The sequence below is a fragment of the Clarias gariepinus genome, chromosome 20 (genome assembly GCF_024256425.1).
Source record: "Clarias gariepinus isolate MV-2021 ecotype Netherlands chromosome 20, CGAR_prim_01v2, whole genome shotgun sequence".
In the NCBI taxonomy this organism is placed as follows: domain Eukaryota; kingdom Metazoa; phylum Chordata; class Actinopteri; order Siluriformes; family Clariidae; genus Clarias; species Clarias gariepinus.
In genome coordinates this window covers 27,285,748-27,357,836 of record NC_071119.1, presented here as the reverse complement: position 1 = coordinate 27,357,836, position 72,089 = coordinate 27,285,748, and positions in this window count along the sequence as shown.

The window sequence follows — 72,089 nt, the reverse complement described above, 5'->3', positions numbered from 1 at the left end:
GCGGAACACACGCAAACCGCGTTAATCCTGTGACTGTCAATGCTTCTTCTGTTTCTCTGAGATGAAGGAATATTAGCCCACTAGCTAGCTACTCCCACGAAGTTGCATGTAACACATAATGTAAGCACGTTCAGCCTCCTGGAACCCAAACAGAATGCACTGCAGCGCCTAAAGTTGGCCTACAGAATCACACACATGTACATGTATTTTTATTGTTAATTATTTTATAGGAAATCTCATGATCTTCATTTTATTCATGTTATTAATCTTACAACAAAATGTATGTTTCTTTTCTAATTACATTTTGAGGTATTTAAAAAGTACAATGCAAACATCTATAACTGTCTTATTCATTTTGAACAACTCATGAATTTATTATCTAGATATGTGAAAAGACAAACTCATCTGTCACTTGAAAGAAAAAAACTAAGCAAACATCTCATTCTGAAGTAAATTCTTTAAACCGCGTGGTCTTACCATCTTACAAACAAATATGTAATACAAAAAGTTGTCACAGTTGTCTGTCAATAAAGTTAAGTAAAGAGACATGGAGTAGACTTCACAAACATCAAAGGGAAGATATGACCGCGAGACATACACAGCATCAAAAGCAGAATAATACAAGTTAAACAAATGGCCTATTAATGAATGTACTATTATTAATGGGTGTTGCTTTGCAATGTGTAAGTAGTCTAAGCATCCAGGTGAGCAGGAATGTAGTTGCTAGTAATGAGATCACTTGAATGTTCTGTGGGCCGTGCAATATTATGGGGGTGAGTGATTCCAGTATGTTCCTGATTGCACCCCTTGGACACATGCAGATCACTTGTTTGTTAGTTGGGAAAATTCATGAAGGCTAATTCTGTGGTGTTAGCATTTCATGGAAGCAGCAGTGGTTCTCCTCCCAAGAGACACTGGACTAAAGTCAGCTGGATAGCCATGTGGATAGGTGAGTTCAGGGCATCACCAGTCCAAAGCAGAAACTGGGCCCAATCTTCTTGGTTACTGGTACTGGACAAGCAAATTTAGCAACATATCCTAAAAAGGGCAATTGACTTTCATGGTTTTTTTTTGGTTTTTTTTTTGCAATTTATTGGTTGCTTGTTTGATTTTTAACAAATTATGTTAGTTTAGATTTTACATCACTGCCCAAAATGCTGCCTAGTAACCAAGAAGTTGTGATAATTTTATAAAGCAGCCATAATAACATGAAAAAATGCAGCATCTGACCATTTAAACATGTCTATTCCACACTAAAGTGACCCTAATTAACTTTTTCCCCTTTTTTTGTTAAAATCCGAGAACGATAGGTCAATATTTGGTTTCATTAAAATGAGTCCCGAATTTCAGGAAATATGGAAATCTGTCCAGGGTTAACATGCAAATTCTGCCCATTTCTTCATCTGTTCTTGCCAAGAAAGAGGACAGCGGAAATAGAGATTGACTTTCATCATAATATAATGAATAAAGAAATTGTCTGCCTTTTTTTTTTTTTTTCAAATTTTGGTAAAAACAAAATGTCTTCATTTGAATTTTGTCTTTTTCCAAGAATTTGGTGTTTCCAAGAATATAAACCAATACACACTGACCAGTCATAACATTAAAAGCACCAACAGGAGAAGAGAACAACTTTGAGTATCTCCTTATATAGACACCTGTTAAGAAATAAGATGTATTAGGCAGAAAGTAAAAACTAAATTCTTCACGTTTTTATGTTAGAAGCATGAACAATGAATAAGCAGACTTGAACAAGAAGCCACATTGTGATGGCTAGGTTAGGGCATCTTCAACACAACAGGTCTTCTGGGGTGTTCCTGTTCTGCAGTGATTCATCCTTACCAGGGAAGTCCAAGGATGGATAACTTGTAAACTGATGACAGAGTCATGAGCGTCCTCCAAGGCACATTAATCTAAATGGGAAGTAAAGAATAATTCCACACAAGAGGTACTGTAGTACAATTTGGAATTGGATCATGAAGCAAATTGAAGAAGGTTGTCTGCTGGGATGGATCATGTTTTCTTTTACACAATGTGGCTGACCAGGTACATGTGCTTACTGAGCAATAGATGGCTCCTGGAAGAAGACAATGCTGGTGGAGGCAGTGTGATGTCAGTGTGATTCTCTGGGCAATGCACTGCTGAAAAACCCTGGGTCCTGGCATTTATGTGGATGTTATTTGGCACATGGATCCTACCAAAACTGCTAAAAAATAGTGCACATCCCTCCATGGCTGTGATGTTCCCTAATGTCAATGGCCACATGCAGCAGGATAATACTCAGTCACACTGCAAAATGTTTTAGAAACTGTTTGAGAAAGGGGTTTAATGCATTGCTTTGGAGTTATTCTGGTGACTTAAGAGGGACCTACACATTATAGGTAGGTAAGTGGTAAAGTTAGTTGGCTAAATTAGTTAGTTTATTATGGCTGATTAGTATATATATTTATATATATATATATATATATATATATTTATATGTGTTAAATTGGGATTTGGTACTGTATATGGGGGAACCCTAAAAACTTGTGCAGTGGTGCAGATGGGAAAATGACTCGCCACAAAATAACTCCATTTTGCAATGATGCAATTTTAGAGATATGCATTTGATCACGAAGTTCTGAGATAAAAGAGGGCGAGGTGCGCTTTTGAGTTTGACTTTCGCTAGTGATGTAACTCCATATATTATGTTCTGATTTGTTGAGGGAATAGTATGAGTCTAAAGCAAAACCGAGCTGCATCACTGCAACACATAAAAAGTTAATTACACAGTTCGCTTAAAATTTGTATAAACCAAAAATCATATAATGTAACAATTTTGAATCTTTGGCACATCTGATTATTTATTTATCAACGTTGCTGAAAAAACATTCTGGACTGATCTGTCCCATGACTGTATTTTAACCCACTATCTTGCTAGTGCTGGGGTGGACCCTCCTTTGCCTTCAGAACTAGCTAATTCTGCAAGGCCTTTTATTTAACATGATGCTGGAAACATGCCTAAACATTTTTCTATATTGATATGAAAGCATCACGTAGCCTATGCAGATTTGTCGGCTGCACATCCATAATGTGAATCTTCCATTTCACTGTCTAATTGAAACTGAATACAAAAAATGTGTTAGTGCAAAACCAAATATTATTCTACATTAAGTTTATATATATATAGGCCTATATAATATTTCTGCTGTGATTTTACAACACAACTTTGGTAAAATTTTATTTTTTCAGAATTATAAAATCATCTCTGTTAATGACATACAACAGTTAACATACAGATTTTTACAATAAAAACAAAAATAAATTATGAAATATGCATTTTATATGCATATCTTATATAATCACAACAGATTACCATCAAAAATGATATGTCTTGTCTAATGTTTTCTTTTTCATGAAGACGATCCCGTCCTGATACAGACAGCTGTTCTCTGAGGACTTGTGACTGCAGTCACCCGATAGTTCAGAACTGAAGTTTCCTACAGTCTACCTGAACCTCCAATAACGTACTGGGCTTCATATTAACTTAACACATCTCCTCTTATACTGAAGTTCCAGTTTCCTAACTCACAGTATGACTGCAGATCAATCCCTCCAGGATGGGTTTCCTGATGAGTCTGGCTCCTCTCAAGGTTTCTTCTGCCCTCGCAGGGAGAAACTGCCATCTCATGAAGTTTTTCCTGGACACTGTCATTAGGGACGATTCAATTATTTTGAATCATATGCATTTACATTAAATGAATACATAAAATAAGTATAAAAAACAGGCATATTACACTCTAATATTGTAAAAAAAAATCTAATGAAAATGTAATGTAGATATAACCTTTTTTTTAATATGTAGGACAAATGAATAGTTTTTAATTTCATGTTTAACAATTATTATTGTAAAAAATTCATAGGAGATGAATGTCAACTAAGTGAGTCAGTGTGCAAGAATCCTTCATAATTTTTGTCACTATTTTTCTGTAAAAACTATTACATTATTATAAGGGGACACTTTGTCTGCATCTACACTGTATTGCTGTTCAAGTTTTATTGTACATTTTATTTTACATTTTTTTAAATATTTTTTTATTATGTGATGATTTCTTTGAATATACAGCAAATGCACATTTCTAAAACCATAATATTCTGTATTTTTTACAGAAATAAACATGTTATGGACATGTTATGGAGTAGACTACAGATTGTTTATTTGCCTTTACGCAAATGTACAATAATTTTACAAATAAAACTATTTAAACAAATATATTTAAACAGCAAAACCATTTAAAACAAGCAAACAACATTACACTACTTTACGTTTGCAGAACATCTATTAAAAAATCTAGATTTACTCTGTATCTTACAGGTATAGCAAATATACACACAGTAGGCAATCCATGTCATGTGTTATTGCATACTTATTATCCCAGTAGCAGGTAAATACCTATCCTAAATTCTAAATAGCTCATTATTGTTTGGTCCCAAGTATTTATACAGTCACATAAAATGAAATATGTTATATACTACTGACATAATTTTTATTTACTGTAATTAATTCAGTACATTTTTTTCAACATTGTAACCATATGAAACATATACATTGATCATACATAGCATAAAAAACATTACCATTAAAATCTCCCAAAGACTTGGGTCCCTTTTGGCAGAAAAAGGTCCTTTGGGTGCTGTGGCTTGTGGGATAGGGCCTTTATGGTTCATATTTGTTTGTCTGGTGCATCCCGTGGGTGGTTATTCAGATTGTGATCTGGGGAGATTGGCGGCTGAGTCAACAACCTCTTTCATGATAGGACCCATGCATGGTGGGTTGTGGTGCACCAAGTGTTAGGGTGCTTTTCTATTGTGGCCAGCATTGACATTTTTTCATCAATTTGTGCTACATTGTCTTTTTTGTGGTATTGGACCTGATGAACTGGCCTTTGGTCCCCTTAGGTGCCAGTGATCCTGTCCTCAGTTTGCTGGTATATAGGTTGATTTTGTTGATTGCTCAGTGCACCTGGTGGTTGTTGTGTTAATCTGTGTATACTTTTACCCCAATCTGTTTCTTGGATCTTTCAGTATCTTTTTTTTTTGTCAAACACATAATTACCTAGTTACATGAGTAACTGATTATTACATAAAGCAGTCATGATAATATTGTGCATGCTGAATGAGGTATCCGATTACTGACACATGGCCTGATGAACTCATTTGCTTCTATTATGTGCTGAACTTTGAAGTTATGGGTCAGCATTTGCTTTTGTTTAAATAAGGACACTGGGAGTCAAAAAGAAGGTCATGACAATATGTAAATCACTATACATTACATATTTTGCACCTTCTGACCATTTTCAAGTTTTCAAGAGATTCATATGCAAGCAGTGATGATCTAAAACAGGACGCATTCTCAGAGTTTCACATGACAGGTTTGTCGGATATTTATTATTGTTGTTAGAATAATTTAAAATTTAGTCACAATCTGATTAAGGTCTGTAAAATGAAACCCTGTAAAAATACAAAAATTAGATGCAAATTTTATTTAAGTAAGTACTTGTTATTAATGTTGTCATGATGTCAAACCTGAGATGAGCAAAAGAGGCAGTCACTGCGTCTTTGTTATAATTGAACCATTTTATGCAGGTTCATGTCACTTAAATAATGTATATTTCAAATCATGTTTGAGTGCAGATGTAAATTTTTTCACTCGTATACCATTATGTCTGGTGGAAGTGCCAGGGTAATGGTAGGCTTAAAAATACCCCTTGTTGAAATTTTACTTTTACGTTAAAGTTTGGCTCCAGTTCTTATTAAGTGATCCATAATATTACAAATATATGTATAATGTATTTATTTTTGTTATATTTATTGTTTATAAGGTTGCACCTTTGTTTTAAACCTAATGACATGACAACCATTTACTTTATAACATTATTAATATTTAATATGTGATGAACAATAATTAATCAGCCTCTTTCCTTTATTACAATGAAGTTGTACGTTACTTGAGAGCAAACATCAGAGAACAATAAAATAAACTAAATTGAAAATGTTTATGCTGTTTATTATTTTTTCTTAAGGATATATAACATACTCAATTTTTCGCTTTAAAAACCTGCCTCTATTTTCTAGTTGTGTGTAATTAAAAATAATGATGTTTGCACTTTTATACTTTTTTTTTTACTATATATTTTAGTGACTTTACAGCTTCCTCTCCATCATGAAGTTGAATCTTTTTCTTCTCCTGTGTCTCACTGGTGAGAACATTTTAATTAACAAAATTTTACTCAGTATGTTCACTGTTTAAAAAAGTAATTTTACAGCAATGATATGATTTATTTAATTTTAATTTTGACTGTCTCTATAGAATATTAAAAAAACAATAAAGACAGAGCAATAAATGCTTAATTAGATCTAACAAAAAAAAAACTAGATGTACACAAATTTACTGTAGGAAAAAAATAAATATAATATATTTTAATAATATTAAAATAATTATTGTGCTAAAGTAATCATCTAAGATCCTGCTTTTTTAATCCCACTCAGGATCAGGACATTTTAATGCATTACCCATCCAATTTGAGGCTTTTCCGACCAAGATTTTTGAAAAATAAGAGTAAAATATATGTTAGGTGTTTGTTGTGGGTGCAGTATATTTAAATTTTTTTATTTGTGATGAAATCCTTATTGGTCAGCGATCAGTTATCAAAGTTGAAATACAACTGAGGTCTAAAAAAGGCTAAGCTGTTAGAAAAACAAAAACTTTAATTTTTTTTTAATCTTACAGTTTTAGGATCTGAAGTAATGTCACCTACAGTCAAACAGATCCCTGCTTAACCCCTTACAGGAGCAATAATAATATTTTTTTTTAAATATGATGTGGATTCCACACTGTAATTAATAATCCCTAATATATATCATATATCTAAGCTCCTTTTATTTAATGTTGGTCTTTCTCAATGTTTCTGAATTACGGGATACAGTTTAGATTAAAATATTCTGGATTAACCACTGATGCATCATATACTGTCCTTGTAAATATTCAGGCTTCTCCCACCTGCATTCCTGACTAAAAGATGGCTAGGTTAGTCATTAGCAGTTAGCTGATATCTGCTAGCTTAGCCATAATACTGTAACTTATAAACATAGCACCCAGAAACCTGGGAGCAGGGAGTAGTCTTGTAGTATATGAGGTCACAGTAAGTGAAAAATCTGGTGTGTGTGTGTGTGTGTGTGTGTGTCTGAATTGGGCAAACTTTACCTAAGAAACAAAGAAAATAAACTTTACTTTGTTCAATGTGCCTGAGCAAAATGTGCAAATGGGAAATTACAGTTAAACACAAGATAAATGTTTTTTTCTTTCTCTTATTATTTCTCTTTACGAATATTCACAAGCATACATTCACCATTTTTTTTTTTTTTACTGTGTTTCATTAAATATAATGTTTCCAACAGGGTTTCTTCCAGGCTCTGTGTCTATCCTGAGAACCGTCCCTCACAGATACGAGCTGATCATGACATCAGCGACTTGGTCTGATGCACAGAATTACTGCAGACTGAAGTACAATGACCTGGCAACAACCCTAAGTGACACTGATTGGCTAAGACTGAATAAAACAGCAGCAAGAAATGGTCTGACAACATCTGCCTGGGTCGGATTGTCCATAAATAAAGACAATTGGCGTTGGTCCTTAAACAACCTTCCTCTGACAACTGACACTTATGTTAACTGGTACCCTGGATTTCCTGATAACATTGCTGGAAGTACTTGTGGTACCGTAAGTATAGCAGGATACTGGTTGAATCCACCATGTACAACAAAAAGGCCCTTCATATGCTACAGTGGTGAGTCAATATCCTGTTATAGAATTGTTTAGTTGGTTTGATGGCTAGTTTTTCACATTATACCAATATCATAGTTTCTGTGCAGACAAATACGTGGCGATAATCTTTTTCCCCACAGCTAATTTCACTGATGCTAACAAGTTCATCGGAATTTCTAACCCTAACCTGACCTGGCCTGAAGCTCAGACTTACTGTCAAACACATTACACAGACTTGGCCAGCGCTCTTGACAGCACAGACAATGGCATTTTAACACAGTTAAAGTATCTGCAGGGCGATTCCTGGATTGGCCTAAACAAAGTCATCGAGCCCTGGAAGTGGTCAGATGGGACCAACGCTTCAAACATCCCATGGTATTCTGGACAACCTGATAATTTTTATGGAAATGAGAACTGTGCAACAGTATATAACGAATATTTCTATGATGAACCATGCACCAACCTGCATTATTTTTTCTGTCAAACCAGTGAGTACAGAACAAACTTTCTATGACCTAATAATGTAAGGGGAAGGATGGGGGTTAAAGAGTTAGTGAAATTAACTAAATACAGCAAAAGTAGCTCACAGTTCATTAGTAAACAATAAAAGTTCAAATAAGGACATAATTCGTTTGGTTTGGATTAAGATGTAAAAATTAATTAAAAAAATATCATTTTGTCAGTATAAAAAGTTTAATATCCATAAACAAAATTATTTATTTAAAAACTCAGCTAATTATATAAATAATTAAATGGCTCATTATGTTAATTAAACAGAATATAATATTTATTTAGAAGTTTAAGTCTTTAGCACAATAAATGGTGCATTAAGGAAAAATAAAGAGATTTTGAATTTCATGTTTGTTTTTTTGGTATTTATTCACCAGTTTTCCCAATGAGGGGTCAGATAATGAGACTACAGGTAAAGTCTGATGGGAGCATGTTCGATCCTGCTGTGCAGTCATCCATTTTAGAGCAGGTGTGTTTGAAAATTTTATTGCTGCTCACCTGCTCAAATTTCTGTACTTTCCAAATATTTAAGCTTTTTTTTTTAAATTAATGTTTGCCCTTTGAATTACTAGGTTGTTTGTTTTTTGTTTGTTAAATTTACTAACACAACTGCGATCTATAGATCAAGCAGGAGCTAAAGAAAAATGGCATGTTGGATAACACCACAGTGACCTGGCGGGTGCAGAAGGATGGAAACATCTTCCAGAAAGATAAATCAGGATCATCCGTAACTAATCTTGTGAATCTAAACCCCTTAAACTGTAACCTGTAATTAGCCACAAGTAAAGAAATGAAAACAAAATGACTGCATTATTCTATATTCAGCATATTAACTATTTGTAATTTTGAATATTTTAAATGTTTACTGCAAACAGACACTTGACATGGTAATCATGGTCACGGTTTAATGTATCACTGTGTCGTTGTAAATAATTCTGTTTATGTACAGTATAGAATGTACAGTAATAACAACCTGTGTGCACCTTAAATAGTCATATATATAATCTGAGACTCGGTTGTGTATATACTCTACTGTTGTGTATATTGCATGTTCTTAATGTTTCTCTATATTAGCACTTGGTGACTTTGAACTTATTTAACTTCTTGAAACAAGAAGAGGTCTAGCAATATATCTAACAATCTCTATATTTGGGTGTTTGGATCTAAAGAGGATAGTGTACTTTACTATATTATAACATTATACTAATAATACACTACTATTGTAATTTGTTTTTCTAGTTTGCCAGTACTAAATATTTAATGTAATGTATATGCATTTATCACTGTCACTTTATTTCCAGTATTTAAAATAATTATGAACATACACTGCCTGGCTAAACATAAATAAATGAACAAAATCTACACACAATTTTTTGGTTAACCTAGCTTTAATTATAGAGCATCAATATTTTTTTTGTTATTTTATTTTAGTCTATAATACTTAGAACCTGAAATAAGTCCTGACTTCATCACCCATGGCCTTATATAAATATTTTTTTCAAGCTGAGGTACAGACAACATAGTCACAAATAATTTTTGCCTGCCTATTTCATATATGATTTCTTTCTTTTATTTATAAAAAAAAATACCCTCAAAAATATGCAAACCCAATTTATCCTTGTGCAATCTAATTGCAGCAGTGGAATATGTTTTTTTGTATGTGTTTAAAATAAATCAAAGCAACCTGATAAAAAAAAAAACAGCCAGAATAAGCCAACATAAGTAAACAACCACTGAAGAGCTGCCCTACACGTACACCCTGGCCTTTACAGGTAAAGTCCCACGAGCTAGCTCCTGATCAATTGACCTTTAAAGGTAATCTATAAAGTCAACCCTGTCATCTACTTTCTCCAGCTCCCTCACTACCTAAGGATAAACTCTATCATACATGTTTCCTTCTTACATCCTGTACTCACATCACCCCTTGCCCATGCTCCTCCTCCCCTACAGATCATTGGTGATCAACCAGCCTTCACGGTTTGCTGCGTATTGAATTCCTGAAATGTACAGTGTAGAATTTCATATCTGGCGGACTGCCAGGATCATGGACCTGAACAACACTCATGGGTATCAGCTGGAAATCTTTTGTGCAAAGTTCTACTTAAAGACCCTTGTTGGAATGTCAAGAGATGTTCTTAATGATGAGTTTTTTTATGGTTTTGGACTCTTTTGACCAGTAGATGCCGCCAGAGGATCTTTTGTTTACAAGTAGTTTTGGTTTAAACCTATATTTTGTTATTTTAGCAGATAAATTAAACTGCACTCAGAATTTACACAGGCATTTAAGCTCCCCATACCCCACCTTTTACTTGTGAATTTAGAGAGTTAAAGCAAAGTAACCACCTGTTTTCCTTTGTGCTGTTGCTTGAATTGCCATAAGAGATACTAGAAATTTAATTATCTTACCATGGGATACATGCAACCCATACACAGAATTTCTTGTATAAAATCAGCCATTGTCTTATAGGCCTAGCCTAGTGAGAGAAATACTGCCAAGGGAAAAAAATCTTTTCATATTTTTTATAAATGATGTTAGACAAACTCTTCCAGAGAGGTGGGACAGTAGTTGTGCACCAGTTATGTTTTAAGGGAAGGTACAAATCACGGGTACATTTAGGCATTTGGCAGACGTTTTTATCCAGAGCGGGTATAAATGCCACAATTAATCACTTTAAATGTAGGGTTTCGTAGGGACAAATATAGAAGTTGTATTACTTATTTTGGCTTACAGGTCTATTCAGGTGCCTGGGAAACCCAGAAGGAGGGCTCTTTTTGGAGGATCTTCTATTTAATCAGGACCCTTGTGTGCATCATGATAGCAAGTCTGAAATTTTACTTGCATGCAGAGTCATGAATAACTCATTCAGAATGTTATGGTGGGGATATAAACAATGTCTTTCTTTTTTATTTTATTGGAATGTGCTAAATATTTACACAAATTTAAATTTATTTAAATGATCTTAAATTATAGTCTTTGGAGTCTGAGGATCAGTACATATTGATTAACTCTCTTCTGTGAACCTTTCCTTTCTGTGCATTCACCAACAATAAGGATTTCTGTATGAAATATCAAGTCATCTGGATTAACTGAGCGTGTCAAAGACATAAAAGATTGGATGACTGATACTTTTCTATTACTATATTCAGATAAGACAGAGATATTACGTATTGGTCCAAAAACCAGTACACAAAAGCTCTGACAATTCAGCTTGTATTTGGAAGGATGTACTGTTACTACCAGCTCGACAGTGAAAGACCTGGGCGTAATCCTAAATAACAACTTGTTCTTTGAAAATCATATATTCAATATTACAAAAAGGCCTTCTTCCACCTTGGAAATATTGCTAAGCTCAGGAACATTTTATATGTAAATGATGCAGAAAAGCTATTGCATTCATGACCTCCAGACTGGACTATTGTAATGCATTACTACAGTATTTGGTTGTCCTACATCCTCAATGGGCCAGGGGTAGCTCAGTGGTTAAGGTATTAGACTACAGTTCGGAAGATCCCAGGTTTAAACCCCACAACCACCAAGTTGCCACTGTTGGGCCCTTGAGCGCGGCCCTTAACCCTCAACTGCTCAGATGTGTAATGAGATAAAAATGTAAGTCGCTCTGGATAAGAGCGTCTGCCAAATGCCTAAATGTAAAGAAACAAGCTATACTTAGCCTAAAATGCAGCCACCAGATTAAAAAAATTTAAGATAAAAATCGTTTGTGCAAATTAAAAGATAATGAATATTGTGCAAAATAGCTTTTACAGGTTGATGTGTACAATAGTTTAATAGTGTTGATCAGTGTTTGAGTGTGTGTTGATTATCAGTCCAGTCTCAATTTTTTGAGGTAGTTGAGAATAACACAACTAACTCATGCACCTCAAAAGTGTATAACTGCAAATGTACACCGCTCCCTGTTCCTAAGAATATGGATATTTCTAATAAATTCATTGATGTATTTTTATCCACGTACACTTTATGCCAGGGGCAGCTTAAACACTAAATGCATGCTTCAAATGCCTCACTAAATGACAAATATTGTAATGTAAAAATTACATCAACAATAGAAGTTAGAGAACGTATAACTTATTTTTAAAACATACCTGAAGGAGCACTTCTCTTTTAAAGGGACTTAGTTCAATGACGCACATAATCTGTGACGATAGTGTTGTGTATGTTTTAAGCTTGTGGCCAACAGCACCGGTTCAGTTCTATTTAAAATCTAGTTTCATTTATTTATTTTAATCAGTCACAATCACTACAGCCGCTTTATTTTAATCAATAGATCTGCGTGAATAATGTCAAATAGGATGTGGGACAGGAATGAATTAAGATGAATAATTTCAATATACACCAGACATACACCAATTTAAACTTTGTTCAAAGTAACTAAACTTTGTTTAAAGTAGAACATACGTTTAAGACTTTTACAACAAAGGAAGTATGTAAAATAGCAAAGTTTACTAAACTTAGATAGTAGAATTAACCACCATTCATCACATTGTTCAAGGAGATACAGATTTCAGAGTCAGCCGAATCAAGATACAGCTCCATTCACAGACCACTTCTGAGTCACTACCTGATCATAAGTTGACTCCCAAATCTGGATCTATGGCTCAATTCCTCCCTCTGGTGGACATGATGAGATTACCTGACCCCGGCTAGAGAAATATTAATTCAGTTAAATTTAAGGCAATTTTATATGTATAATGCTTTTAACAATGGTCATTGATGCACAGCAGCTTTAAAGAATCCAAAAAAAATTATGGAAATGTGTATGAAATGTCAGAAAACATGAATGAATTAAAATGATCAGGTCCCTGATGAGCAAGCCGAGGAAGTAAGTGGCAAGGAAAGATGATAGGAAGAAACCTTGAGGTAAACCAGACATGATTCCAGATAATGGATAGCAGGAATTGTTTTGCAGCTATACTGAGTGTTAGGCTGCTGAAAGTTTAATAATATGTTTTAGTTATTATGGAGTCCAATTTATTATTATAGGTACAAAAACTGTAGTAAATTCCATTCCTGAAGTATTAAGCAACAGCATTCACAAGTTCTCATAGAACAGCTGTCTGCATCAGCCAAGACCAGGACATGGGGCCTCCATGTGACAAGATCCCCAACAAGAAGCAAGGCACTGGGATGAGTCAGACAGGTCGAAAGGCAGAGGGGGACTGGATCACTGGCATCTCAGGAGTCGCTGATAATACTAACACTGATAGTACTAATAATAGTATATTAACCCTTAGGGGTAGATGGCATCGTTGACAATGGCAATTTTTTTTTCTCTTTGCAAGTGTGTTTGTGAATGAAATCATATTGTAGTGACCCAGAAAAAATACTGTATGTACACAAACAGTAGAGGGGTTTCTTGTTTCTTTCCAAGAAGTTTATTGCTAAATAAATGTTTGTTATTAAATTAAAGTTAAAAAAAAAAAAAACAGACAAAAAACGGACATATGTCAAATTCTTGTCTTTACATGCATTGGAGACCCGTCCCCACACCTACTGTAGCACTCCATTCATATGCAAGATCTACTGTATTCAGATGTAAATGCTAATTGCTGTGTTGTTTGCGGGGAGTGATGTTCTGAAGCATGCCCAAGTCCAACAGAACATAGGGCTTGAATAAAGAAAGAAACCAAAAAATTTTCAATATTTTCTTGTTAATATTCTTATACGCACGTAAGAAGCTTTCCCTGAAATGACTCGTGGCATGGATTCACAAAAGCACTTTGAAACACAGTATCAAATAATTATTGGATAGAAACAGGAAAAAATTATGATAATAATATATGTTTTTTTTTTTTATGGTACTAGTTTCACATTTTGTCCGCTTTGCAAACCTGCCTCCTTTACGGTTATATTGGCAGCGCTTTGATCAAAATTGAAGATGAAAAGTGAAAGTGTACAGCTGAAACAGCAGCTTTACTTCATTCATAAAAAACTCACAAACAATGCATGTTGTCTGTAAATGGCTGAAATGTGGTTTCGAATAAGACTTTTAATGAATGTAAAATGTTTGCATGAGCCCACGGCCCCTTATGGAAAACAAAAATGGCAATATATTGTATAATATATAATATAATGCCATATGTTAAATAATATATTTCCATATATAGGAAACTCGTGTTTATATTTATTAATATATGGCAATATATAAATGGACCATGTATGGATATATATTGCAAAGCACAAAAAAAAACATTATATTTATACCTTTAATCGTTTCATTGAAACATTATTGAAACTTTATGCATGTTTATGAATTATACACACACGGTGTGCTCTGATTAAGGATGTAAATCTTTTCTTTTTGAGATGTTTAGAGATTTTAGCCATTCTTTTTTTTACTTCTCAAATGTGCTTAAAATTTAGCTCATTACCTCTGAATTTCAAGCATATACACACAAAGTAGACAGTGCTTGTAAACTGTAGAATTAAACTCATCATCACTTTTAAGAAATTTACATTTTACTACTAACCGGAATGATGATGCAAAAATGTACAACTTACAAAATGCGCACATTATTATATATTATGTCCTTGATACAAAATGTATGTTTGCTGATATTGATTTTTTATCGTGTGTCACTTTATTTTAGACTGCTTAGTTAATGTATGCATTCTTCTACTTTTTCAACTTGTTCTTATTATTATATGTTCACATGTAATCTTATAGAAATCCTTTCTAATTCTTGCCCACTGTATATGATCCCTTTGAATGAAATTGCAGATGAAATTTTAGTTCAGTCATGTGTGTATAGTTAGTTGAAGTGAATTTCAGTTTAGTTCAAAAATTCAGTTCGTTATAATGCCCAGGTTGTGCTGAATTTTTTTTTTTACTATATATCGCATAATCCTGAATCCTATATATTTATTTATTAAAACATAATAATGCAAAGAATGGCTAAAATGCATTGGGGTTTAAGGACTAGGGTACCAATGATGCCATCTACACTAACGACTTTTTAGTACTTTTTTTTATATACTTTATATACCTATATATAATTGGTAGGTTGGAACTTTTGTGCTGCAGGTAATGCGGCCCGCTCCGCTGGCACCCACAGGAAGTATTTCACACCTGTGGGAAACACTGGAATGTGCAAATTATTTGAACTTACCCAAGGAAATTTCTCTTTTAATCCCTCATCTGTTCAATGAAGATATGTACTGTAGATATGGTTGGTAACGACTAAACTCCATTACAAAATTATTTTGTAATAGATAAATGTTTTATTTTAAAAACTTAGCTTTATTTAAAAAAAAAATAACTAAAAGTTATATTATACAGTTCACCCAGGTGTCCCCAGTTGATCAACATGGCTAACCTTTTACAAATGTATATTACACCCTATAACATTTATTAAAATTAAACCAGCAAATGGCGAACTTACTTGACATTCTGTATAAATGATGTAACCAATAAAGTACTAAAATACAATATAGATTTTTTTTTTAATCAAGAAGTGAAGCAATAAGGTAATGTTTGTGTTCAGTGATTTCTGTATCCACTTTTCCTATCATTTAAGGCCAAACCTATTTTCAATTATACATTTATGACTGAATGTTCAACATTTTCTCATGGCCACCCTAATTAAGCCTACAGTACATGTAGATTCTAATAAAGACATAATTTTCCACAATTTCTCCCTTACATGCTCTAAGCCTGCAATTATTTAAGTGTCCAGTGTGCTAGAGAAATGTGCAGGACATCGCCAGGCCTCGGTGTCAAGTCAGAAAAAAAACACAATCATTCACTGTCGCAGATCAAATGAAGAAGAAGACAAAGCTGAAGGTGAATTTTACTTTTTTGCACCGAATTTACAATTAAGTGTATAGTTATTATTGACAAGGAGTCACAATGTAAAAAAAAAAAAAAAAAAAACACAGAAGGCTAAAAGATTTTAAAGTTAAAACCACAGAGTTCGTGGTTCGTGGAGTTCGTGTACATGTAGTACAGTATATTTTACCTGACCTGAAAATTACATATTACACATCTTCTGTTTGTTCTTAACTTGCAGAAGGAATTCAAATTGGGTGGATTAGCATGTGGATTAGCATGTCTAGGTAACTAATGCTAGAGAGGCTGAAAGTTGTTGTTTTGTTTTTTATTTGTTTATTTTTTAATGGTAAAATCAGTCAGCTGGTTACAGTGTTATTATCAGGCATGTCCTAAGGTAACCAGTGTTTTTGACATATTAAGTTACTTTTTACCTTTAATAGTAAAAATAGTAAGTTAATGTTACTGCATGATCAGTTTTTTTTAAACCAGTAGTTTTATTACAGAGTGTACAGTGTTTAACAGTAGTTACTTGTAACTTTACAAACATCAGTTAATTATATTTTATAAATAAAGACTAATATGTTTGTTTGTGGAATGGTTATCTTGGTAATTATATCCACTTTGCTTTAACTGGGTTCTTTTCAGAAGCATGCCACCTTAGAAACCTTTAAGGAAAACAACAATCTCGACAAAGAAACTGCAGGAGAATGTTCCCGGAATCTCCATCACACAACACACTCTAACCCAACTATAACCCAGCCGCTAGGTCACTATTGGACAGAACACGCGCTGGGTTGTTTTTTTATTTTATTATTTTATTGCGGACAATCTGAGCATGATGGAGGGATTGTGTGTTCCTGGTGTGACTCGGGCAGTTGTTGTGGCCATCCTGTACCTGTCACGCAGGTGTGATATTCGGATGTACCGATCCTGTGCAGGTGTTGTTACACGTGGTCTTCCACCGCAAGGATGATCAGCCGTCCTTCCTGTCTCCCCGTAGCGCCGTCTTAGGCGTCTCACGGTGCGGACATGGCGATTTATTACCCTAGCCACATCAGCGGTCCTCATGCCTCCCTGCAGCATGCCTAATGCACGTTCACGCAGATGAGCAGGGACCCTGGGCATCTTTCTTTCAGTGTTTTTCACATTCGGTAGATAAGTCTCTTTAGTGTCCTGCGTTTTTAGAACTGTGACCTTAAATGCCTACTTTCTGTAAGCTGTTAAGGTCTTTACAACCATTCCACAGGTGCATGTTAATTAATTGATTATGGTTAATTGAACATGCATGGAAAACATTGTTTAAACCCTTTACAATGAAGATCTGTAAAGTTATTTGGATTTTTACAACATTATTGTTGAAATACACAGTCCTGAAAAAGGGACATTTCTTTTTTTGCTGAGTATATATTGACAGTTAATATATAGAGAAATATATTTTCTTTGTGTAAGGGGCGCACTCTTTTACTTTGCTGAGTTTTGATCAAAAGGCAGATGAACGCACACACTGATATGAAAGATTTATAAGACATTTATTTTTTAATTGCAGTTTTGATTCATATAATTCCACAGAAATACAACAAACACAGATTTCTGTGTGATCCCGGATTTGTGTGATGAATCTGAGTGTGTAGGTGTGAACAGCTGAGACATCAGGAGACCAGGGGAAACCTGATGTTACCCAAGGTGTAATGGGTCTTATATATTCATGAAAAGTCAGATTATTCAGATCTATTCAGATTATTTTTTATTTTTCTTTATTTTTTTTTATTTTTTTTTAATGATACAATGGCAGAATTCTCCCACCAGACAACTGATGAGATTTAGCACATCACATGAAGGGAATCCACATCCGCCCTCCACAAGACTCTCTACCGGTCACAGGGCTCAGTATTTGGTCCCCTTCTGTTCTCCTTATATATCTGGTCTCTTGGTAAGGTCATATTAGCGCACAGCTTGCCATACCATTGTTATGCAGATGACACACAACTCTATTCCCCCTTTCTCCCTCACACATTCAAGGTTCCACCCTGATCTCAGCATGTCTTGCAGACATCTCATCCTTGGTGAGAGCTACTCAGAAGTTCAATCTCAGTAAAACTGGACTGCTGTTAATTCATTGTGATTTATCCCCGTCAAGTCCTTGTGATTTCTTTGGTCAACAGTCAAATCATTCTTTCAGTCGTTATTTAATCTCTCATCACCTTCCCAAAACAAAACCTTCAGTGTTGACTAGTACTTAGTTAGTAACCTAGTAATCCAGTGTATGGATCTATTCAATGACAAAAACTTAAGCACTTTTGTAAGTTGCTCTGAATAAGAGTGTCTGACAAATTCCTAAATGTAAATGTAAATAAATAAATGTAAAACATGCAAGTAAAACCACACCTGCCTCCAATCAACCACACCCAGTTTCACAGTCAAAAGCAGAAAGTGCAGACTAAACTTTGCAATAAAACAAAATAATTATGATTAAGATTAACATGTACCCCAATGATTGGAAGAGAAGAATATGGTAAAACATATTTCAAGGGTATCACATCATCTGTTAAGCATTCTGATACTGTAGCTGTGCTATCATATAAGCATGTATGTATTTTGTATGCATGAATTCTAAAGTTAAGAGACAAATACAGTACTTCCTTCTAAAAATCAGTATAAAACTAGCAGTGCCTCACACTACAGATAGATAAAAACCAAAAACTTATTGTGAACCTAAGGCAAAGCAATGGGATAGTCTTAAAAGGCAGAGTCAGTCAACTGATCTGAACTGGTGGGCTGCTATTCAATCGCTGAAAACAAACTAAATAGAGAAAGAAAAAAACTAAATAGAAAAAGCAAAAGCAAAACTCAGCATGTGATGATGGCCATGAGCTCCAAATTTCAGGCATCACTGACTGCATACTTGTTTCATCAAAACAAAATTCCAAATTATAAAAAAATTATCACTGTTACAGTAGTTTGTTAACAGTTCACACATTTTTAAACTCCTTATAATGAAGATGAAAATCTATACCTTAGTCACAGTTAATTACTTTATTTAAAATCCATTGTGGTGGTGTCCAGAGGTACAATTATGAGAATGTCTAAATTTACACTTAGACATTTGGCAGACGCTCTTATCCAGAGCGACATACATTTTTATCTCATTATACATCTAAGCAGTTGAGGGTTAAGGGCCTTGCTCAAGGGCCCAACCGTGGCAACTTGGCAGTTGTGGGGTTTGAACCTAGGATCTTCCGAACCGTAGTCCAATGCCTTAACCACCGAGCTACATAGTAAACTCTTAACCTAGTGTTTTTTGTTTACTAATATATTTAATTTATTATCATTGGCAAAGTGCAGTTATTTAAGAGGAATAAAGCCACTCAAATGCTGTTATTAAAAAGAGAAAAATCAACTTTGCCTCAAAAGTGGCCACAATACATACATACCTCCATTATACTGTACTGTACATCCCATGAGGGAAAACTTTTAGTATGCTTTGGGTCTTGCTTTTTATCTCTTAGTTATTTATTATATAATAACTATTGCTTATTAATAACAGAGGGAGGTGGGTTATCAAGGGTGAGGCTTGTAGGACGACCTTTACACACACACACACACACACACACACACACACACTTACACAAACACACACACACACACACACACACACACACACACACACACACACACACACTTACACAAACACACACACACACACACAATAAATTGTCTGAATAACGGATTACATTTTTGAAAAAGTAACTAAATAACTGAGTACTTGAATGGCGGACATAATGCGTTACATTACTCATTACATCAAAAAATTTATCCAAGTACTTTCACGTGTTACTTTGTAATGGGTTACACCCAACTCTGCTTATTATACTACTGGCATTTACTTCGTTGTAGTTTGTTTCATATGTACTGGATTTTTGTTTTCATATGTAATTTTGTTTTTCATATTTACTTTTTGTATTCATGTTTGTTTTTAAAGCCAAAATTTCATCCCTTACTACTGATAGAAATCTACTTATTTCCATGTTTATAGAAAAAAATCCTTTCTGTCCCAAAATTATGCCTCTACCCAGTAGCGGTAATGATTTTATAAAGTAGCTATTATAATATTCTGTATGCGGATTGTTGTTTCTGAATATTGGGTATATGTTTATTCCACACCAAACTTACCCTAATTAAATCATTTCCCTTTCCCCTCAGAGGTGAAAAATCCGAGGACCATGGGTCAGCGTTTAGTTTCTTTCAAATACGAAGTCAGAGCTGTAAAGGAAAATGGAAATCAGTCTCGGTCACACGTAAACTCTGATCATTTCTTAATCTCAAGACAAGGAAAATAAACAAATGTTCAAATGTAAATAAGCTCCAGCCAGATGTGAGTTTCATTATAAAGATACTCCTATAATGAGTGTTGGGGGACGTTACTTTTTAAAGTAACTAACTACATTACAAAATTACTGCCTTTAAAAAGTAATCTGTTACATTACAGCATTACTTTCTGATAAAAGTAATTAGTACTTTTCCATTGCAGAAAATGTTTCCTCATTTAGTCAAGACCTTTATAATTATTCTACCATCATCACTTAGCGAAGTTTGGCCCGTAATCTGATCTCACCTACGCAGTTTCGCGTCGTAAGTACGGTTCATCATGATTCACAGTGAGTTTTGGGGCTGTGATTAGGTTTCCATCTTTCCATTTTAAAATTGTCTTTAGTGTGTGAACGCGTGTCTGAATGATACTGTAACTGCAGGTCCCACCATGTTTGAAATAAATTGCATCCATGGTCCCTAGTTGGACCACAGGCATTCCTAGATGAATGAATGAAACTATATCAACTTTTGGTCCCAGACTCCATTACCCAGCATGCACTTCAAAATCACATGACACTTATTGTACTCAACCTTCAACCTGTCATTTCTAATTTGTCTTACTATATACTGCTTGTTTCAGTTTTTTTTTTTTTTGGTTTTGTGTCTGTTCTGTTCATGTTGCTGTTTGGTTTATCTATCCCTACTGCTGTGATCAGCCCTTAGACATACCGTGGTTCCTCGCCATTGTCCTGGTATTCATGTTTGTACATTGTGTTTGTTTTCTTTATAATGTTAAACTTCACTGAATAAAAAGGAAACATTTTTTGGTATATCTTATTTATTTTACCGTTTTTTATTTTTCACACATTGTGTTATTTTTTTGGACAAAATTTATTCTGTAATTTAAATAATATTTTGTATTTCAACATTGTAACCATATGTAAAACGTAAACCGTTCAGTCAGAGTCAGTCATTAAATGTGAATGTAATCATTACCAGGTGTCTGGCAGTGGATCCTTTGTGTCTCCGTTGATTGGACTTGTTTATCCAGCACATCCCATTGGTGCTTGAACAGGCTGGGATCTAGGAAGTTTGGAGGCCTGGATGGTGGCCTTGCGCTCTTTTCCTTTTCCCAGATGTAGGGCTCGGTTGCACTGACTGTTCTGGTGTCTTACTATCCTGGCCAGGATTGACTTTTTTTTTATCAATTTGTGCTGCATTGGCTTTTCTTAGGGATCAGACCTGATGCGCTGGCCTTTGGTCCCTGTGAGCATGGGTGAGCCCTGGATGCCCATGACCCTTTCACCAGTTTGGTGTTGTATGGTTTGTTATCAGTGTTAGTAAGTTCACCTGGCAATGGTGTTAACATTAGGCAGATCAGTATATAACCTCACCCTGCTCTGTTTCTTAATCTTTCTTTAACTCCATTTTCTTGTCATTGCCCAAACATGCTCCCTGCTAGTTACCAATATCACAGCCGGAATAATATTGCGCATGCTGAATGTTGTATCTGATTACTGACATGTGAGTATTCTACAATAAAGGCTACCCCATGAACTTATTTGCATCCTTTCTGTGTTGACCTTTGAGTCAGAATTTGGTTTTGTTTAAATAAGGTCACTGGTCACGCCAATATGTAAATCACTCTGCATTACATGTTATTCACTTTCTGACCATTTCTTCATTTTTACTTAAATTTTCAAGAGATTCATATGCAAGCGGTGAAGATCTAAAACATTCTCCGAATATTTCATTTTACAGGTATGTTTTAATGTTAGATATTTATCCTTATTTTTAACTCACTTAAAACTTTAGTCACAGTTTGTTTTAGAAATTATTTGACATTTTGATCAAGAAACCAATAAGAATTATGTAATTAATAGCACTTTAATTCAGAATGTTTTACTTAAAAAAATATTGTTAAAAGCTTAAAATATTAACCACACAAAATTAAATTCTCTACAAATTAAAACTCATGTAAACATGTGTATGCAAATTTTATTTAAGTAAGTACTCATTCATGTTGTTATTCATGTTAATGTAAATGTCATTAATTGATTTTATTAATGTCATGATGCCACAATTTGCAGTTTGTTGAAAGCTGCAGTCACTTTGTCCATGTTTCATGCAAGGTAAGGTGAAATAGCCTAAATAATTTATATTTCAAATCATGTTTAAGTGCAAATGTAATCTTTTTACCCATATACTAATGTTGCTTGACAAAGGGTAGGAGTGTTTTTAAAAATTCCCCCTTTTGAAATTTTACCCTGATGTTACAATTTGGCTTCAATTCTAATCGAGTCTTCCATAATGTGGCTAACACATGTATGAAAATAGATTTATTTTTGTTTAGCTAACTTTCTCTTATTTACCAAATAACTCTTCACACTGAAAAAAAGAATCCTTTGAATTTACTTGATTTTAATGTGTACATCGGTCCCACATTGTCAAAATGTGGCCAGATTACACAGTTTTTGCCTGTTAAACCAAAGTATTTCATTCATGTTAAACTTGTGTGAAAGAATCGTGTTGACCTAACATAATCTTTATCATTTACTGTAATAGCAATTGATTGTGCAATTGTAATGCAATTGAATTATGTCTATGATACTCCATTATCATTGAAAAGTCTAACAATTTCTTAGTGCTTACATTATTCAAATGTTTAATGTAATTTTAATAAATAAATAAAAATCAGTCAAATAAATTTTATTAGGTTCATTTAACTTATTTACTGCAGCTGCGTCCAACATAATTTAATACTGTTAACATAAATGAATAGGGTTGGTACAACTCAAGTAAATTTACATTTCAAGCCCTGATCAACAGAACTCTGTGAAGGAAGGAAGCATAAGACAAAAGAGATAAAAGATAAAAGAGATTTTTATTTTATATTTATTAAAAACCCTGTTTTACACCAGCAGCAACTTACAGATGAGGTCTCAATTTAAAAAGATGTACAAAACATAAAACACCACAAATAAGTATTAATCATAGAAAAACAATTAAACACCAACAGAAAGTTTTGCACTTTATAACTGTCCGTTATGACTTTTAAATATGACGGTTAGAGACGGTTGGTCAGGAAACTCCTGAAGTCAGATGCAGACAGGACACTTTCACTCACAAACTCCTGTGGAAAAATACAGAGATAGATTTAATTAAAATTCATGATACTTAATTTATCAAATGAACAATATTTATACTTTCTTCCTCTCGCTTCACAACTCATGAGAACAGACCAAAACCAGAACCGAACCGGAGATTAAGCACGCGCATATAACCGTCGGTATTTTAAGTGTTATTAAAAATACAAGCTTAAACCAAAATAATGTGACTAAACATCGCTAAACAGAAGGTGACATTTATGTTCAGTATTTCGTTTCAAATTAGAAAGATGGGAATTAATTCCTGCTTACCTTTTCCACACGCCCGCCAAACGTTTGTCTTCTCAACACACTGTGTTCTCTTCTCGCGATGTTTAATCTGATATTTCCGGTTTTCATAGTGAGAAGATCTCTTTGGTTTATCTCAACATGATTAAATCTAATACACGTTAAGTTGTTAAATTTCATGCAAATACAAATAATTTATTTATGTTTATCTTGGAAACATGAAATTATTATGTACAAAACACATATTACTTTTCAGTGCACATGATTTTATTTTAAAACTTTTTACATGACAAGCATTGACATGTATGGTATTAAGTAGTAGTAGTTGTAGTAATTTTAATAAAAAAATTCTATTTAAAACAATAATACCCCTATCTCACCTACGCGGTTCGACTCACGGTGAGATGTGGAGTTATGCACCGTGAGTCGCCGCGATTGCCCGCCGACGTTCCGCAAAGTCACTCACAGTGCCAAAAACTCGTGGTGAATCATTATAAGCCGTACTTATGGCCACCGCGCAAAACCGCGTAGGTGAGATAGGGGTATAACCAGTCACTTTCTATTATTATAATGAAGCTATAATGACCTTTTTTTTTATTGAGAGCAAACATCATAGCTAATTAATTAAAAATATATATATTTTTTTTCACAAATGAATCTAACAGGCTCAATTTTGGATTTTTAAACCTGCCTTTGTTTCATTGTTTTTCCTCTGTGTGTAATTCAAGATAATGATATAAAATTTGATTAAAGCAGCTGGAAAAGTCAAATGACTTTTTATTTTGCCTCTGTATTACATTTTAGTCACTATTCACTTTTTTGACTCCACAGCTAACTATCCATCATGAAGCTGAATCTTTTTCTTCTCCTGTGTCTCACTGGTGAGAACATTTTTAATTAAGCACTCAATATGTTTAAAGTTTCCAAAAAACAAATATTATAGAGATAGTATGATTAAAAAAAATTGAGGGAATTTCTAAAGAATCGTTTACATTAATTTACAGTATTATACCTATTAAGACAAGTTTGAATTAGTATGGCAGCACGGTGGCTTAGGGGTTAGCACTATTACCTTGCACCTCCAGGATCCGGGCTCAATTCCAACCGCAGGTTTGTGTGCATGGTGTTTGCTTGTTCTCCACATGCTTGGTGGGTTTCCTCCCAAAAAGCAAAAACATGACAATTAGAATAATTGGTGTTCCCAAATTGTACATAATACAATTGAACAAGTGAGTAAGTTTGTGTAAAAATGTGTGCAATGTGATGGCTTGGCACCATATCTAGGATGTACTGAAGGAATTGGCTTCAGGCCCCCTGTGACCCCTTACACACGATAAAGCAGGATATATGATGAGTGAGTGGGTGTAAGTGAGTGGGTAAATCAATTTTAGAAGTCTCTGAAATGCATTAAAAAAATTTCCAGCTGAAGTAAACCTCAGATCCTGCACTTACTCTTTTTATCCCATTCAGGATCAGGACATTCTACGGCTTCAGAGACTGTCTGATCAGAGCAGCTTGAAATTTAAATAAACACTCACAGGAGTTTACAGTGCTATTACTGTATTAATATATTGTAGACATTATTACAGTCATTAATACCACTGTTAATGTTTATATATGCAGGTTTTACTGCTTTTACTCCTCTGGATTAGCCACTGGTACATCAGATATTTTCCTGGTATATATTCTGACATTACCTACTGTACTCACATTCCTGACCTTCCTTTCCTGAAGAACTGAAGAATGCTAGGTTAGCCATTAGCAGTTAGACACTAACTGATAACCTTCTTAAGAGCTAAAGTTGGTTAGGTTAGTAATTACAATTGGCTAATACCCAGTATGGGAGTCTCTCACTAGTTCTCTTTAGAAATATCAACAATCATACACTGACCAGCTTTTACTGGATGTTTCATTAGATATAATGTTTCCAAAAGGTCTTATTTCAGGCTCTGAATCCATCCTGAGAACCGTCCCTCACAAATATGAGCTGATCATGACATCAGTGACATGGCCTAATGCACAGAATTACTGCAGGCTGAAGTACAACGACTTGGCAACAATCTTAAGTGATACTGATTGGCTAAGACTGAATAAAACAGCAAACAACAGTCTGACAACACCTGTCTGGGCGGGATTGTATAAGAATATCTATAACTGGCGTTGGTCTTTAAATGACCTTCCAATGAAAAACGTCCCTTTTACCAATTGGTATATTGGATTTCCTGATAATACTAGTGGAAGTGTTTGCGGATGCATAGGTCAAAGAGGATACTGGTGGAACCCTCCATGTACAGGATTACGACCCTTCGTATGCTACAGTGGTGAGTCGGATTAGTTCGATTGATGGCAACTTTTTACATATTTTTTTACATTTTGTGTTATAGCTTAATCATGAACATTTGTGTGCTTTTTGTCACAGCTAATTTCAGTGATGCTAACAAGTTCATCGGCATCTCTAGTCCCTCCCTGAGCTGGCCTGATGCTCAGACTTACTGCCGAACACATTACACAGACTTGGCCAGCTCTCTTAACACCTCAGATCAAAATATGTTGGTGCAGGTGTGGAATAGCCAGAGTGATTCCTGGTTTGGTGTACACAGAGAGGTGGACATCTGGAGCTGGTCAGATGGAACCAACGCTTTAAACATCCCATGGTATCCTGGACAACCTGATAATTATTTTGGCAATGAGAACTGTGCAGTGGTTTATAACGGATATTTCTATGATGAACAATGTACCAAGCTGCATTATTTTTTCTGCCAAACGAGTGAGTACTAATTGAACTTTATATGAGCTAATAAAGTAAAAGAAGGAATGTTTGTTTTAAGTTTTAATGAAAATAACTAAATGCAGCAAAAGTAGTTCACATTTAAAATTGTGTAAACAATAACAGGAGAGATGATATTAGAAAGATGGATCAAGCGACAAATAGTTGGTTTTGGTCCAAATAGTCAAAATTTTTAAATAAATAAGCATGTAAATGTCTCAATATCCATAAACAAAATGATTATATAATACACCCCCTAACAGTAAGTTGTGTGTATACAATTAATGTTAATAAGATAAATGACTCATTAAATTGAGAATATAACATATTATTATATTTCTATATTTAATAAGATGCATTAATAACAAATTAAAATGGTTGATTTATTTTTCTCGTGTGCATGTGTGTGTATGTTCCTAAGTTTTCCCAATGAGGGGTCAGATAATGAGATTGCAGGTGCAGTCTGACGGAAGTGTGTTTGATCCTGCAGTGCAGATGTCCATTTTTGAACAGGTACGTCACAGGACATCTCCAAAATTTTGTGTATGGTTCGATTAAAAAAAATGCTGTTATCCTCTCTCAACTGTTATTTCCAGACATTTTCCCAAAATTATTTATTAATTCTTCACCTTTAAATGATTTTTTTTTTTTTTTGTGTGTGTGTGTGTGTTTAATTACAAAGCCCCGATTCTCATCTACAGATCAAACAGAAACTGGATGAAAAGGGCATGTTGGAGAACACAACAGTGAGCTGGAGGGTTCAGCCAGACGGAAATCACTTCCACAAGGAGGACTAAATTTGTAAAACTAAACACTTTAAACTGTAACATACACAGTATAAATTCTCCGCTTTAAGTCATGTAGATTAAAAACAAGAAATGTTTATGTTTAAATACTGGAACAAGGTTTATTTCATTACTGTGTTGTTATAAATAAGTTCTTATATAAAATATATAGAATATAATAGAATTGGTTATAAATCTGTATAATAAAGTCATATATCATAAAGGTAACATTATAACATTAAATTAATAACAGCTTTTGTATTTTCTTTTTTTAACTTTACAGTTATGAATTATTATCTTCTTACATTGCAATATGACCAAATAAAGCGGGTTCAAAAATGTGTGTGTTCATGAAGCAAGGCCTGATTTCTTGCTATTACAGTATATGTTTGAGACTGTTATATACAGTACCAGTCAAATGTTTGGACACACCTATAATACCTATAATTCTTTTTATGAATTTTTGTGATGTATTTCTTACTGGATCTTCTTACTTTACAATACTGGAAGGTCCAAAACTATAAAATAACACATATGACATTGGGTAAATGAAACCTCAAGCAGCAAAGATCTGTGCCAGCAACATAGCATATATATATATATATATATATATATATATATATATATATATATATATATATATATATATATTTTTTTTTTTTTTAATTCTCTTTTAAATGAATAAAGAGCTTTATCTTTATGGAAGCCTTGCCAGTGTGGTGTAATGCGGATTCTTCAGATATCGAACAGTGTTCAGTGTGTGCACACACACACACATTATCGGAGAGACAATTAGCTGGAAAATTTGCAAGGAACATCTCTAGTCACACTCGCGTGAGCGCATACTAACGGAAGTTAAAAAAAAACAAAAACAATTGAACCAGCACTTTACCTTTGAAAAAAATCGCAACAAAGCAGAGTTTCTGTGTAAGGCAGGGTGTGTGTGTATGTGTGTGTCTGTGTAAGGCAGGGTGTGTGTGTGTTTGTGTGTGTGCGCACACACACACACACACACACACACACACAAATGCTTGAAGTTTAATCTTTCTTCTGCATCTTTGAACTAATATTTAGTTGTATAATCATGGTTTCTGCGAACTGCTTCACATCTGTGACAATCGTACTACAAGCCACAATTTTTCTACATTTCTAGGTTTTGCCTCAGAAACAGCATTTTTATTGTTAGGCACAAGTTTTCTATTGGATTAGTGTCTGGGGATTGGGCTGGACACTCCATAACTTCAATCTTGTTGGTCGGGAACCAAGATGCTGCTCGCTTACTGGTGTGTTCCGGGTCGTTGCCTTGTTGAAACACCCATTTCAAGGGCATTTCCTCTTCAGCAGAAGTCAATTTGTTCTTTGACAAACTGTAACCTCTTCAACACATGTCTTTTTTTTTAACAATAAGACTTCTTGCAGATAGCTTGGCTTCATATAGTCGTCTTCTACTTTACTCACAGGTAACTTTGCCAATTTTGTTATTCTTCGATGCATTCGAATAGTAGTTTTACATTTTCTTCCACATCTTTCTGGATTTGTTTCCATTTAAATTCAAATTCAAATTTTATTTGTCACATACACAGTCATACACAGTACGATATGCAGTGAAATGCTTTTACGACCGCCGGTGACCTTAAAAAGAAAAAAAAAAAAACTATATATAAGGAATAAATATTAATAAAAAGAAATAAAATACAAAGGAAAATAAATGTAACTAGTAAAATAAACAAACTGGACAGATAAGGGCATGTAAAAAATATCACAAAATATAGAATATAGGAATATGGGGGGGGATATATATATATATATATATATATATATATAAAAATTTAAAATGTTTTAAAGTGGCATTAAAATGTTTTAAAGTGTCATAGAGTCAAAGTGTCATGTGCAATGGCAGATAAACATGTATTGTATAAAGTGACATGTGCAATGGCTTCAGATATGTAAATATGTATTGCATGAATGTGTCCATGATTGTCCAGTCAGTGTTTAAAATATATTACTTCTGTGTGGTGTGATGTGATTAAGATTACATTTGATATCATTTTGGCAGAGCAGCCTATTATTTTCTTCAGTTCTTTGTATGTTTTTTTTTCCATGTCTAATCAACTTTTAAATCAAAGTATGCTGTTCTTCTGAACAATTTCTGGACAACCCATTTTATTTAGATTTATTCCTTTTCTGCATTTATCATTAAATAAGGGAAAATATAATTTCTCCCAGAAACAATTTTTGATCTGGTTATTGCTGTTGGACTGCTTTTATTTCGAACACAACTGTATATGACAAATACAATTCTAATTTCAATGTTGGCTGACCCGTGTATATTTTAACCTTATGGTAGGAATCAGGAATGTGGATGGGAAAAGGGGTGTTTATGATCTTTCTACAATGCTGTCATATTAAGTTTATATATTTGCCTTTTTAAGTTTATTTTTTCCCAGACACTCTCTTTAATAGTTACTTGCATGAGTTTATATTGGTGATTGTGTAACTACTACTTTTATTGAGCGTTGCTGTTGTGAAGCATCTTTAATTGTATTTATAAAAATGGAGTAATGTTTACTTCTGCTTGACCAGTATGGGATGATAAAAAAATGGTTAGAATCTATAATATATGTGTTGACTGATTTTCATTAGGCGTGTCCTTCCTTAGACTGCAGACACCTTATTTAAACAAAACCAAATGCTGATCCACATCCTCAAATTTCAGGGCAGAAAGGAAGCAACTGAGTTCATCGGGATGCCATCAATCAAATACAGCATTTAATAAGCACAAAAATAGCATGTCTGTTTAATACACCACTGCCTTTTCTTAATAAATGGGAGCATTTTGGAGCAGCAAGATAAAATCCCTCCCATTCTTAAGCCATTGGCAAAATATACAGAACATCTCAATTATGTCTATTTTAAAATTATTTCAAAGAAGCAATAGAGTTAAAGGTTTAGGTAATAATGATCTACACAAACGCCTTAAACAAATGACTAAGAATTAACAAAGACTTGATATAATGAAGGCTTAATACAGATAAAGGCTAGATTCATATGTATATACTGTAGCATACAATATTAAAATCTCATTAAAACATTAAGCCATATCTTTTTCTGTCTACAGACCTTTAGTCTATGGAGACTGCAGGGGTTCCAGGAGAGGATCTGTAATGTCTTTGAGGTCTTTGAACAGCGCAAGGCACTCAACCAACTGACCAATTAATCCAGCTGATCACTCAATCAAATGACATTACAGTATTACCATAGTAGTCAATGCAACAGGTCTGTAGTGATTAAATTATGTGCCCTTTATCTTTTTTGGAATTGATAATAGTGGAAAGATTGAAACAGGCTAGAATATGTCATTTTTAAAGAAAGGAGTGTTGATAATATTGATGACAGTTTGTCAAAAATTGACCAAACAAACAATCAATCAAGAACAAACTGAATAAATCACGAAAATGATGTAAAAATATCCCCTGTATTATCTGATTATATACACGAGTGACCAAACAATTTAAGGCTATTAAGGAAGTATATGCTATAGGGATAATGCATAAGAAAAAGTGGCAGCAAAAAAAAAAAATCTTTTTAGATTACTACTGCTTCCAGTCCTTCATTCTCAAACATAGCCAAAAGTGTCAATTTATTTCTTCCTTTGTTCAATGGAATATTGAGGACAAATTTTTGAGGTCAAATTGTTGGTGCATGTCTGGTGGATCTGAATGCATATGTGAGGGTGGATCAGTGATAGTTTGGGCTGCAATATCATGGCATTCCCTAGACCCAATACTTGTGCTAGATGAATGTATCACTGCCAAGGACTATTCAATCATTCTCGTGCAGGCCATGTACAATAGTTCAAACATTGTATACTAAAGGCGGGGCCGTGTATCAAGATGGTAATGCATCAATACACACAGCAAGACTGGGGACAGAGTGGTTTGATGAACATAAAAGTGAAGTGAACTGCACAGTCACCAGATCTAAATATTATTGAGCCACTTTGGGGTGTTTTGAAGGAGTGAGTCAGGAAACGTTTTCCTCCAACAGCATCACATAGTGACTTGGCCACTATTCTGCTAAAAGAAACCCAATGAAGTCATTTGCTTCTTTTCTGTGCTGAAATTTGATCGTGTGAGTCCGCATTTGTTTTTTGTTTAAATAAGGAGTCTAAGGGTTAAGGAATGGTCACGCCAGGATGGAAATCACTCAACATCACATTTGTCATACATTTTGTCATCTCTCTATGTTTAAGAAGAGGACAGCAGAAAGTAAGGTATTTATAGATTTTTAAGTGAGTTCCATGTAAAAAATGAAAATCTAAAACAGAGCCAGAATTAACTATTTCAATGTTACAGGTATTTTAATGTTATATATTTACCTTTACGGTTAGAACTGCTTAATACATTTTTTTCACAATAACATTTAGGCATTTTATATAAAATTAAACTAATAATAATAATAATAATAATAATAATAATAATAATTTTTATAATTATTATAAAAACTATGAGATTTGCCATTACTCATGTTTCCATTATGTCTGATGTTAATATTAGCATAAGGGTTTGCATGCTTATTTTCTCTTTGTAGAATTTGATAAGCTTGACCCACAGTGATATGAAATTTAGTATGAGAATGTTTTAATTTGTTACATTTTTATTTTTGGTCATTTATATGGTACAAGAGTAAATCAGTAGTGTTCTCATTCGGGCAGTTTGAGAGGGTAGAGTCATGGGTGTCATGTATTGGAAGATTGGACAGAACTGTCTAAGGGGATGAAGGGTAACAAGCTGTATTTGTCACGCCTTTAAAGACCGCTTCCATCCTGTGACATATCCTTTCACATACTGTCAGGCTTCTCGTCACGCGGCCATGTTTTCCTACGCTTTCATTGCCCCCAGACCGCCCCGCCTGCACACTGGTTTCTCATCTGGCGCTGATTTCTTCCGGCTTATAAGGAAGAGCTGCGCGCTGTCTCGCCGCTAGATTATTGTGTTGTATTGCCGCAATTTTCTCGCCAGCCAAGGTCCAGCCAGTCTTTAAGTGGCTCACTCCGACCTCACCACAAGATCTACAGTGGTTACAGGGCTTCGCCAATTTTTACCGCCACTTTATCCAGGGGTACAGCTCTGTCGCTGCCCTACTTACCTCCCTGACCTCCATGAAAACCCAATTCTGCTGGTACACGGAGCTAAAGTTTACAACTGACCATCGGCAGGCCTTCTCAGACATCTACCGGTGCCCCAACGTCCTTGGTCCCATATCTATGTCGACTTTGTCACTGGCCTGCCCCGTCCAATGGCAACACCTGCGTCATGACCATAGTTAACGGTGCACCTGGGGCAAATTCCTGACCACCTGGGGCAAATTCCTTCCTTGGGTCGAATACGCCCACAACTCTCTACCCTCCGCCTCGACGGGATTGTCCCCATTTCAGTGTTGCTTAGGCTACCAACCCCTGCTCTTCCCAAGCCAAGAATTAGAGGTGGAGGTCTCTTCAGCCTAACGATTCGTCCCTTCAGCGATTTGGCTACGAGCAAGACGAGCTCTGTTACGAGCTGCTGCCTCATACATGAGACAGGCGGACCACCATCATAGTCCATCGTAGTAATACATTGTAAATTGTCATCTAATTAGACCAAAATACCTGGTTCAAGCCCATCTGAAAAAGTTGCTCTTGGTCATATTTATAAAACTTAAATTTCGTTCAGCTGCAGTACAAATTTTACTCTGGGTTTATAAAACTACCTAAAGTGGAACAAATGAAATGAATTTTGGAATGATTGTAAAAGTTGTGAGAGTTGTTAAACTAAGCTGCAGAGTGCAAGATGTGTTCTAGGGAGAAAAAAGGAGAAAAAAAGGAAATGAATAGTGGATATGATGCATAAAAAATGTGTAGCTAGCCATTTCTATAACTACAGTGTTTAGTAATATGTGTAAGTTCAGCATGTTTAAACCTGATTAAAATGTACAAAATGTCAGAGAATGATTGATTGATTGTGACTCCACAGCTACCTATTCATGATGAAGCTGAATCATTTTTATCTTCTCTGTCTCACTGGTGAGAAATTTATAATAGTAATATAAATCACTTTTTTTTCAATACAGTCATGGCTAAATGTTTTGAGAATGACACAAATATTACATTTTCCAAAGTTGGCTGCTTTAGTGTTTTTAGATTTTTTTTGTCAGATGTTAATCTTGTATACTGAAGTATAATAATACACCACAAGCATTTCATAAGTGTTTTATTAACAATTACATTAAGTTTATGATGAGAGTCAATATTTGCAAAACCTTCTTTTTCAAAACCTTTGCAATTTTTCCTGAAATGCTGTTAATAAACTTTTGGGCCACCTGACTGAGGCAGTTGAGCCACCTGTTATTTAAAATCTGACCAAATGTCCTCGATGGGATTAAGGTCTGGGCAGTTTCCTGGCCATGGAACAAGCTTTTGATGTTTTGTTTTGTTTAGAGCCACTTAGTTATCACTTTTGCCTTATGGCAAGGTGCTCCATCATGCTGGAAAAGGCATGATCACCAAGTCAATCTGTTTTCTTCTCAAACCAAGCTTTTATCTGGATGCCCCTTGGAAAGGGGATTGATCAGAGAAAATGACTTTACCCCAGTCCCCAGCAGTCCAATCCCTGTACCTTTTGCTGAATACAAGTCTGTACTTATCGTTTTTTAGTGGCTTCTTTGCTGCCCTTCTTGAAATGTTTGAAGGGTACCATCAGTCCTGTGTCATGCCAACAGTAAAGCATACTGAGACCATTCATGTGACTTTGTTTTTAATATTAAATAATTAAACCTTTGACGAAAGCCTGTATAGTAAATATTAAGAGTTTATAAGGGCAAGGGGTAGCTCAGTGGTTAAGGCATTGGCCTCTGGTTCAGAAGATCCCAGGTTCAAACCCCACAACCACCAAGTTGCCACTGTTGGGCCCTTGAGAAAGGCCCCTAACCCTCAACTGCTTAGATGTTTAATGAGATAAAAAAAAAAAATGTAAGTCGCTCTGGATAAGAGTGTCTGCCAAATGCCTAAATGTAAATAAAAGCAAACAGATAGTATTATTTATATTTGATTTTTCCAATAGATTTCTCAAAATAATAAAAATAGGGGAATGAAAGCTTAGATTGTATAAAAGAAAGATAAAAAATGTACACAAATTTATTGTATTTTATTTATTTAATGTGTTTTGTGAAAGTCCAACGTGAGTAAGTGATCTATGAAAGAGTTTGGGTTAGATAACATAACTAAGAAACAAAGAAAATTAAACTTGAATCTGTTTGATTAATTGTGGCTGAGAAAATGTGCAGATATGAAATCACAGTTTCACCAAAGAGGAGCTTTTTTTCTTTAGGAATATTCACATTCAAATACCAACCTGTATTTTCTGTGTGTTTCATTAAATATAATGTTTTCAACAGTTTTTCTTCCACTATCTGTATCCATCCCGCGAACCGTCCCTCACAGATATCAGGTAAACATGACATCAATGACATGGCCTGATGCACAGAATTACTGCAGAGTAAAGTACACTGACCTGGCAACAATCCTAAGTGACACTGATTGGCTAAGATTAAATAAACAAACAACAAGCAATGGATTGACAACACCTGCCTGGACAGGATTCTATAAGGATATTTATAACTGGCGCTGGTCCTTAAACAATCTCCCACTGAAGGATGTCTCTTTTACTAATTGGTATCCTGGACAGCCTGAGAATTTTGTTGGAAATGAAGTGTGTGGTATAATAGCTGCACATCAACAATGGTATGATGTACCGTGTACTTTTGTAAGAGCATTCATATGTTATGATGGTGAGTCAATATTGTTTGGTTTATTTTTCATTTTAAGACTGGTTTTATCACTGTTCCTAAAAATGTTACTGTGTGATTGTAATTGTGTTACAAACTGTATGTAATATGATAAATCAATGCACTGTACATTGAATTTTGACACATTTAAATTCATATTTTCATATTATCTATGCATATATTTCACAGCTAATTTAATTACTGTTAACAAATTTATCGGCATCTCTAATCCTATGCTGACCTGGCCTGAGGCTCAGGCTTACTGTCGAACACACTACACAGACTTGGCCAGCGCTCTTAACATTTTAGATGACGCCCTTTTAGACCATATACAGATGAATCAAGGAGATTCATGGATTGGCCTTAACAGAGACCTGGATGTCTGGAAGTGGTCAGATGGGATCAATGCTTCAAATATTCCATGGTATCCTGGACAACCTGATAACGGTTATGGCAGTGAAAACTGTGCAGTGGTTTATAACGGACATTTCTATGATGAACGTTGCACCAACCTGCATTACTTTTTCTGTGAAACCAGTAAGTGCTGATCATACTAAGGGATGAATAATTGATGAGGAAAGAAAATATCTGAATGAAGAAAAATTAACTCACAATTTATAAGGAAATAATGACAGGAAATTAATGTGGAGATACATTTTACATTTGAACGTAATTAGTTTTGTTTTGGTGCAAATTAATAGATTACCAAACAAAAACAGATTAGTTATGTAAGTAAACACTGAACATATATATGATGTGTGTGCAATCAATATACAGTTAAGATGAATGGTTCATTAAGTCATAAAACAGAATATTTATTTAGAAGTTGAAATTTATTTAACATCACAAAACAATTATGAGCCAATTAAAGCAAATGAAAGTGTGTTTATTCCCCAGTTTACCCCATGAGGAGTCAAATAATGAGACTGCAGGTGGAGTCTAATGAGAGCGTGTTTGATCCTGCAGTTCAGTCATCTATTTTGGAGCAGGTGAGTCACATGAGATATTTGAAAAAAAAAAAAAAATTATATATATATATATATATATAATTTATGTTATTCCAAAACACTTTTGACTCTCATATTAATTCATGTCTTTTATTTTTGATTACTTACAAAACCCTGATTCTGGTTTACAGATCAAGCAGAAGCTAGAGCAAAATGGCATGATGGAGAACATCACATTGACATGGAGGGTGCAGCCAGATGGACATGTCTTTAACCAGAAAAAAAAGAATGAACTGCAATTAAACTTATAAAACCAAACCTTTTAAACTGTAACCTGTAATGTAAACACATAAAAAAGTAAACTTCCTCTTTTTTTACATGAATGATTGAGATCAACAAACAAATTAGAATATTATACAAAGATGAAGACATAATCAGATTTAAGTCTGGACTTTGTCTAGACCACTGCAAAATCTTAATAATAATAAAAAAAAAAAATTTCATTTAAAAAACGAATGGCCAGGCATTTTCCCTCAGAATTTTGTTGGTGGACAACAGAATTTATGGAGCCATCAATCATGGCAAGTCAGCCCCAGACCATGACACTAACACCACCATGTTTGACATTCTGTATGATGTTCTTTTTATAAAATGCTGTTGGTTTTATTACCCCAAAATGTTCAACTTTGTCTTATTAGTCCACAGAATATTTACTCAATAGTCTTTAAAATAATCGAGTTTTTTTTTTTGTCAAATGTTAAAAAAAATCTTTGTGTTCTTTTTGGGCAGATGTGGCTTTCACATTGGAACTCAACAGTGGATGCCATTTTTTGTAAAATTTATCTTGAAAATCACGTTTTCAAAAAAAATGTGTCTATTATTCATTAATAAATTACATGTTAAACATTTAAAATCTGCATTTTGTTCATCTTTTTCCAGTATTAAAATTAAAATATGCAACCCGACCGCCCGGCACTGATTTTTACAACACACAAATCAGCCAAAACATTGAAAACATTAAAATCATCTAGGTTATGGGTTCCCCTTGTATCACCAGTGTGGCTTTTAGTGCATGGTTCTGCAGGACCTCTGGGGTGTGCTTGGCATCTGGCACTAAGACATTGCAGAAGATCCTTTGGGTGCTGTGGGATGAGGCCTCTTTGAATGAGACTAGTTTGTCCAGGATATCTCATGGGTGCTCTATTGGATGCTGGATGGTGGGATTTGATGCATCCGGTGCCTTTCCATAACCAGTGATTTTTGATGCTTTGATTTTTTATCAGACTGGATGGGCTGGCCTTTGGTCACTGCTGGTGTAAATGAGCCTTCTGTGCACATGAGACGGTCAAAAGTTCACTGATGTCTAGTACTGTAGGCCTCAATGTTGTTCAGTTCACCTGATGAACGTGTTAATGTTATGGTTTATTGGTGTCTACTACACCACTACTGAATTGCATTAATATGCTGATATTGCATTTTTTTTATTTTGCAGTTATAAATATGTATTTATTGCTATAATTGTGTTAAATTTACTCTATTTTGTGGCAAGAATTAAGTGGTACACACTTAACCTGAATCGTTGCATAGCTTTTAGCTTGGTTCATGATACACAGTATATATTTTCCTTGGACTTATTTGCTTTAATCGGTTGGTTACACCTATGAGATGTTGCACTGTACAGTAACTCCTTTCAAAACTAAAAACCTGGGAAATGAGTCAAGAATGTCCTATTCTACACCCATGGCCTAATTTAAATACGATATATTTTTTTAACTTGAAACAACTGAAAGATTGGTTCATTTTTAAACCCCTTTTTGTCTGACTGCTTCTCACAAATATTTAAAGAATTCTCACTTAGATCTGAGCATAAAGAGATAACTAAGCACATTGTTGTGCAACTGGTCATTCTCTTAGCAGGACATCTAATATTAGCATGCATTATTGAAATTGTTTATTGTTTATGTGTTTAAAATCAATTCCATGATTATGGTGCATGCACCACTTGTTAGTTAGCCAAGTAACTGGCAACTCATCAGCAGCAAAGGATTGCTACAACACAATATATTATATCCTGTGCCAGCTGAAGCTAATAATCACATGAGGACAATGAGCTAGCTGTTTAACCTTAGTTTGTAGAGTTCAAAGATTATTAGTTGAACGCTCTATTTCCACAACTACAGTGACTAATAATTTTGGTTTTGTTTGGTTTAAAAAAAAAATATTTTATTGAAAACATATTGGTCATGTAAAGTGATGGTATGTGTAAATACATCATGAAAAGCAAGTTTTACTGTTCTCATATCCTTTATTTTACAGGCACTTAGAGCTCCATAATAGGTAAACACTAAAATTTCATAGGGCTCATTATTATTCCGCATGGTCCCAGAAACATGCTTTCAAAATTTGTTTAAACTTCATATATGTGATTCAGTACATTCAGGTGGTCAGCTGACTTCATTTTATTGTAACGTTGCTGAGTCTAGACCTGGGTAACTTAAGCAACCCCAGATCATAACACTGTCTCCAAAGGCTTGTTCAGTCTACACTATGCATGATGGGAGAATCGCTTCATGCACTTACCTTCTTACCCTGACACGCCCATCACTCTGGAATAGACTGCATGACCTTTTTACACCCATGTCCAATCTTCATGCTCCCTAGCAAACTCAATCATGTTTTTGTGATGAGTCTCATTAACAAGCGGTTTTCTTATGAACACACACCTATTTAGTATCACATAGCGTGTGTATGAAAATGCTCTTATGTACATTAATAAATATAAATAGGGTTTTTACTGTCAATACTTTTCTAATGCAACTTCACCAAGCTTCACTACAAGAATAATTTGGGCCATATTAGTGGTAATCTTCAGAAACCTAAAGTAACATAAAAAATAAAAAATAAATAAATAAATTATATATATATATATATATATATATATATATATATATATATATATATATTATGGCAAGCCATTTAGGAAAATATTCATGAGAGAATTGAATGAAAACTCTATATATATTAAATGAAAAGTCTGAATATATTGAATGAAACTCGATATATATTGAATGGATTCTGAATATATTGAATGAAACTCGATATATATTGAATGGATTCTGAATATATTGAATGAAACTCGATATATATTGAATGGATTCTGAATATATTGAATGGATTCTGAATATATTGAATGGAACTCGATATATATTGAATGGATTCTGAATATATTGAATGAAACTCGATATATATTGAATGGATTCTGAATATATTGAATGGATTCTGAATATATTGAATGAAACTCGATATATATTGAATGGATTCTGAATATATTGAATGGATTCTGAATATATTGAATGAAACTCGATATATATTGAATGAAAGTCTGAATATATTGAATGGATTCTGAATATATTGAATGAAACTCGATATATATTGAATGAAAGTCTGAATATATTGAATGGATTCTGAATATATTGAATGAAACTCGATATATATTGAATGGATTCTGAATATATTGAATGAAACTTGATATATATTGAATGGAACTCGATATATATTGAATGGATCCTGAATATATTGAATGAAACTTGATATATATTGAATGAAACGCGATATATATTGAATGGATTCTGAATATATTGAATGGAACTCGATATATATTGAATGGATTCTGAATATATTGAATGAAACTTGATATATATTGAATGGAACTCGATATATATTGAATGGATCCTGAATATATTGAATGAAACTCGATATATATTGAATGGATTCTGAATATATTGAATGAAACTCGATATATATTGAATGGATTCTGAATATATTGAATGGATTCTGAATATATTGAATGAAACTCGATATATATTGAATGAAAGTCTGAATATATTGAATGGATTCTGAATATATTGAATGAAACTCGATATATATTGAATGAAAGTCTGAATATATTGAATGGATTCTGAATATATTGAATGAAACTCGATATATATTGAATGGATTCTGAATATATTGAATGGAACTCGATATATATTGAATGGATTCTGAATATATTGAATGGAACTCGATATATATTGAATGGATTCTGAATATATTGAATGAAACTTGATATATATTGAATGGAACTCGATATATATTGAATGGATCCTGAATATATTGAATGAAACTCGATATATATTGAATGAAACTCGATATATATTGAATGGATTCTAAATATATTGAATGAAACTCGATATATATTGAATGGATTCTGAATATATTGAATGAAACTTGATATATATTGAATGGATTCTGAATATATTGAATGGATTCTGAATATATTGAATGAAACTTGATATATATTGAATGGATTCTGAATATATTGAATGGAACTCGATATATATTGAATGAAACGCGATATATATTGAATGGATTCTGAATATATTGAATGGAACTCGATATATATTGAATGGATTCTGAATATATTGAATGAAACATGACGTCATCGAAACACAGCGCCACCTTTAGGAAGGATGAGTGAGTCCGCGAGAAACTTGGTTGCTGCGATTCTGAGAAGTGAAGAGATGGTCAACACGTTAGTGAGTGCGTGTACGGCCCAAAGTCCATTTCCTCCTCTTTTCCACGTCCGAGTACTTACACTAGTGTTGTATAAAGTGATGTTTGATAGCGAAAGTGAAGACGGTTACACTCACTGATTCGTATTCAAGCCCAAAACAAAGGCAATCAAGCCGAAGCAGTTAAGAGTCCAGTTGATGTGCAAACAACAGAATTAGGCATAAGGCGAGCTCGTAGCAAAGAACATTCACAGAGGGCAAAATTAATTAGAGCAAGCCACAAAGAAACTGACCGCAATAGCCCACTTCACGACGAAACTCTGGGCTTAAATACAACGCAAATTAACTGGGAAAACCAAACGCAGCTGTGACACATTAGGGAGGAAAAAGTAATAACAACTCGTGGCGGGTTTAAACGTATTCGAATGTGGAAATCTGATATTGAGTGAGGCTTACGGCACCACTTTGGGCCGTACACCCACTCACTAACGTGTTGACCATCTCTTCATTTCTCAGAATCGCAGGAACCAAGTTTCTCGCGAACTCCTTCCTAAAGGTGGCGCTGTGTTTCGATGACGTCATGTTTCATTCAATATATTCAGAATCCATTCAATATATATCAAGTTTCATTCAATATATTCAGAATCCATTCAATATATATCGAGTTTCATTTAATATATTCAGAATCCATTCAATATATTCAGAATCCATTCAATATATATCGCGTTTCATTCAATATATATCGAGTTCCATTCAATATATTCAGAATCCATTCAATATATATCGCGTTTCATTCAATATATATCGAGTTCCATTCAATATATTCAGAATCCATTCAATATATTCAGAATCCATTCAATATATATCAAGTTTCATTCAATATATTCAGAATCCATTCAATATATATCGAGTTCCATTCAATATATTCAGAATCCATTCAATATATATCGCGTTTCATTCAATATATATATCGAGTTTTATTCAATATATTCAGAATCCATTCAATATATATCGAGTTTCATTCAATATATTCAGAATCCATTCAATATATTCAGAATCCATTCAATATATTCAGAATCCATTCAATATATATCGCGTTTCATTCAATATATATATCGAGTTTCATTCAATATATTCAGACTTTTCAATCAATATATATGGAGTTTTCATTCAATTCTCTCATGAATATTTTCCTAAACGGCTTGCCATAATATATATATATATATATATATATAAACTCAGAATTGATCAGAAGAAATAAGCACAGAATTTACAACTAAACTAAAAAATGGAAGATAAGATGAAAAACCCGATCAATGAAGGAAAAGTGGAGAAAAAATAAACTAAATGCAATTCTCCTGTATAAGGTTTGCTTTTATGATTTTTTTTCTGTTTAAAATATTTTTATTTAGTTTCAATGCATTTTCGTTCAATTCTTTTATTTTTGTTCAATTCTTTTTGGCACAAATCTTTGGCACAAATTTCATATAATTTGACCCATGTCATATGTGTCATTTTAAAGCAATACATAATACAATGGGGGATAAGACATAACAAATGTATTCAATATTTATTTTTTCTCTAATAAATATCTGGTATAAATATTGATATTGAAAAAAATGCTAATTTACATTAATTATTCACTAATATTGCTATTCTTTTCTTGCATAAACTATATTTTTACATTTTCTATTTTCTATATTTTACATTTGACATTGAACAGTCACATAAGTTAATAATCAGATTGCATTCACATTTAAGCTCTAGAAATAGTCTAGTATTTTACAAAATCCGCATGGAATTGCTCTTCAATGAGAAAAGTTTCCGATGTGAGATATTTAGCACATATATTTTTTTCAGAAAAGAGTCACTTATTGGTTCAGACAGGTTTAAAATGATTGGCAAAGCCTACCAAATAGTTTTTGTTGTTAATTTACCTGGTAACCAGTTTAGTTTGATTTATGTGAACATTGCATTTTTCCTTAGGAATATTTATAATCAAATACAGTGCAAATTTATGTTTTCAACAAGTTTTCAGTATCTGTGTCCATCTTGATAATTTGCTTGTCCCTTACAAATGACATGGCCTGTTGCACAGGGGTATAATGACCTGGCAACAATCCTCAGCAAAACTAATTGGCTTAGATTGAAGACAGAAGCAGCAAGCAACGGTCTGGAAACATATGCCTGGATGAATTGTACAATGAGAGCCATACCTGGCATTGGTCCTATCACAACCTTTCACTGAACAGTGGCACTTACATCAAGTGGTTCTTTGGAGTGTCTAATTATTCTGAAACTGAAGCATGTGGTTTATATGAGTGTTTAGTTTACCATGTGCTATACTCTTCATATGTTACAATTGTGAGACAATAAACTGTTTTGTTTGGTTTGTTTTCGGTTTTATCACTATGCTATAAAATATCTAAATATAAATCTTAAATATTTTAGTGTGTATTGCTATATTTTCCGATATTATGTATACATATATTTCACAGCTGATTTCAGTGATGCTAGCAAGTTCATCGCATTCTCTGCTGTCCTGGGCTGATGCTCAGGCAACACATTACACAGACTTGGCCAGTTCTCTTAACAGCTCAAATCAAAACATGCTAGAAAATATAATGGTAAACAAGTTGATTCCTGGATTTGTCTACACAGAGAGATAGACATCCGGACAGCCTGGACAATGCTTCAAACGTTCCTTGGTCTCCTGGACAACCTGATAACTTTTATGTCAGTGAAAACTATGCCTTGCTTTATAATGGATATTTCTACAATGTATAGTGCAACAACTTGTTTTATTTTTCCTGTGAAACCAGTGAGTACTGATCAAAACTCCTATGAGCTAATAAAGTAAAGGGAGGGGTGGTTAATGAAAATAAATACAACATAATTAGACACATGAAAATGAAGTAATCGGTGAGAAAATAAAGGTAAAACTTTTAAACACAGTTTTATTTTAACTAATTTATGTGTAATTAATGTAAGTTTAATCTAAATGGTTATTTAAACCAGCAGGACGAAATGGTGCATTATTATTAAAACTAAAATATCTAATATGAATTAAAACAATCGCAGTGTGTTTATTCCTCACCTTCCGATAAGAGGACTCAGGTAATGAGCAGGGCCAGACTGAACAGACTAAGCAAGCCCGAAATCCAATTAGTTAATTGAATATAGATAACAATATTAATCTGTTCATTAATCTGATTCTGTTAGTATTGACTGGCATTGTTACGGTATGTTTGCTGCGCGTCTCCCCAGAGCGGCAAAGCGTTTAAACAGACATGATAGGATGGAGAGTAAGCGGCCACGTGGAGTAGAGAGAAAAGGGCACATCCAGAAGAAGCAGCGGTTTCAGATTCATTCAGGGCTTCAAGGGCAGTCAGTTTCATCTGTAAATGACTGTAGCTCTTCCTTTGCAAGTTTTTCTTTTTCACTTAAACTGCAAATAAATGGATATTATGCATATTATATAAGCTCTGGAAAAAATAAGAGCTCACTGCAATTTACTCCAGAAAAATTCTGGAATGTCATCAAGAGGACAGTAGAGGGCCACAAACCATCAATCAAACCTAAGCTGCTTTTTTTTTCAATATAAAATTACCCAACAGCAATGTGACAAGCATTTCACTACATTTCGTACTGTGTATGACTGTGTATGTGACAAATAAAATTTGAATTTGAATTTGATTTGAAAAACTGGTGGAGAGCCAAAACACCTGAAAGCTGTAAATTCAAATCAGGTTATTCCACCAAACACTCATTTCTTAATGTATTTTAGCAAAAGCATTAATACAATTTGTTTACAAATTATTAGCATTTTGTTTTATTTAAGTTAATAAATCCCTGCAAATACTGCATGATTTGGGTTATTTTGATGTGTTCTAAACAAAACTGTTTATCTCACTAACACATGCACCTTTAAGTAAAAAAAAAAAAAACAACAACATAAAAAACTATTTATTTTTTTATGATAATTTTTATTTCCCAAATTATTTTTTTCCCAGAGCTGTATTGAAGGAAAAGTAAGGCTGTCTGTGTTTTCTAAATTTATTTGGGTGCATAGGATGGCCATGGGATTTCCCAGCCTGAAATTGTGATTTCCCAGGTAATGAGACTGCAGGTGGAGTGTGTTTGATCCTGCTGTACAGTAGAAAGAAATAAAATAAAAAATAACACCCATGTTATCACACCTTAAATGTTCAATTTCTTTTATTCTCAAGCAGCCGAATTGAGCATAAAGAAGTAATCATGTGACGCAGCCAAGCAAATAGTTACAAAGACCTGATTATGCACAGTCATTATTAAACACTATGTAGAATCCACACTATACATTATGAATATAGTATTAATGCTGCGAAGTCCTGTGAGTGTTTCATTTAATTTTAAGCTGGTTTTATGAACTAGTTTGTGTGTCAATCTATTCCAGGTGTCTGTGCCACAACTTCACATGCTGAAGCTGTAAGTATTTCTAGTTTAAATGTATTGCCCAACTTTAGATCTTAGTTGTTTTTTTTTACTTCACTGAACAATGAGGATGCCATTATGTATAAAAGGGGTTTTTAATATACCCAGACTTCAACAGTTGTTACTAAAAATACTTTTTGTGCTTGTTTTATTTATCAGAAATGTGGGTTGGAAATGCCTTAAAATGGGTGGATAATCCCTTATAATGTCCCGAATTTGAGTAAAAATTTGGTGCAGGATCTGAGTTGTATTTCAGCTGGAACTTTTTAGACACATTTTGGAGATGTCTAAGAATTATGCAAACTTATGCAAAAAAAAAGGAATACAATATGTGACCTTTTTAAAAACAAGGATTTTCCAGAAGAATACTGCATTGTATAGACTTTTATTTGTTGGTCTAATAAAGCATTTATTGCTCTCTTTATTGTTTAGTGAATTCCATACAGACCAGCAAAATTAAATCTATATAAATCATACTAATAGTGTAATATTCATTATTTTTTATTTAATTGAACATAGTGTGTAATAAAATCTGGGAAAATTTAAATGTTCTCACCAGTGAGACACAGAAGAAAAAAAAATGAGCGTCATGATCGATGGGTAGCTGTGGAGTCACGAAAATATAGTAATTAAAAAGGTCCTTTTTGTTTACACACAAAATCAACTGGTAGGTTAAAAAGCTGGAAATGAGCCTGTTAGATACGCTCAAAAACATTTCAATGTAGTTTAATTAAAGCTTCAAATTATTTCTCTTAATGTTTGCTTTCCTCACTATACTAATAAACAGTACAGTTTTATTATTGTTTGTCACATTTTAAATAGAAAAGTAAATGTTATTACTCTTAGATGAATATAAATTTAAACGGGAATGATTTAACATATTTCTATACACTATAAAGCACTGTCTACCATTTAACTGATTTTGGACCTTGCAACTCAGTTTAACAACTCTCCTGTTTAGACACATTTGTTTGTATGTGCAGTTTGATCAATTAATTTTACAAGCCAGATTATATTTTTACTGCAAGCAAACCACATTTAGGTTTGACTGGATCTGACTGAGACCAACTCTCTCAGATGGGCTTGGACCAGTTAATTTGGTCTAATTTTTGTTTCAACTGCACTGATATTTTAAGACGAAGCTATCTGCATTCTAGCATTTCACACCAGATTAGTGTAACTTTGTTCTTTCATTCTTTTATTCCAAAATAGATTCTATAGTGATGACGATTTATCACTTTTTAATTGAGTTTCAAAAACACATCCTCCCTCTTTCATATGTATCCTCGTAGATAAATCTCTAAAAACTAAATTATGACTGTAGACAGTCATGAGTTATTAGTCATCTCAGTTTTTATAATATTACAATTTAGTTGCAATATACATTGAGAGACAACACAAATATTGTGAGTGTAACATGGATGCAGTGGTTAAAGGTTTTTGTTTAACCTTACAAGTTTGGGAAAATGATAACCTTAATAATAAATGTTTTAATGCTAATTTACGGGGTTCAAAATAGCTAAATCATATTTGTAGGCATTGTGGTTTGAAATTTTTATGACCCTTAGTTTAAAATATAATTAAAATGCTACTTTGTCCTTTTTTTCTTTAAAATGAATCTCTAAATAAAATTGTGACCAAAGTTTAAATAATTCTATCAGTAAGCATGATTATACAACATTAAAACATACCTGTAGCATAACTCTGAGCTCTGGCTTTGTTTCAGATCCTTACTGCTTACTTACATACAAGTCTCTCAATAATTTCCTAATAACATCTTTATATACAATGGTGAAGTTTATGCTACCTGTCCACTCCTTAAACATGTAATGAAAGAGAATGGTCAGAATCTGTAACATACATATAATGTTGACTGATTTTCATTAGGCGTGACCTTTCTTTAGACTCCAGTCTCCTTATGTAAACAAAAGCAAATGCCGATCCACATCATCAAATTTCAGTGCAGAAAGGATGCAAATGAGTTCATCATTATTCAACAGTATTATCACAGTTGTTTTATACATCATAGCCACTGCTTAGTAACTGGGAGCATTTTTTTTTTTTTTGGCAATGAGAGAAAATCTTTTCCATTGGGAAACCAGAATGAAATTTCAAAATGAGCAATAGAGTTACGGGAAGATAAATAAAGATTGACATGACATCCAGAAGTTGAGTCACATCAACTTCTTTCTTGTTAGGCAGCATCAATACAGAGCAGAATGGGGTAGAAATGACCATTGTTTATTGAAATTAATACATAAACAAACAATATTAATACCAAATATTATTCAGACTATTATATACTCATATTTTGGTATATATATTATATATTTTTTGTCTTAGTTAGTTTTGTTTATTTATGTTGTTAATTTATGTTGTATGTACGGTATGTAGCGCCTTAGTCCTGGATACTGATATATATATACTTGACTAAATAAAATTTTCACATGCTAAACTTTGTTTTCCCTTTACAACCTGGTATTTTAAATCCACCAACCATACCAGCCACGTGCATCTGAAATGAAGCATGAAACATGGCAGCAGGGGTGTGGTCACGTGACACCTGTGGCTGGAGAGCAGTAGATGAAGCCGGCAGGTGTGATATTAACATCTGTGGGTAATTAATTAAGTCTCTGTGTTTTTTTTGCTGTTGGCCTACAGTGCCAGTGCTCCAAACTGACGTGTGTGTGTGTGTGTGCACACAGAATAGTGCTTACAAATCAGAGTTAAAAAAATGTTTAACTTACCAATCCTGCCTTTGGTCCTTCATTCCAAAATTTACCCCAAAAGTTTGTTCTACCTTTGTTTAATAGAAAATAGTTTTATTATAATTTATAGCTTTAAGCTTTGTATTACAAATCCTCGTCTAGCATCAACCATTGCCTGTCTGTTAGTTGTGGTTTGTTTTGTCGCTAATAGCAGAAACTTTGCGGTCTCATGAGTATGGCACCAAATTTATTCATAAATGTGTAAAAATATATGATTAGAAGTTCATATATTAAAAGTTGTATTTACTGATATATTAAAATTATCATTAGTAAAAACTAAAAAATAATAAACTTTTCTTTAAATCTGGCCTTAATACACCACCCTACCATGGATAAAGCTCACAAGATCCCTACTGTTTTGTCACTCAGGTATATAAAGACATAAAAGGGTAATTTCTTATATAACTTTCATCATCATATCAGTTTGGTTGTTTGCTTAGTTTTCTTAACAATCTGACTTCAGTATTCTTCTTCCTCGTTTTTTTTGACTGCTTCTGTTAAGAGTTGGCACAGCAGATCATTTATCACGATCCAACTGTCTATTACATCTTTAGTTATACCCCTCATCCCTCCTCTGCACTTGTCCAAACCATCTTAATCTGGGTTCTGTAATTTTGTTCCCAAACTGTCCTACCCGCACTGTCCCTCTAATATATTAATTCATAATCCTGGCTATTCTTGTCACTCCAAAAGCAAATTTCAGCATTTTCAGCTCTTCCACCTCCAGCTCTGCTTCCTGTCTTTTTGTCAACGCATTCTCTCCAAAACATCGCTGATATCACTACCGTCCTGTTAACGTTTAATCTCACTGCTCCAACTTACTAAGAAAGCTGTGAAGAGACAATAATTTATAAAGCATCCATGAGGATATTATGCATCGTGAATGTTGTCTCTGTTTTATGGCACATTATTTCATGATTATTCCTAAAGGCCCCCTGATGAACTTGTCATTTGCTTCCTTTCTCTGCTGAAATCTGAGGATGCGGGTCAGCATTTGGTTTTGTTTAAACAAGGATTCTCAAGGCTAAAGAATGGTCATGCCAAAATGGAAATCACTCAGTTCATCACTTGTGTTACAGCTTCTGACTGACCATGTCTTCATCACTCAATGTTTACGAAGAAGACAGGGGGAAGTAAACAGATCTAAACCAGGGCAAGAATTTCATATTACAGGTATGTTTTAAATTTTATTTATTTATTCCTCACTATTAGAAAACATTGCTTACACATTGGTCACAATTTAATTTAGAAAAACATTTAAAAAGCAGCATATTAGGGTAAATCTTTTGTTGTAGAAACCTTAAACCACTAAGCTTATGATTTAGGCATGTTATATAAAATGAAACTAATGAAATCTGGTACATGTATATTAAAGACTGTTTTTAGGGGTTTCTTCATACCACAATTGTAAGTTTTATAGGGATTACTTTAAGAGAAAAACCTGCAACCACTGCATCCATGTTACACTTGCACTGTTCATTGTGCAACAAAAATAAAAACATCACATAGACAATTTGGTATTATTATATGTCACTCAATGAAAACTGCAGCCAAAATGTGATAAGTGGAGTAAAATTCCAGTAGAATGATTTTTGAAGAACACTCAAACACTTATGCTGACATAATAACATATGAGTGAAAAGATAACATCTGCACTGAACCGATAGAGATATAATAACTTTATAATCTAGAGGTTATATACATTCATTGAGAGTGTTCTTCAAAATTCCAGTTTAAACACAAAAAATAGACTCAAACTAAAATAACTGATCCAAGTCTCTCTTACAGAGATGGTCTCAGGCAAATCCAGTCAACCTTAAATATTGCCTGATTGCAGTAAAATTCGTTTTGGAATGACTGTAAAGATTGAAGAAGTGTGTAAAATATTTGAAAAGTCAATAAGTTGTATGTTTGTTTGCTTGATTGTTTTGCTTGTTCATTTATTCATTCATTGCGACTCCACAGTGATCCATTCATTATGAAGCTGAATCTTTTTCATCTCCTCTGTCTCGCTGGTGAGAAATTTGTTATAAAATGCTTTTTTCTACTTAATATATAATATATTATAAAATAATACATAATGATACATAGATAGTATTATTTGGATTATATGGAGATGAGCATTTGTGAGCAGGTGTGGGTTTTATGCCTAGAAAGAGTACATCAGATGCAGTATTTGCTTTGAGGATGCTGGTGGAGAAGTACAGAGAAGGTAATAAAGAATTGCATTGTGTCTTTGTGGATTTAGAGAAAGCGTATGACAGGGTGCCGAGAGAGGAGCTGTGGTGTTGTATGAGGAAGTCTGGAATGGCAGAGAAGTATGTTAGAGTGGTGCATGACATGTATGAGAGCTGTAAGACAGTGGTGAGATGTGCTGTAGGTGTGACAGAAGAGTTCAAGGTGGAGGTGGGTCTGCATCAAGGATCGGCTCTGAGCCCCTTTTTGTTTGCTCTGGTGATGGACAGGATGACAGATGAGGTAAGACAGGAGTCTCAATAGACTATGATGTTTGCAGATGACATTGTGCTTTGTAGCGAGAGCAGGGAACAGGTGGAGGAAAATTTGGAGAGGTATAAGGTATAAGGTTAGCCGAAGTAAGACGGAATACGGTAATACGGAATAAACAGTTCAGAGCAACGGAGAGTGTTCAAAGGAGGTAAAGAGGCGGGTACAGACAGGTTGGAATGGGGAGAGAAAAGTGTCAGGTGTTTTTTGCGATGAAAGAGTATCAGCAAAAATGCAAGAAAAGGTGTACAGGACAGTGGTGAGACCAGCGATGCTCTACGGCTTAGAGACAGTGGCGCTGAAGAAAAGACAGGAGGCAGAGTTGGAGGTAGCAGAGCTGAAGATGTTGAGGTTCTCTTTGGGAGTGACAAGGATGGATAGGATTAAGAATGAGTTTATCAGAGGGACAACCCACGTTAGATGTTTTGGAGATAAAGTCAGAGAGGCCAGATTGAGGTGGTTTGGACATGTTCAGAGGAGAGATGGTGAATATATTGGTAGAAGGATCCTGAGGTTGGAACTGCCAGGCAGGAGGTCTAGAGGAAGACCAAAGAGGAGATTTATGGATGCAGTGAGAGAGGACATGAAATTAGTTGGTGTGAGAGAAGAGGATGCAGAGGATGGGGTTACTGTAGATGGAGGCAGATGATTTGCTATGGCGACCCCTGAAAGGGAACAGCCAAAAGACAAAGAAAAAGAAGATAATATTATTTATTTATATTTGATTTTGCTAATCTAGATTGATTTAAAAATAAAAAAATAAACAATAAATGCTTATATTGGATCTAGCAAATAAATAATACATGGGTTTTTTTCACTTCTTTTCCACATGAAATGACTGCTTGATATACAGTATATATACTGTGTATGCATGCATGTATTGGTATTATTCTATCATCTACTATTATTTACTTTTTTTTTACTATTATTTATTATTTACTATTACACCTGCGCGCTTGACTCCTGTCTACATGCCACTGCTCACTTCAAATGATGTTTTTTAATTATATTCTCCCTCTATTTGACTTTCCTATTTTGCTATTTTGCATAAATCAGATGTCTGAGGAAGAGTTATATAGAGTGAAAGCTTTTGCATCCATCTTCCACTTGATGACATTGTACCTTTTTCCACTTCAGTGAACTGCACAAAAAACATTCCTTCAACAAAATGCATTTTCTCCTTCATTCAGAATTCAGAGTCCTTATCAAGCAATTCACCCTTTTTCAGGCCTTTCTCACCCACATTCCTAATTAACAAAATAAGAGGGCAAAATATATTTCAGATCCTTAATTAATACTCAAACAGCTATTTTGAGCCATTTCCCACAGAAAATAAAACACCAGGAGTTACAAAACCCTGACATAGGGCTGGGCGATATGGCTGAAAACTGTATCACGATATCAGTGTTTCATATCGGTCGATATCGATAATTATTAATATTTTTATGACCCATTTAAAATAAGGACCAGGAGAAAAATATATTACATTTAAACATTTTTATTTTAAACTTAACCTTCCTCTGACCATAGTCCCCTCAGTTATTAAGACAGAAATGTCAATAACCATGGAAAACTCAAATAATTAAAATGTAAACAAAAGTCTAAAGTCAGAATGAACACTTAACAATTATCTCTTAACATTTACGGTGCAAAATGAAAGAAAATGTAAGAAATGCTTAATAAAGTGTAATAAAATAAGTGCATTTTCTGCTTTTGAAGAGGAATCCAGCAGACCAGCACGAGACAACGACATGGCGCAACCAAACGTGATTTTGGTTTGTAATATCGCCTGACAAGGCAGAAAATAAAAGAATGGACATGCATCGACTCGTTTGTCTTTCCCATCAGCGCCATCTTGTCTCCTTTTATACTTACTGAATCGCGACCGTACTACTTCAGGGTCCTAGTGCCGGTCGCAGAGCGAGTGCGCATGACAGCAACCAAACTAGCTTTGCGACCTCTGTTTTCTTCTGACGAATAATATAAATTATCAAACGTTTTATCGAACACATTTTTTATTGATATCGTTTACGTTTCTATCGCGATACATATCGTTATCGTTTTATCACCCAGCGATACCCTGACATATAAAATTTAAAATGAAGATTTCACCGCAAATCTATTTTTTTTTTTTTACCTTTATGCCATATATAAAAATCAAGGAACTGTTTTAGAGAAAACTAAATTTTATTTCTGAATACAATAACATTTTGAACTACAAATTAAAGATGTTGGATTAAGGGTTTTATGTTTTTATTCAAATACATTCAAAATGTTTTCATTCAAATAGAATACTGATTGTCTGTTTGAGTCCTGCTCGTATTTATGAAATAAATAGCTGGATAAATAACTATTTGATAAATAACTATTTGACTCCAGTAAATCGAAAATGCTGTCTACTTCTGTGTGCCATTATCCTTTTATCACGTGTGCTGGAGCGTGCAGTCAGTTGTCAACCTGAATAAAAACCTGTGGTTGAAAAGCTGAATAAATCCCGTGCCTGCGGGTGTCGCACACCAGTGGTTGTGACTCGTATTTTAAAACAACTAAAATAATTAAACATTTAATATTTTAATGAAGATCACAATAATCTTAAAATTTAAAAGTACATTTAAAACAAAACTAACTAAAATAAAAAATACATTTAAATTAAATACACATTTATTTTCCAAAGTCACAGGGAGCCACAGGAGAGGGATGAAAGAGCCACATGTGTCTCTGGAGCCGTGAGTTGCGGACTCCTGCCCTATCCTAACCCTATTTTTGTGCCCCCTTAAAAATAGAGTTGGGGCTCAAAGGTCACAGTAGGAAGAAATATAATTTACTTGTTTAGTCTTTTTTTTTCCTTATGTTTTTTGCTTGTGAATATTGCATATTATTTTAAGTTTTATATTATAAAATATCATAACATATGTTATATGAACTAAAACATTTTTTCTATTCCTCACTATATCTCATAAGCATTATTCTTAATTAAAGATTAACCTGATTATTTATTGTGTTTCATTAATTATAATGTTTCCATTAGGTCTTCTTCCAGTCGCTGTATGCATCCTACAAACTGCCCCTAACAAATATGAGCTAATCATGACATCAATGACATGGCCTGACGCACAGAATTACTGCAGAGTAAAGTACAGTGACCTGGCAACAATCCTAAGTGACACTGATTGGCTAAGATTGAATATACAAACAACAAGCAATGGTTTTACATCATTTGCCTGGACAGGATTCTATAAGGATATTTATAACTGGCGCTGGTCCTTAAACAATCTCCCACTGAAGGATGTCTCTTTTACTAATTGGTATCCTGGACAGCCTGAGAATTTTGCTGGAAATGAAATGTGTGGTATAATAGCTGCACATCAACAATGGTATGATGTACCGTGTACTCTTGTAAGAGCATTCATATGTTATGATGGTGAGTCAATATTGTTTGGTTTATTTTTCATTTTAAGACTGGTTTTATCACTGTTTCTAAAAATGTTACTGTGTGATTGTAATTGTGTTACAAACTGTAAGTATTATGATAAATCAATGCACTGTACATTGAATTTTGACACATATTTCATATTTTCATATTATCTATGCATATATTTCACAGCAAATTTCATTGATGCTAACAAGTTCATCGGCATTTCTAACCCTCTGCTGACCTGGCCTGAAGCTCTATCTTACTGCCGAACAAATTTCACAGACTTGGCCAGCTCTCTTAACAGTTCAGATGATGCCATTTTATCACAAATACAAATTAATCAGGGTGATTCCTGGATTGGTCTAAACAGAGACATGGACACCTGGAAGAGGTCAGATGGCACCATAGCTTCAAACATCGCATGGTATCCTGGGCAACCTAATAATTATTATGGTGAAAACTGTGCTGTGGTTTATAATGGATATTTTTATGATGACCAGTGCACCAACCTGCATTATTTTTTCTGTGAAACCAGTGAGTACTACTTAAACTTCGTATGAGCTAATAAAGTAAAGGGATTGATGATGAAGGAGTCACAAAAATAACTTAACACAGTAAAATTATGTCACAGCTTTTAAGAAAATAATGATATGAAATTACAGAGTAGCTAAAATTTTAATATATTTATATGTGTTAGAATATTTCAAAATAAATTATTAAATGGGCATGTTAAAATGTACAGCATAACAGGACAGTAATGTAATGTAAACTCTGAACATATGCACTTAAATGTATACTCAGCAAAAAAAGAAATGTCCCTTTTTCAGGACTGTGTATTTCAACAATAATGTTGTAAAAATCCAAATAACTTTACAGATCTTCATTGTAAAGGGTTTAAACAATGTTTTCCATGCATGTTCAATTAACCATAATCAATTAATTAACATGCACCTGTGGAATGGTCGTTAAGACCTTAACAGCTTACAGAAAGTAGGCATTTAAGGTCACGCAGGACACTAAAGAGACTGTCTACCGATTGTGAAAAACACCCAAAGAAAGATGCCCAGGGTCCCTGCTCATCTGCGTGAACGTGCATTAGGCATGCTGCAGGGAGGCATGAGGACTGCTGATGTGGCTAGGGCGATAAATCGCCATGTCCGCACTGTGAGACGCCTAAGACGGCGCTACAGGGAGACAGGAAGGACGGCTGATCATCCTCGCGGTGGAAGACCACGTGTAACAACACCTGCACAGGATCGGTACATCCGAATATCACACCTGCGTGACAGGTACAGGATGGCCACAACAACTGGCCGAGTCACACCAGGAACACACAATCCCTCCATCAGTGCTCAGACTGTCCGCAATAGGCAGTCCATGAGGAGGAGATGCACTGCAGTACTTCAAGCAGCTGGTGGCCACACCAGATACTGACTGGTACTTTTGATTTTGAGCCTCCCTTCATTCAGGGACACATTGGGAAACATTTTTAGTTTATGTCTTATGGTGTCGACTCTTTTAGTGTTCATACAAATATTTACACATTAAGTTTACTGAAAGTAAAAACAGTTGAAAGTCAGAGGACGTTTCTTTTTTTGCTGAGTATATATGTACAGTATATACATATGCATATACATGTGAGTGCAATCAATGTAAATTTAAGATAAATGGCTGTGTAAGCACTTTTAGTGGGCATGCTCAACTGCCAGAAGACACTTTTATTCTTTTAACTTTTGCACCAACCCCCCAAAGCTGCACCAACTGGCGCCACCTTGCAAATTCTACTCAGGGGATTATGTGCTGTTACTACTGAGTACAATAGAGTGCACCCAGTGGTGTTTTTTAAATTGTAAAGTGAATGTATGATAGCAGAGAATAGGGTTAGATAGGGCAGATAATTCGCTAATGATTCACTGTGGCGACCCCTGAAAGTGAATAGCCGAAAAACAAAGATAATGTATGATCGCAGTTCTTCTCAGTTTCCCCCTCCTTTGTAAACTACTTGCCTATCATCCTCTTAAGCATCTGATTAAGTTGCTCCACTAGGCCATCAATCTGTGGGTGGCAAATGGAAGTACAAAGCTGTTTAATCTAAAACAGCAGGCAGACATCAGTTATTAGCTTGGCCATAAACGGAATATCCTGGTTGGTGTGGTCCCTGGGCAGTCGCGATGTTGGAGGATTTAGTGCAGCCCCATGTTAACTGCATCATCCACCTGTTTTCTCAGTAATCAAACTGGAGGGGATCTACTGGCACTCTGTGATGTTCTTTGGGTGGGCCATTACAAGTCATTCAAAGTACTTCCTGACCACAGATGTTAGAGCTATAGGCATGTAGTCATTCAGACTTGTGATAGAGGGTTCCTTGGGGACCAGAATCGTTTAAAGCAGGATGCGACTTACAGCTGAAGTAATCTTATAAAGAAATGTGTGTCAGCACATGCATTGAGACAAAAGGGGGAGACACCATCAGGGCCAGGTGCTTTCCTGATCTTCTGTCTCTGGAAGAGCTGTTTCACGTCCTCTTCACAGATTGCGAGGGGAACTTTGGTGTTGGAGGGGGTGATAGCAGGGTTCTCAGGGGGGTGATGGGGGTTGGAGTGGGGGAGAGATATGATGATGTTCTTCTCAAACCCGGAGCAGAATGTGTCGAGGACATTAGCCATGCTTTTCTTTACATCAGTGGGGAGGAGTAGTTTGTCTCCTGTAGTTTGTGATGTCTTCCAGGCCTCTTTACACACTAGGTCATTATCTGTAAACCTGTTTTTCAGCTTTTCATTTTAGCTTCTTTTAGCCAATCTGATATTCTTTGTCTGTGAATTCCTGGCCAGTTTATACAGGGCTCTGTCTTCACTCCTGTAGGCTTCTTCCTTAGCCTGACGAAGGTGATTCAGTCTGGCTGTGAACTATGTTCAGAAGGTTTTGGTTGGTACATACATATCTTTACAAACACTAAAATGACACAGTGTCAGTCAGCTTATCAAGCTTGTCAGTTGCAATTTAAAAGACACTTCAGTTAGTGCAGTCAAAGCAGTCTTGGAGTTTTGACCACAGGCTTAGCTTAAATCTGCCTGTAGGTTGGAATAAGATGAACCAAGCAGTGATCAGTGTCCCAAAGCTGCAAAGATCCAATGTGTTATTTTCTCTAGTAGGTCAATTAATATACTTTTGATAGTTCATCAAGGACAGAGTTTACCAGGCCAGATATTTGGTCTGCCAGGTTATGCAGCCTCTCATTCACATTAGCCTGGGGTGAAATGTAAACACTGGCCAGAATAAAAAAAAAAAAAAGGAAAATTCCCACAGTGAATAAAAGGGTTTACAGTTTATGAACGATGATTTCAGGTTTGGGCTGCAGTATTTTTTTAGCACCATGACATCTGTACACCAACCTTCATTTATGTAACTCCGCCGCCTTTTGTTTTCCCCGATAGTTCTTTTACGCAGTCTGTGAAGTATAAATGGAAGCCTAAAAGATGTAACCTGCTGTCTGGGATAGAGTAACTTTTAGTGCCTGGTTTCAGCTTAGCAGAGAGCAGCAGAACATGCAAAATCTTTGTTTGTCCGGTTAAGAAAAACATCTCATCAAACTTAATTTGGCAGGGAGCCGAGATTCCAATAATTTTTCTAAAGAAAATTTTAAAGTTGACTGGAATGAACTGCTGGATGTTAAGCAGTTCTTGTCTAGTGCATGTAGTTGGGTTAGGATAACCAAACACACAGACAATAAATACAAACAAAGAAGGTACCGGAAAGCGTTGTGTGGTGGCTGCCATCAGTATTGCGATGAAGCATCAAAAATGATGCAATATAAGCAAAACAAAACAAGTAAATGTGTGTGTTTATTCACCAGTTCCCTCCATGAGGAGTCAGATAATTAGACTGCAGGTGGAGTCTCAAGGGAGTGTGTTTACTTCTGATATGCAGTCATCCATACTGGAGCAAGTGAGTTTTAGAACATCTCTAGAAATTTTGTTTATATATCCCTGTTATCACTGCTCATCTGAGAGAACTTTTATCATCCCAAAACAGTGTTGCTCCTTTTATTTATTAATAATAACAAAATCCTTGTTCTAATCTACAGATAAAGCAGAAACTGATAGAGAATGGCATGTGGGAGAAGACCACAGTGAACTGGAGGCTGCAGCCAGATGGGAACATCTTCCACAAGGAAATAAACAAAGGCCTAACTAAACGTGTGAAACCAAACTTGTTAAACTGGAACTAGTAATGTTTAAATGCACCCCTTCATGTCAAGCTGATTAAAAGTAAAATAATTTATTAAAGAAAAAATCTAATCTATGGCCAAATGCTACTGTATAGGAGTAAGAGGAAAAACATAAAGGGGGGATGTTGGACACTGGACCAGGGTTTATAGTGTGTCATGGTAAAAAGTAGTTTTGCATATAAAATATACACAATAAAACAGAACCAGTTATACTATTAAGCATTCTATATAGTATAAAAAAACACTGATCATCCATAACATTAACTACAACCATTAACATTAAAGATGCCCAGATTTTTTGTCACCAGGCTCTTCAGACAGGGCTGCACAGAGCCTCTGAGGAGTGCTGTGTCTGGCATTAGGACGCTGGCAGCAGATCTTTTGGGTGCTATGGGTTGTGGGGCAGGGCTTTGATGGATCCGATTCTTTTTTGTCCAATGTATCTCATGCGAGCTCATTCCGAATGGGATTTGGGCAGTTTAGAGGCAGAGTTGTGAGCTGAGATTTTTGCCTGCAGGCGTCATGAACTGTGTAGGTGGTGTAGGACTGAAGTGAGGCATAAACGCAGAGGGTAGAGAGTCTACCCTGATGGTAAAGAGTCTTTTAATGATAACAAAATCAAACAAAAACATGAACAAAGGAAGTTGGCTTTACTTTGAAGCTTGTTTTAAACCAAAACATCAGATAATAACACATAGACTAAGGACTAAACATACAAGGGACCTGAGACCCAAGGGACAAACAGATTAGGTACACAGCAGACTGGGTAGGAAACAGACAAAGAACTAAACAGGTTAGTGACTAAACAGACTAAGATCTTAATAGGCGAGGAGACTAGACAGACTAGGATCTAAGCAAGTTAGTCTGTATAACTACTAACCATTGAACTACTAAGAACTAAACATACAATAGAGGCTACTCACACACAAGGATAAACACACAAGAGGCTAATCTTCCTAAAGGCTAATCCTACTAGAGGCTAACCATGCTAGGAGATACACAGACAAAGAGACGAACCAACAACACATACTAAATCACAAAGGATGTAACTTAACTTAAACACACAGACTAACAAAAACTTAACCATAAAACAAAGGCCTACTTTAACATCACCATTAATAATGCTTGACTCCGTTTCCCAAAACAAAGAACTATATATTTAATTCAATTTTATTTATATTGCGCTTTTAACAATGGTCATTGTCACAAAGCAGCTTCACAAAAATGAAAGAAATTTATTAAAATATATTATAATAATAATAATAATAATAATAATAATAATAAGTGTATGTGTGAGAAAAATGTGTCTAGCTAATAATTAGATGAATAAATAAAATTGTACTTGTATCTGTATTTACTGTATTGTTCTGCACTGGATTTTTTATTTTGTCTCCAGTTAAAAGAGAAAGGAGCCTAAGAAAACACCAGTTCTGGACAGCACAACCACTTAGCAATTCACTGACAGGGTTAACCTCACTGTTTCCTGATTCATTCTGTCCAGGAAAAATAGGAACTGGCTCAACATATCTAAACTGACTTTTAAAGACAGTTTTTCGTCTCTGGTCTGTTTTTAAAGTGCCAGTGTTGCAAGCATGAAACAAGTCATTTGATTTTAAAACATCCAACACATTCTTTCTCTCATTATCCGAGATACCCAACAGTGTCAGCTTTTCATCCAGACTATGGAGAAAATGAGACTGACAAAAAATCTTCAATAATGGACTGAATGACTGATGATGGAAGCAATATTTTAGTCTGCAATTTTAAATAAAACTGCTAAATGTTTTAAGAAAAGTGACTCCTCAACTCTCTCTGGTAAAACTTCTGCCAGATCTCCCTCCATATGAGCCGGGTGGGCCTCTGTCAGATCTTCCTCTTGCATGGGAACATTCTTAGCTATTTTATTTAATTCTGTCTCTGCCATCACATGTGTTTTAAGGGAAGACACTGCACATCCTTTGTGTGTTCTTAAAAAAATGAGAAGTAAATGAAGATATAACTGTAAAACTTTTACAACACTGCTGAAAAGGACAAGAAACCACCCTACCCTCTTTGATATGTAATTTTAAATGAGCTACTAAGTCAGATTAATCATTGCATCTAACACTGCAAAGCTGTACATTACATGGCACAGACCTGCTTTCTACGTCTGTCTCGAGGGTAATCCCTGTACATGTGCCATTTTAAGGCTGTTATTTTTCTGAAAGAACGACTGCAGTCAGAAAAAGAAATCTACACAAAACATTTGGGAGGCTCGAATGTATTTTCACATGTCTAACGAACGCTATATTACGCACAATACTGGCAACATCTCACAGCTTTTGGCGCGTAATGGTCGGGTTAAATCAATTCAAAGTCATAATTAGTCCAGTAACGGCAGTTGAATTAATTATTATAGCACGTATAATGTGCTGTTGGTGTTCAGTTTGGTTGTTAGCTGTACTAATAAAATTAAACAGCTTGTGCAGAAGCAATAAGCATTTGTGCTGCACTGACTCGTGTGGTGAAAGTTTCTAAAATGCGTAATAATTCTCAAAAGTGTGCACCTTATCTAATTTACACTCTGAGTATGACAATGTTGGACAAAAAAATGGTTACGATAGCTGATGTTTATGGATTCCACAAAATTTTCATGATAATGATGGATGAACAGATCCTGGCAGCATGGAGTGACCACGTCACTAAAGATCCCAAAATCCTTTGCAATTTGCAGGGTTTTTTTTTAACCAACCGCAATAAAGTGCGACAGAACGGTTTTAAAATGTGTGAGTAATTGTTTTCAAAAGTGTGTTGATTATCTAATTTACATCTGAAAAAGGTGAATCCTGCATGTTTACAATGCCTGATGATTGTGGGTTTCAGAAAAAATACTGTAGATGATGAACAAAACAGCATAGCATTCCATATCCTAAGTAAAACATACCAAAAGTCTTTGCGATTTACAGTTAAATACTGTATACTGTAGTGTATTAAACTGTAAATACAATATTTACAGTTAAATATTGTAAATCACAGTAATGCTGTTTCTTTTACAGTAATGTGCAGTATTTCGAAAAAACAGTCTGAAACTGTAAAAAAAAAATCCTGTAAATTTACATCAATTTGTTACAGTGTAGGAATAAGGCAAAGAAATAATAATATTCCACCTCACTCCTGAGAAACATTAACACATTAACCTCAATCTATTGACCACATGGAAAGAAAAGACCCAAAACATATACTTACTTGGGTTAAACAATCGCCTGCATGAAGCGGCATGGTTACTCACCGCCGATGCCGCAGCTCAAACTATTGGCCGGCATTCTCATCCTGCTAGCGCCGCTGTCACTATAACAATACATTAAATATGCTTACTGCCGAAGTGATAAAAAAATTTATTGTAAATACTGGCATTCCTAAAAACGCGCTCCGCCACGAATAATCCACATGCCCATGCCGCCAACTGCACTAGAATTAATCTGTAAATAGTGTCAATTAGCATTAAGCTATTCACCTAGCTACACAGTCAACAGAATCCAAGCCTACCTTAACAACCAGGAATGGAAAGGAACACGCCAGGTTAAAGAGTACCCAGACACCACAAACACGTCACCACCAGTCAAAATAAGGTTCCTTAAATAGACTGCGTTCCCCTCGTTAATCTGATACCCCCCCCCCCAGCCGAATCACTAATTACCCTGCCACAGTTAAAGTTGTTTAGTAAGAAAGTTATTTGTTTAAGTTTCTGTGTTTGTTTTGTTTATTATTATTACTTATGTTTTGTTAATAAAGACTCTTTTTACCATCACCCCCTCTGCACCTATGCCTGCCCATTTACACCCATGGCAATAACACCAGATAATACCACCCAGGTCATGACAACTCTTTATAAAAAAAAAGAAAGAAAAATAACATCAGCATGATAACACAATAAAATAAATGAATGTATATAATCATGGTAGCATGATGGTGTAGTGGTTAGCACCTCCAGGGTCTGGATTTGATTCCAGGCCAGGCTCGACTAATCATAGAATTTTATAAATATGTACATTGGTATGTTTCTGCTCAAACATCATCTTTCTTTTTTTAGTTGCAGTAATTATAGTAAAATTAACAATAACCAATGAGATTTTTTAATTATATGAATCTCAAGAGGTCAATAGGAAAAATATACAGTATATAATCCATGCACACAGATGAATAAACTGAAAGGGACTATTTAATAAATTTAGAGCACAAATTACTTAATACATGCTCTCAGTTTAATCAGTTGCGCATTATATATATATATATATATATATATATATATATATATATATATATACATATATATATATCATATATATAAACTCGTGCTGAGATATATGCAGATACTGTCAAATTCCCATGATCCCTTCATGGACCTCTTTTATTTTATTTGTTCATTCCACGCTGTCATGTCTCTCTACACATGGTCATGATTTTCCAGGCTGTCATGTTTTTTTCCACGCCTCTGTACCCCTCAACTTGAGCAGTCAAGTTATTCTTTAGGAATATATATATACAGTATATATGTGATGCGCAGCTCAGCCAAAGGCGGCCAAATTGACAATAGTTTAGGCAACTTTACCCTGGCACATTCATTATGCAGATATTTGCATGCTGAATGTTGTATCTAATGACTTACACAAAGCTATTTCACTTTAAAGGAAATGTAATAAACTAATTTGCCTTCTTTCTCTACTGAAATTTGAGGATGTGGGTCAGCATTTGGTTTTGTTTAAATAAGGACTCTGGAAGCTAAGGGAAGTCACGCCTAATGAAAATCAGTCACCATCACATCTCTTAAAGCTTCTGCTCTATTTTTCATCATTCCATGTTTAAGAGAAGGACACGGGGAGTAAGATAATTTTTGAGGTGTGTAGGAGTTATATGTGGAAGATGCAATAAATAAAATAAAGCCAGACCTCAGGGTTTAAGATACCAGGTATGTTTTCATTTTGGACATTTATCCTGATTATTAGAATATAAATAACAAAAACGTTTTTTTTTTCTGTTGGTAAAAACATTTCCAAAATAATTTTAAAAAGCAGTTAATGTGTGTGTGTGTGTGTGTGTGTGTGTGTGTGTGTGTGTGTGCGTGCGTGCGTGCGTGTGTGTGTGTCTCCAGAGATACTAATTTGTCATGAAGCTGTACTCTTTTCTCCTCATCACCGGTCTCACTGGTAAGAGGCTTTTCAGAGATACTACTATTTATGTATATTGATTTTTCCTGATCTGTATCAAATTCCCACATTAATCAGTAAAAGTAATAAATGCTTAGATTCTGCAGCACAGCATAGGTCAATGACAATTAAAACATGCTTATATGGACCTCAGACTTCAAACTGTGTATTTGAGTTTTCAAATGTCCGGTGGAAACAAAGTTATCGTTACTTTTATAACAAGTACAGTATAGCACTACCAGAATGCTGTATGGTAATGATTTTGTGAAAGTGTAGAACTTTCAATATGAGCATATAATAATAATAATAATAATAATAATAATAATAAGAGATGTTTGTGTAGTTGGTTAAAATAAAATAAAATTCAGCTCATTATATTGCCCGGGTTGTACTTAAAAAAAAAATAAAAAAAAAGTCACTCTTTCTTCCTTAATCTTGAGCCCTGTTTATTTATTACAACATAATAATTGGGATTAAGAGCTAGGGTTCTCTGTCAAAAAGTGATGTCTACACTTAAGAGTGTTAAATAATAATTAAAAAAAATACTTCATCTTACTTAACACATATGGGTAGATGGAGGGGAGAGTTAGTAGGTTGAATCTCTTAAATGTGAAATTTATAGAAAATAAAATAAATCAAAATATTGTGTTAAAGTTCATGTCATGTATTTGTTGTTACTGTAGTTGTGTAGATTAGACCACTTTTGTGCTGCAGTTAATGCGGCCCGCTCCGCTGACTCCAACCATAGGTATACTGTATTTCACACCTGTGGGTAAGACTGCAATGTGCAAATTATTTTAACTTTCTCCTTTAGGATAACACAATAAAAGTAACCAAGTAAGATTTTCTCCTAATCAACAGTGTATTCATTGAATATATGTAGATATGTAAGTTGGTAACGATTAAACTTTATTACAAAATTGCTTTGTAATAGATAATTGTTTTATTTTTTAAATCTAGTTTCTTTAGTTAAAAAATCAACCACCAGTTATACTATCGTTCAGTACACCCAGGATTCCTTAGCTGATAAACATGGCTAACCTTTTACAAATGTGTACACCATAATAAATTTATTAAAATTTAACTGCCTAATACGAAGCTTACTTTACATTCTGTACAAATGTAATTACCAATAAAGAACTAAAATGCAATATACAGATTTTTTTTATAAGTAGTTAAGCAATAAGATAATGTTTGTGTTCAGTGATTTCTGTCTACACTTTTGTCTACATTATTTAAGGAAAACCTATTTTTGATTATACAGTTACGAGCAAATGTTTAACATTTTCTCATGGCGAACCCAATTAAGCCTACAGTACAGTACATGTAGATTCTAATAAAGACATAATTTCCCACAATTTCTCTTACACATGCTCTAAGCCTGCAAATGTTTAGATGGCCAGTGTGTTAGAGAAATGTGCAGGGCATCACCAGGCAGCAAAAACCACTTTACCAAGCATTGTTCATCCAGACCTTTTTGGTGGCGGTAGCCGCAGATCAGTTAGGAACAAGACCAAGAAGAAGAGAAAGCAGACGTTAAAAGGTGGGCTTTACTTTTTCCATAATTTTTTCATGCAGAATTTAAAATAATGAGCATAGTTATCAACAAAGAGTCAGAATAAGTTTAAACCACACAGTTTGTGTTCAAAAATAATGTAGTATATTTCAGCTGAAAATTACATATCTTAAGCTTAATGCTAAATTGCTAAAGGAATGCATATACTACCTGTGGTGCAGCTGGGTAGCTAATGATGGATATTTGCATTTCTGTTGCACGTGCATTAGCTAGCTGAAATTCATAAGAAATAACTAACACTAGTGAGGTTCAAAGTAGTAAAAATCGCTCAGCTGGTTAGAATTATTCTTTTATTATTATTATTATTATTATTATTATTATTTAACCATAAAGTGGTTTAAACATTCAGTTAATTTTAAATGGCCATTCCTTTTAATGAGGTAGTAATCTGATAATTTAATAAGGTAAAAAAAAGTGTTTTATTATTTATTACATTTTTCTTTTTAAAAGGAAGCTAATGTTACTGCATGATCAGTTTTGAAAACAGTAGTTTTAGTATGTGATTAGTGTTTAACAGTAGTTACCAGAACATGTAACTTTAGAGATGTTAGTTAATTATATTCTATAAATAAAGAACCACATTTTTTTTTTTTCAAAAAGTCATTTTAGTATTTATATACACTTTGCTTTAACTGGGTTCTTTTCAGCAGCATGTCACCTCAAAAACCTTCGAGGAGAACGAGAATCTCAGAAAAAGAAACTGCAGGTGAATGTTCTGGAGTCTCTATCAGCACCACATCATTAGTCAGGTTAGCACCAGCTCACGAGCAAACTCAAGCCCACCTCTCAACCTTCATGAAGTTGGGAATAAAAATAATTATTTTATTACTGTAGATACTAAGAAACTCCAGGAGCTGCAGACCTTTTGGACATCCACCACAAGAGATGACTGATGTAGCTGGTGAGAAAAAAAATAACTTTCCAGCCCTGTTCCACATGCATTGGTTGCTTGCTGTATGCAGGCCTTACATACTGTACAGCAAGCAACCAATTTTCCCTTTAAAAGTTTTTATCCTCATTTTTACCTGATTCTTTTCAATGGAAAATTGTCACAATGCTGTGAACTTTGTATATCTCATGTATACCATACTTGTAATCCAGACTTTGGGTTGTGCGTGTCTTAATATCTTTGTCAGGTTGTGTATAATTGTGATTCAGTATCATTTAGTGTCTTGATTTGGTAGATTTTCTGGTATAATAACACAATATGTTTTATGTATTGTACAGTATTTTGAACATTCAGATTTTTATTAATACATCTATTTTTACATAAGAAGTACATCTAAAACTTAGTGGCAATAGTAAACTGTAATATTTTTTATATTGTTAACCTGCTGGTTTTAATGTTGTGTTGACCACTGACTGGTCTCTAGGTGGTGCTAGTTGTGGCTCATCACTGTATGCTGTTAATTGCAAATTTTCAATATGTTTAATAAAACTATAATATTTCCTATTTGCGTTTCATGCATCTCATTTATGTCTGGCTTTAATCTCACTATGGTCTCAATTATGGCTCATTTGCTTCTTCTTCAAATGAAGTTCTCATGTATGTCTCAGATTTCTCAAATGTTTCTTAAGTAAGTCCGACATTGTATTTCAGTTGTGTCTCTTTGTTTCTCTTTGTCAGCTTAAGGAGAACTAGAAAGACAAAGTCAGGCTTATAATTAGAAAGCTCAATTCAATCTCATGAAAATAGAAAAACATCTTTCCAAGCAATAATTTTAATTTTAAAAATATAATTTTGCTATGGAATAGTATTTATAGCTTTTAGATCTGAAGTTAAGGCATGGACAGATTGAAGTTTTCTCCCAAAATAGATTTAATTTTACCCCATTTCTAAATGATTCGTAAACGACTCATGTGAAGCAGTTTGAAGATTTAGTCTGTCTAAACCCCTCCTTTCCGTTAGCCCTCACTGCTGTGATTGGTCAGATTATTCCCATTATGATTGGTCTACCGCTACAGCGTGTGTCAGAAAAAAATTTAACGCCTATTACCTTAACTGAACGACAGCTCCAGAGACCTGTCAATACATAGAAAAGATGGCGTCGGTTTTACTGTATCAATTCGAGCCGGAGTCTGACGATGAAAGGGTTGAAGTGACACATCAAAAAGAAACTGTTTCGCTAGAACGACTGGAGCAGGACGTTTCTCAGTGGTAAGTATCATATGTTAATGCACGGGCGCTCGTGATGGCGCTTGCCATAGAAGGGCAAGGGGCATGCGCACTTCGCTAGTGTTACGAATTCAGTTCTTGGTTACATTAACAAGAGTGTGGTAACGTTAATTGTAAGATGGAAAGTTGTTCGCGACGTAGAACGTGGGCGGACATTATGCAAATATGTTACATAGTGACGTGGATCCGTAACAGAGAAAAATTAGAATTGCTAACAACTCATTTAGGCGAATGTGAGCTGCCTCTTTTTTTTTAATAGACAAAAACTAAATTTATCGTGTCAGCGTCACAGATAGTGCAGATAGTTTATGTTCACATACAGCTACATGACACACTGCATGAAAGAGCATATTTGAAAAAGCATAATGGGGCACTTTAAATAAAAGAGAACAAGAGAGACAAAGAGAACAGATACAAATTTTTATTTAATAAAAAAAAATAATAATGACAAATTACAGTTGAACAAATAACAGAAGTTTTAGAAATAGTTACAATTAAATACGGACCAGTGTAAATGTTTTGTATTTTTTTTATTAAATCTATTGTTTTCAACAGGTTTTCTTTCAGTCGCTGTATCCATCCTGCAGACCTTCCCTCACAAATATAAACTGATCAAAAAATCTATGTCATGGAATGATGCACAGAATTATTGCAGGGTGATGTACAATGACCTAGCAACAATGCTAAGTGATTCAGATTGGCAAATACTCAATAAAGAAGAAACAGTTGACCTGACAACAGTCGCCTGGGTCGGATTGTACAGTTATATCAGTACCTGGCATTGGTCCTTAGATGACCTCCCATTAAACAGTGGCACTTACACCAACTGGTACCCTGGAGGGCCTTATTATTATTATCAAAATGATGCATGTGGAATAATAGGTAAAAATTATAACTGGTATGATCAACTGTGTACTTTTACCAAACCCTTCATATGTTACAATGGTGAGTGAATATCCTTTTGCTTTTGTGTCTGGTTTTATCACTGCACCTTAAAAATATATAAAAATCAACTTTACTTATGTTATTGTGTAATAATGTTAAATATGTAAATGAATGTAAATGGAAAAGTGGTATAATATTTAATTTTACTTTTAAAATGTATATATTTCACAGCTTTTTTTAAGGATGGTAACAAGTTCATCGGCATCTCTAATCTTCAGATGACCTGGCTTGATGCTCGAGCTTACTGCCGAACACATTACACAGACTTGGCCAGCTCCCTTAACAGCTCTGATCAAAACATGTTAGCACAGATACAGCATACGCAGGGTGATTCCTGGATCGGTCTACACAGAGAGATGAACACTTGGAAGTGGTCAGATGGGACCAACGCTTCAAACATCCCATGGTCTCCTGGACAGCCTGTTAACTTTTATGGCTGTGAAAACTGTGCAGTGGTTTATAACGGGCATTTCTACGCTAAACAGTGCAATATCATGTATTATTTTTATTGTCACAGTGAGTACTAATAAAACTTTCTAACTCGTAAAATAAAGGAAGCGTTGGTAAAATGGAACATTTAAGAAAACTACAATTAAGAAGAAAAAAATTGAAAATTGAATACAGCAAAATTAGCTTACAGTTGATTTATTAAGTAACTAATGAGATGAAATTGGTGAAAGTTGGAGTTAGGACACAGTTTTGTTTTGATACAAATTACATTCATTAACAAATACATGTGTGAAAATTCATTGTATAAAAATCTCTATGTCCATAAAGAGAATGATTATATAATAAAATTCCTTAAGTATTTTGTGTGCAGTTAATATACATTTAGTCTAAATAGGTTTAAATGTCCTTAACAAGATGAAATGGGGAATTAGTAATATGCTAAAACAATTGCATTTGTGTTTATTTCCCAGTTTCCCCAAAGAGAAGTCAGATAATAAGACTGCAGGTTGAGTCTGATGAAAGTGTGTTTGATCCTGCTGTACAGTTGTCCATTTTGAAGCAGGTGAGTTGTCTTGCACGTTCAGGTTCTGGGTTCGATTCCCACTTTGGGTCTGTGTGCATAGAGTTTGAATGTTCTTCCTGTGCCTGGTGGGAAAGATAAAGACAGTGAGTGAGAGTGAGTGACAAAACCATGATTCTGATCTACAGATCAAGCAGACGATGAAAGAGAACAGCATGTTGGGGAACACAACAGTGAGCTGGAGGGTGCAGCCTAATGGAAACATCTTCCACATAGAGAAAAAAGGTGACTTATAATTAAGTGTAAATCTAAAATTCTTAAATTGTAAGCTGCAGTGGGTTTAATGTATCCAAGTGTTGTCGTAAATTATAATTTTTTATATAAAAGATGTAACAAAATCTGTTAACCCACTGCCTGTGCCCTAAATAATCATAAATAATATACATTTGTTATATAATATTATTACATTACATTATGTTTGTAGTTCTTCTTTTAATTATACTTACTTAAATATGTTGTAGATTTTTCTCTTTTTATTTCATACACAGTAGCCACACCTTAAGATGTATGAAGTCTTATGTGAAGGCATATATATATATATATATATATATATATATATATATATATATATATATATATATATATATATACGCTGTTTTGTTGCTTATACTCTGTGATTATTGAACTGTGGTTTTGTATGCAGGAATTATCTGACAAACTCTGAACTCTGCATTCTTAATCCATATACAGTAACCGAATAACGACAAATTAAAGATTGATTAACCATATAACCAGTTGGTTTTTGGTGTATTGTTGATCTGATTATTTTTACATGCTGTGCCAATACACTCTCATAAGTGTAAGAAAAAAGAGGACGTCGCAGATCTTCACAAAGACAAAGTTTATTACAACATAACAGTAACAGAATACACACAGCACTCTGGATTCAGTGCAGTCAAACTGAATACTGAGCTATTTCTGACTGAACCTTTATACCATTTTACACAAACCTTCTTTCTCTTCATGTAAATGAGTATTTGTTTTAACTGTAAAATAGATAAAATCAATGGACATAGAACATTCTGTTCTCACCTATCTGAATAGACCTGAAAGTCACATGTACTTTTGATTATAGTATGGTTCATGATGGCCCACTGCTACTCCTATGCTTTAAGTGATAAAATGCCACTTTGATGATATTTACTTATTAGGGAGTTCTAGGTGTAACGCTTCTGTAATAATTAAATCATATGATGAATAGGCATGCTTTAATAAATGCCAGGCCAGACTATAATTTCTTGCATTAGACACACACTCTCTCAGTTACTCACTCAATCACTATAGTCATATCCTGAACAACGTCGCTTAAAGTCTGGAGTTTACCCAAGGGAACTCAGGGCTCTAGGTAAGGTACACCCTGGATGGGGAGCCAATGCATCTCAGGGCACACAAACACACAGTAATTACTCACACTGCAAGGAGGGGAATTTGTGACATGTTTTTTTTTTTATTTTAGAGTCTATAGTGAGTGAGATTTACTAAGGATCAATATTTCTTGAATATAGCCTTTTTCTATTGATATACTGTAGCCTAGCGGCACAAATCAATCCCGGCCACTCAACTTTAGGAATGACCGATTTAAGAAACAACACCTCAGTATATGGATGTAATGTCAGTGTGTATGTGTAGACAAAGGAAGCAAACTGTGGTTGAGTTTCCAAATGTAAAACAAAAGTTATGAGTATTTATTATTATTTAATCCTTAAAGCTCAGAGCAGTTTTAGGTTTTTTTTTTGCAACACTGTGTTTTAACAGACCCCAGCATGTCCGGGTAGATCACCACTGCTCTTCCACCCTCATCCTTGGCACCGGAGTATCACAAGGCTTTGTGTTGAGTCCTTTTCTCTACTCTATCTTCATCTATGACTGCAAGCCTATACATGATTCCAACACAATTATCAAGTTTGCAGTGTATCACAGTCTGGTATGGGAACTACACTATGTCGGGCTGGAAAGCACTGCAGAGGGTTATGAAAACTGCCCAAGGCATTGTACACACTAAAAACGCTGGGTTGTTTTTCTACCCAAGCGCTGGGTTTCCTCTGTTGTAACACTTATTACTGTTACCGTGTTAAGGTTACACTTATACTTTCGGGCTGGTCTGAGGTAAGATAATTTAGCTCACAATAGCTGCTAGTTAGCTTTCTTTGTAGAATGTTTGCAGGGTGTATGAAGTTGGTAAAGTGATGAATGAACGCTAAACTGTTAACTGTAGTGCTAGCATGACGCAGGCATTTAGTTAGGGTGCTAGCATTAGCAACCACATTAACTAGTCTGACTTCGAAAAATATATTAAGGAGCTTTATCCTAAAAGCCATGCTTATTTTCCCTACTGATACAGAGCTCAACCATCCAACAAAACTATCCCGTCAGTCTCTGTCTTGTTTTTCTTTGACATCCCCAGATTCTATCTCCAAGCTAATCCTGAAATCCAACTCTTCATCCTGTCACCTTGATCCTGCTCCTATTTCTCTCCTGAAACTTTGTCACTCTGCCATTTCTGCACCTATTTCTCATTTCATTAACACATCTCTTACCTCTGCTTCATTTCCTCTGCCACTAAAAACTGCTGCAGTTACACCTGTGCTCAAGAAACCCAACATTGACTCCCCAGTCTTATCTAATCGTCCCATTTCTAATTTACCTTTCATATCCAAATTACTGGACACTCTCCTTTCAGCCTCACATTAAATCTGTCACCAAATCTGCATTTTTTCATTTACGCTGCATTGCCCAACTGCGTCCCTTCAGCAGGACCAAAGATGCCGAAACTGTCATCCATGCATTCGTCTCATCACGCATTGATTTCTGTAATGCTCTTTTAATTGGTCTACCTGCCAGCTCCATCTCTAGATTACAATATATTCAAAACTCTGCGGCTAGAATACTCACTCATACCAAACGTTCTGTTCATATAACCCAAATCTTGTCTGATCTCCATTGGCTCCCAGTTGTCTACCGTATCAAATTCAAAATTCTTGTTTTCAAATCTATAAATGGCTTAGCTCCCATTTACCTTTTTAATCTGCTTGGTCCCTACATTCCGACTCGTTCACTACGTTCCATCGATTCTGTTTTTTTTGTTGTCCCTCGGTACCGCCTTTCTTCAATGGGCGGC